The following is a 72,089-nucleotide window of genomic DNA, read 5'->3' as shown; positions in this document are numbered from 1 at the left end:
TTCGGTTTGACCCTCTATTCTAGGGCCCAAATGATAGAATTTGCTAGGGGCATGGCCTCTTTAGGGATTGCGGCCTAGTCGTAGATATCGAAAAATTATCCAATTTTAAAATAAAAAATATCATCTCAATCGGACGCCTTACAACCAAGTTATAGTCTTTGAAAGTTTCGTGCGCAATTCGGCTTCTCGATGTGATAGATCTCACTCCTGGACCTTATCCAACCCTCTTCTAGTGTCCAAAATGGTTTATATTAAATTTGGTGATCCTCTTAGATCTATATATATATCAAGTGTTTTGGGAATGAATTGAATAAGAACTCTATGATATTAAGGTATAGAAATTTACTCGCCGGGTTCTCCCAACTAGGAATTACTAATTGTGTAGCCTTCCTTCTTTGCCTTTTTCTTTCTTCTTTCATTATTTTTTCTCTTTCCTTTTTTTCATCCAACATTCCCTAATGAAAATGGGTTAGGTTTTCTAACTCTTTTCTCGAAAAAAAACAGAAAATAAGCGGAGCATCTTGGTCATCTCCATCCAAAAAAGTTGTATATAATTGTTTTGCATCTATTTAAAAAAATAAGATTTTTTATCTATTTGCAATATATTGGTATGATTTAATGCCATACATCAAATTTTCTCCTACCCAAAAAATATATATTCAGCCTGCTAGACCTCCAAAGGTTGTTATCATATAACTCACAAGCCTAGGAATGATAAGTGGACCGGTTAATCTTCGTTCAGATCTATTTTCATATTCAAAACTATTTGAATATTGATACAAAATTGAGCATTTGATGAATATTCATATCGATATTATATCAAGTAAAGTGAAATGGATACGTAGATAGGCAACTATCCAATCTGTATCTAAATACTCGGTTTTGTTTGTAGTTTTATTTAATTTTATATAGCTCTCATGATTTTCTTAAAGAAGATAAGTAATCATACTAATATGTTACTAACTTAATTTAACTTTCACACAATAATATCTTTTATTTGGCGGTCATAAAGTTTAATTTTCTGACTTATATCCATATATATTTATATTTTTAATATCTAATTTGTATCCATATCCATTTAAAATAAATATGGATATAAATTTTTATATCTGATTAATATCCTACTTGCATCCATATCCGTAAAATAAAAACAAACATGAATATGGATATACTATTATCCGATTCATATTTGATTCATTTTTAGCCCTAGCAAAACACAACAAATATCATTAAATATCAAGATAAATAGAACATAAAAGACAAGACCCAAAACTAGTACCCCCAAGATAAGTAGTTGCCCTCGTCTCTAGCCGGCCCCACCAATTATCAATGTAAACTGTTGATCAGCATAAGACAATTATCGAGGAGAAAGTTTACATTTTCCTTTACCATTATTTTTTCCCTTCATTTGAGTGGGTGTGAGAGCACATAGCAAATTCATCAGGGAATTCTATTATTCCACATTTTGTAGACACTTAGTAGTGCACAATAGGTACATTCATCAACCAATATTTCTAGGAGCAATATATTCAGAAGTTCAAGAAGTCACCAAAACTGAACACTTCCTTGCTATACCTTCACAATGATCCAACGCTTGAAGTGCTCCCAATTGTTGTCGAATTTTAACTCAATTTGTGCAGGACTTTCACATATAAACGAGTATGATGCTCCTGAATCTCTATCAGCAAAAGGGCAAAACTAGGCTTGAGAGTTGGTTTGGCAGAAATTTTGGCTGGAAATGGTGCTACAAAGCTGTATGAGTACTGCAGTTAGGTGAAGCATTATCTCTAAAATAGCACTTGTGAAGGCTTGGCGACTCTGGTTTGTGTTTCTATTGCCATATGGAGGATAGCCTTTCTATAAGAGTAGATCAATGGATCGCATCACACATGATCACAGAACCTAATCAATTCGACCGTTAAACTATAGGAACAATAGATCGTGTTGTCGCTTACCAAATGACATTCACCAGTTAGGAGACTCATTAAGAATTATATTATGAGCAAGCATGTTCATTAGGCCTAATGCTTAATTTTTCTTGAAAATAGATATCATGATCAAGTAGTCAATTGAATGATTTCTCACTCTTTTAGATATCAAATTAACGTAGTAACTAAGAAAACTTACATATGGTGAGGCAACTAAGCTACACCTTAATAAATAGGCAGAAAAACATGCTGCATTCAATTGGGAATACCTCAGCCAAAGTTCATGTTGATATACACAGCACCACTTTGGAAGAGACAAGGTGAGGAAATGATTGGAAGAGGGTTTATTGTACTTGAAATTAATATGTTGTTAACCATAGTTCTTTGGAACCTTGAAATTAATCTTGTTTTACCTCTCATCACTAGCCAATTTTTCAGTCTGTCTCCATCTTCTACTTCCTATCAACCTCCTTATAATAAAATATAATATAGTGGGACCACTCAATCTTCCTATTTATGTCACCTATGATCCAATACACTCCCTCGCTCCCACCCACAGCCACATTTCTTTCCTTCCTGCTCTCAAATTATCTACTCCCTCCTTCCCTCTTATCTCAGCCTCCATGGCTCTTCTCCTCCCCTCCTTGCTCCTTCTCCTGTTCCATTCTGCCATTGCCCAGCCTTCTCCTGGATACTATCCAAGTTCCAAGTTCAGGCCTATAAGCTTCTATAAAGGTTTCAACAACCTTTGGGGTCCTCAGCACCAGTCTGTCTCCCAAGACCAATCCTCCTTAACAATTTGGCTTGATAGAAGCTCAGGTCCATTACTTTCAATTCATCTTCTTCCATTTTATCATATGTATTTCAACTTCTAGATGTGAATTAATACTTGTGCTCTTTATGCCTAACTGAAAAAAATATATATAGGAAGTGGATTCAAGTCAACCCGCCCGTTTCGAAACGGGTACTTTGGTGCATCCATCAAGCTCCAAACTGGCTACACAGCTGGTGTGATCACAGCATTTTATGTGAGGAACTCAATAATTTCTCTGTAACATATAGTTAGTAATTAGATTAAGATACTAATGTCATGCGAAATTCTGTTACTATATTTCTTATGTTTAGCATCTACTTAATGATTTTGGGATTTGCAGCTTTCAAACGATCAAGCACACCCTGGATTCCATGATGAGGTCGATATCGAGTTCCTCGGGACAATACCAGGGAAGCCATACACACTTCAGACTAATGTGTATGTGAGGGGCAGTGGTGATGGGAGGATCATTGGTAGAGAGATGAGGTTCAACCTATGGTTCGACCCGACGGCGGACTTTCATCACTATGCTATATTGTGGAACCCCGATGAGATCATGTAAGTGATTGCAATTCAGTGGAGCTCAATTGGTCATTTAGGATAATGATCTAATTGTACTAGCTCAACAGCCCTAACATGATATACAACACATTGCTTTTTGGAAAGCAATAGAATAAAATAAAATATGAGATCATCAAATTTTGTAGTCCAAAGGGCCAACTTCTTTAACCTCCCCCACAAAAAAAAGAAAAGAAAAAAAAAAGATGCATGACACCATTAATAAATTATCACTTAAGAAATATTATTCACATGCACATGCAATGTAAAGTATAAAAGGAAGCAAAAGATTTAAAGTTTTTCAAAAAGAAAAGAAAAAAAATAATCATGGGTTCATTGTAACTCTATGTATAATAAAATATGCCCGATATCTGCATATATCCTTCATTAATTTTTTAAAAGATAGGTGTGAATAGAGCATGGGACGAAGGAAGAATTGTAGAAGAGGAATATATCCTACAAAATAGAAAAGTTATAAATCAAAGTGGACTAATTTGGGACATAAATAACATTTTACAGAAATAGAGATATGCAAAGAAGAGAATTCAATAAGCAGCTGATTTTTTTTTTTCTAATATATTCAAAATAATATATCATTATTGGATGTGAATTGGATTTAGTACGTGGTTTAGAACTTGTGATCAATGGGCGTTACACTAGATATTGAATTTGTATAATTTTATCGCATTAGCCCCACCAAATGTTATTTAAACAAAATTTATTTAAAACTATTTATAAAAATAATGCAAATTTGCTAGAAACAAATAACTTGTTCAACAGGCCCTTTTTAATATATATATACTAGAGGCAATATCACATTAATCCAATCATCGCATTCTTTCTCTTCAACTGTTGAAGCTATGTCCCACAGATAACAATTATTAAGGAATTATGACTTACATTGCATTATAACAACCACCGAGACCTCTCTCTCTCTCCCTCTCTCTCTCTCTCTCTCTCTCTCTCTCTCTCTCTCTCTCTCTCTCTCTCTCTCTCTCTCTCTCTCTCTCTCTCTCTCTCTCTCTCTCTCTCTCTATCTATCTATCTATCTCTGGTAAGTTGAATAGGTACGTACCATCTAGTTGATAAGTATGGGGATTTGGATAGAAAGCAACACATGAAAAAACTGCTTTTGTACAAACTATAAAGAAATGAGAAAGATTTGATATTTAGAAAAACCTTAACTTAAGAATAACACTGCTTGTCTGTTGTCAATTCCATAATGATCCATACAAACAAAGAATAATAAATAACCAAGTTACATTCTTGGGTTAGTTAACAGTTAAACCTCCACTGATCTTGCCAAATAAAAAAGAATAGTATAGTATAATGGAACTCTATTTCCAAAAACATCTACTAAGCTATCCTATCCAAGAAATCTCATCTAAGAGGACCATTTTAATGGTAGTTTCCTTACTTGTAAGCAATGGATCGATCAACTCAACCATCTATTTTGCTACTAAAAACTTTATACATATTCTAGTCTATCTAATATATCAGTGGCAAGTTTTCAGAATTTCCATGATTGCTAAGTGGACTCAGCTTGATAAATCTTTCAGATTCTTCGTCGACGATGTGCCGATAAGGAGGTATGCGAGGAAGAATGGAGCAACATATCCCATGAGGCCATTGTGGATGTATGGCTCCATTTGGGATGCATCATCATGGGCTACAGATGATGGCAAATACAAGGCTGACTACCGCTACCAGCCATTCGTTGCAAGGTTCACCAGATTCATGATTGGAGGGTGCTCGGCCTATGCGCCATCCGGTTGCCTCCCAATAGCTGCATCACCATCTGGCTCTGGGCTTAGCTCTCAGCAGAATGCTGCAATGAGATGGGTTCAGAGCAAGTACATGGTCTACGACTACTGCCAGGATTCCAGGAGGGACCATTCCCTCACGCCTGAGTGCTTCAGTTGAGCTATCTATTCTGCTATCACTCAACTCCACTTGTTTTACTGTTATGAGTGATCTTTCTTGGTTTAAGAGATAATCTGGTCTCCTTTGGCGTGCTCTGCCTTTCTTATTCTTCTCTGATTTTTTTTTCTCATGAAAGTGAGGGCTGCCCTACTACTTTATGTTAGTAGTTGAGGCGTCTGTGGTTTTAAAATTTTTGTCCATTATTGAGGTGTTGGTGTCGGTATTGTATTTGTGACTATATAATAACGTTGGTTTGGTCTATGCTGTAATTGAGGACATAAAGATAGTTGATGTTTAAGTAATTTTTACAGAAGAAGTGTCAGCTGTTTCTGTGTGTCTTGGGTTGCATGTTGATGAACCGGCTAGATTTTATAAGTTATCATTATCCTTGTCATTATCCAATTCTTCTCGAGTCCATTCTTCATTCAGCTTTGGAGCAAAATTCCAAGTTGATGAAAGGATTGAAAAATATCATGACAAACTATCAACCTCACGTCGACTATTTAATCCTGTGTTTGATGGATCTATTGACTCGCACGATGCCAATGGCATAATGCCCGGTCATGACATGAAAATATGGTTCTCAACTGCGCACAGCTCATTACCTCTGTTCTTGGAATATCTGGTGTGCTTGGCCTAGATTATCCCTTGAAATATTGATCCCGTGTTGTCGAAAGGTATGTTACCGATCTTCCTTCTAGTTGGGGTTTTCTATTTCTTTCATCATTACCAAAGCCTCTTGTCTAGTTTTCATGTTTCAAAGGGCTCTAGGGATGATGAAAGCATTTTTAAAATATGATGTTTATATAATTTTCAATGGGCTAACTATTAATTAAGGCTGCAAATGGGTTAGGTTGACCCATGACCTGACCCGACCCATTTTGAAGGACCCGTGGGGCCGAGTCGGGTTCTAAAATTGAACCCGATCCATTTTCTGGATCGGATCTAGGTTTACTAGATTCAGACCCAATTTTGAATTTTCAATTCTACAACCCGTCCTGACTCGATCTAAATTTGTAAAATTATTTGGGCTCGCGGGCTGCAGCCCGCGGAGGTGCAAACAAATTCTGAAATGATAGATGGGTTGACCCGAGCCGGATCTGAACCGGATCTGAATTTTTTTGGGTTGGGTTCGGGTTATACATGGACCCGACCTGAATGACCCGTTGAGTCGAAAATTATATCGGTGGACCCGACCCAATCTTCTATTGGGTTGGGTCTGGGTCAAAAATTAAGACCCGAATAAGAAACCGGATTGGAACCACTCATGACCCGACCCGATCTGACCATTTGCACCCCTACCATTAATGGAATCTTAGTGGCCTCTCATGGTAACCTTTTATATATTTGATACTAAAGCTTCATTTTTATGCCCAATATAGCTTATTGGGGTGTGATTAATCCTAAAAATTTCAGCTAATTCTAACATATAGTCTGAGAGAAAATTAGAACATAATTTTTATCATGATTTCGGACACATGCTTTTCGAACTATTTTTCTGTCAAACCAAGGTACCACATGATCCATGGTTGCTATGGATATGTGGCTCCTTATAAGATCTTTTCTAACGAGCGGTCACATGCTCAATTTGGACAAGAAATGAGAAAGTTATGAGGGTTGACATATCGGCGGTGGAGAGGACGAAAACTGCCATCAAATGAGCAAAGTGGCAGGTCTCATAAATTAAATGAAAATCATGCCCCGTTTCCCCTATGAACTGCCACATATTTAAGTTTTTAGCATAATCAATTCTGATGGGTGGTTCTATATACACCCCCCCTATTGCTCAGGACACCCCCCAAAAATTAAAAAAAAATTAAATACTCTCTACACCCCCCCATTTGCTAAGGACACCCCTAAAAAATTAAAAATTCCTAAATTACCCCCCACCCTTCCCACCCCCTCACCTAAATTGCTCTCTACACCCCCCAAACCCCCCCCCACCCCGCTCTTCCCCTCCAAAACACCCGCCGGCTTCTCCCTTCCGAGCAACGAGCACCTCGCCGGCGGAGGAGGAGGGGGGAGGCGGAGGAGGAGGACGGGGAGGCGGGGGAGGCGGAGGGGGAGGTGGGGGATGGGGAGGAGGAGGAAGGAGGACGGGGAGGTGGGGGAAGAGGAGTGAGAGGTGGCGGAGGAGGAGGGGGGAGGCGGAGGAGGAGGACGGGGAGGTGGAGGGGGAGGACGGGGAGGTGGAGGGGAGGAGGGGGGGGAGGTGGGGGATGGGGAGGAGGAGGAAGGAGGACGGGGAGGTGGGGGATGGGGAGGAGGAGGAAGGAGGACGGGGAGGTGGGGGAAGAGGAGTGAGAGGAGGTGGCGGAGGAGGAGGGGGGAGGCGGAGGAGGAGGACGGGGAGGCGGGGGGAGGCGGAGGGGGAGGTGGGGGATGGGGAGGAGGAGGAAGGAGGACGGGGAGGTGGGGGAAGAGGAGTGAGAGGTGGCGGAGGAGGAGGGGGGAGGCGGAGGAGGAGGACGGGGAGGTGGAGGGGGAGGACGGGGAGGTGGAGGGGAGGAGGGGGGGGAGGTGGGGGATGGGAAGGAGGAGGAAGGAGGACGGGGAGGTGGGGGATGGGGAGGAGGAGGAGGTGGCGGAGGAGGAGGGGGGAGGCGGAGGAGGAGGACGGGGAGGTGGAGGGGGAGGTGGAGGGGAGGACGGGGAGGCGGAGGGGAGGAGGGGGGGGGGAGGTGGGGGATGGGGAGGAGGAGGAAGGAGGAAGGGAGGGTGTACTGAGAAAATTTCAAGGGCAATATGGTAATTATACTAAAGGTTAGTTTGGGTATTTTTTTTTTTGGTTTTTGGGGGGTGTCCTGAGCAATAGGGGGGGTGTATATAGAACTACCCAATTCTGATGTGTCCATGTTGTAATGTTGATAGGCTAGTGTTAATAAACATGGCAGTGTGACATGGTAGTATATTGCTGATGACGTGTCAACCACATAGGATAGATGTGGTTTAACATGATGATGATGTGCTAGGGTGTCGTCGTTGCTGTGGAGATTATCTAGCATAGCTTGGATGAACTTGGCAACATTACGGACCCGAGTTCATATGTGGCGGCGGCTGGTGGCTGTCAGCTAGCGGAGACCTCGGTTCCTGGTGCGGAGCTGAGAGGTGCATAGGAGGGTATTCGATACGCGTGGTGAGTGCTGCAGGCTAACTTCATTATTATGGAGGGTGACTCGGCTACTGTTATAGGGTGGATCCAGGAGGGTCCGAGGGTGTTGGGGTGGGACCATCCCCTACTTCGAGATATTTGGGCTATGGGTAGGGACAGTGAGGTCTTCCTAGCCAAGTATGTCTATAGAGAGGCTAATGCGGTCGTAGATTGGATGGCTTCTTACGTAGCTAGTCACTCAAGTGATATTCTGCGGACGCAGGGGGGAGAGCTGTCTATGGCTCTCCACGATATTTTGTTTTCAGATTTTATAGGGTGTGTCCATACTTGCGTACTGTGAGGCGCCTACTTAAGCAAAAAAATAAAAAAAATAAAAATTTGGCAACATTGACCTAGCATCCAAGCATTGATGACATGGTGGCACATGATTGTGACATGGCTACCAACTGATGATGATGTGTCATCCATGTATCTATGATGTGTTGCTTGTACTGATGTACTTGCATCATGGTGGTTAGGTGTCTCTTACGTGGCATGCTTGCATTCTTTAGCTAAGATTGGTGTTTCTTTAGCCAGTAACTGATAATGAATTCTAGGTTCTTCGGTATTAAGCATGTTGAATTTTTTTTTTTTTAAACCATGGCTGAACCTGATCGGGTTGCCTACGTACCCCTTCATAAAGGGGATCAAGCCATACGTAGTTCTTTTTTTAAGTTTTAAAATGCAGCGGAAAAACCGAATCAAATAATTTAATTCATGCATGCTTACAAGATCAAATCTAGAAATCAGCACCTTAAAAACACATAGGATTATGCTGGAATCGTTTAAACAATTATGCCAAAAATTTCATGCATGATTAACTATCAGATCTGAAAGGTAAACACTCTATTCCGATTAATCTCCGAATATCCATCGAATGGATTCTGGAGATAACTCCATGAGGAGCCCCAAAGGAGGGTAAAACCTCGGAAAATCAGACCTAGACCCTGACTCCAAAATAAAATATTGATGTAGGATTAATACCTTTTATAATAGAAGAAACTTATGGATCTAATCCTTGATTTCGCAGTCACGCACACGAATGGCCTCTATGAGAAGTACACGAGAAGTCCTAGTTAAATCGTCTTCTGCGGGAGTGCTAGCTCGCGTAGGAACGTTGCAATGGCTGAAGCTGTCTCCTTCTAAACACTCAACCTTTGATTGTTCTTCAAGGATATGGAGGATGGACATGAGGAAGAAGGAGAAGAAGGGATGAAGGCCCTCAGAGAATTTTTTCAGAATTTTTTGAAACCTCTAAATATGGTATATCTTGAACCCAAGGCATGGGGGTCTCTTATAGCCAAAAGACCACCCCATGCCTCACACCTAATTTAGCCAACTAATTTGGCTGATAAAATTCCCAAAAAATTCTGGTGATTTGGCAGATAAGAGGAAATAAACATATCCAAATTTTGTGCATTTTGGATCCCTAAAAAATAGGAATTCATGCGTCCAAAGTTCAGCCGCAGACCACCCTATTTCATGCGCCATGCAATCCCTACAAATTAGGAAATTCATCTAAATCTTTCTAGAAAGATTTAAGGGCCATTTTTATAGAAAATATAGCCCCACATCTCCTCTCTTCTCACGCCAATTTTTGGCCAAAAATAAAGAGGATAGGTGTAGAAAATATTGGGGATAAATTAAGGTGTCATTCTTCTCCAAGAAGATAAGGACGGGTTCCTAAAATTTAGGAATTCTTCTCCTTATCCAATTCAGATTATTTGGACTCATAATCCTCATCAAATAAGGTCTTCTAATTGATTTGAATCAAGCTCAATCCAATTGGGTCAAGTTCCATCAATTGGGTCAAGCTCAATCTACTTGGGTTGAACCCAATCCAATTAGGTCAAACCCTGATGCAGCCCAAATTGAATCATATTCAATTTGGCTCAACCTAAGCCCAATTACTCAATCAAATTGAGTTCATTAGCAATCTAATTGCTAATTAATCCTCCAATAATTCAATAATTATTTTAATGCAACTTTTGTTTTGGATAATTTGTCAATCGAATTGATCAAATTATCCCTGAATGATTCTTAATCATCAATCAGTTATTTGATCAACCTAAAAACTTCTATGCGTATGACCTCATAGGTTCGAACCTAAGTCGGTAGTATAGGAACGTCTTCCTATACTAATCGATGTGACCATCTAGCAATGGTACCCGACATCCGGATAGGCCGAATATATGCGAAGCAAATATTCTGAAATCCTGGACTATGATTACTGTATAATTCAATCCCTTTGACTCCTAATGCCAGGATGACTTAGAGCTCACTGTCAACCCTATAATTAGTACATCCATTATGTGATTAACTTTAGATATCCCGTGACTCCTCACTGGAATTACCCTGGCCAAGGTTTTGCTAAATTAATCACAAGACATTATCTTTTATTTCCAGGAGGTGTCAATTCCATCTCGACTCACAACTGACTATGCAAGTACTTGACTGCACCCAGTGACCTTCCGTCACTGAATTAGAAATTCAGGTAGTCCGGTACCAAAGTACAGTGAGTTGCTTGCTAGTCATAGGTTGCGATCTCAGGTCAGAGGGCCAAACTTATACCCATATCCACTCGAAACATCTCTTGACAGTAGAGCGTTCCGAAATTGGTCACGTTCAGTGAAATGTACTCCTACACTTCACCTGTATGGCATACCAGTGTCTCCACACTCCTTGGTTAAGAGGACAACCAACGTATATGTCACACAACGACTTAATCTCGATAATGTTGTCGTCCTAGTAACAACATATCATTTGGTCGCGAACAAGTTTAAGGACTCAAAGATAAATCCTCCTTTATCATAACATAAGTCCTAAGGACTTCATCATATAAGAGTTCATTTGAAGATGAAATGATGAATAATGCCAAATAATACTTTATTAATTTGTCAATTCATTTACAAAATTCAATCATTAATATGCTGACGAATAATATTTAGGATACAATTTCCAACAACTCCCACTTAGCCTAAAGCCAATCGGCACAGTATCTAATACCCATCTTCGACTTGTGTTCGTTGAACTCTTTGATGCCGAGGACTTTGGTAAATGGGTCAGCCAGATTTTCTTTTGTGTCAACCTTCTGAAGATCAATATTGAGGATGATAGTGTTATTTTGATGATTAACACAATCATTGAGGGTATACCTAATTAAATATTACAAGGTAATATGATACATCATTACTAAGTTCGTCACTCTCGGTACATTAGTAGAATGAGGTCAAGATGTATTTTAATGATTAAAAATAAGATAAAATTTGCGATAGAAAAGGGATAGTGAATTCAAAATTCCAATTCGGCAAAGTTTCAAGTGAAACGTACTCTTAAGTGGACAATAGTAATTTTCATTGTTTAGAGTATGTAGCACCACCATGACATATATTCAAAATTGTTTAAAGTTTAGAGTATGTTCAACTTTCTTCTTTCTTTTGTTAATCACCTTGTAAAGGTTTTTTGGTGAGCCCGCAAAACCAACGGTGTAGGTTTATTGGTGAACCCGTAAAACCAATTGTGAAGGTTCGTTGGTGAGCCTGTAAAACCAACATAGGTTCTTGGTGATCCCGGAAAACCAAAGTGTAAAGGTTTTTGGATTGTGAGCCCGGAAAACAATCCAACTGTAATCCGTGGGATTATAGTGAATTCCCAAGGGGTCGCTTGGAGAGTGGACGTAGGTGTTTAGGAGAGCACCGAACCACTATACTTCTTGTGTGTTTGTATTGTGTATTAGTTTAATTTCACTCACTCATCAATTGACTAAAGTAAGATAGCAAAAATTTAGAAAAACCAATTCACCCCCCTCCCTCTTAGCTTGTCACCTTGGGCAACAAGTGGTATCAGAGCGAGGTGCTCACATAGTATTTTGTTGATCTCACAATCAAGAGACAAAGATCATGACAACCCAAGTAGGATGTTCTATGAGTGAGGGTCAATCCACAAATAGACCTCCTCTATTTAATGGCACTAATTACACATACTGGAAAGCTAGGATGAGGATATTCATTCAAGCTCTAGACTATGAATTGTGGTATATTATAACTAGAGGACCTCACACACCCACAACTAGTATAGAGGGCACAATCATTCCCAAACCAGAAATGGATTGGAATGAGAGTGATAGAAGACTAGCACAACTAAATGCTAAAGCAATTAATGGGCTTTACTGTTCACTAGATGTAAGTGAATTCAATAGAATATCTACATGCATCTCCGCGAAAGAAATTTGAGATAAACTGGAGGTCACACATGAAGGAACTAATCAAGTTAAGGAGTCAAAAATAAACATATTAGTACATAAGTATGAGTTGTTTAAAATGGAATCCACTGAGTCCATAACTGAAATGTTTACTCGTTTCATGAAAATCATAAATGGGCTAAAGAGTTTAGGAAAGTCTTATACTAACTCTGAATTGGTGCGAAAAATTCTCAAGTCTCTACCAAGAGTTTGGAAGGCCAAGGTAACAGCAATTCAGGAAGCAAAGGACCTCAATACACTGCAATTGAAGGAACTTCTAGGATCACTCATGACCCATGAGTTGACCATGAGGCAAAATTCAGAAGATGAGGTCAAGAGAAGAAAGACCATTGCATTAAAGACTACCACTCCAAAATACGAAACTGAATCGGAAGAATCTGATGATGAGGAGGAATTTGATGAAGAAGGAATAACCATGCTTGGAAGAAAATTCAGAAAATTTATGAGAGGAAAGAAGAAATTTCATAAAAAGAAGCCCTTCTTCAAAGGTAGCTCAAGCAAAGAAAAGGGTAAGGACAAAGAAAAGGAAAAGGAAACACCAATTTGTTATGAGTGTAACAAGCCCGGGCATTTCAAGATAGATTGCCCGGAATTGAAGTGGATGGCAAGAAAACTTAAGAAGAAGAACTTCATGGCTGAATGGAGTGAAAGTGAGGCGTCAAGTTCGGAAGAGGAAGATCAACAAGAGACGGCCTAAATCTGCCATATGGCTAATGACGATAAGGTAGATTCTGAACTTGAATGTGATTTTACTGTTGAAGAATTACATGATGCATTTTTAGAACTCATGGAAGAGCACAAAAAACTAATCAATAAAAATAAAGCTCTAAAAGATGAAAATCAGTCTTTTATCAAAGATAAGCTGAAACTATTTAATAACTATGAAACATTAAGTAGGAGATTCACAAATAAAACCGAGAATCTAATTGCTGAAAATGTCAAGTTAAAAAAAGATGCTGAAAAATACAAATCCTTAGTAGACAAGTTTACACTTAGCTCAACCAAATTAAATATGATTCTTGATAGTCAAAAAGCCGTATATGATAAAGCTAGATTAGGATATAAAATAAATAGGAAACAAAAATACTTAAAGAACATATTTGTGAAAGCCAAAAATGAAAATATAACTTGTCATTGCTGCAATAAATTAGGACATAAAGCATATGAATGTAACTATAGAAAGTCTAGTAACAACAAATTGAGTAATAATTATAAGCTTAAATTCAAGAAAGTTTGGGTTCCAAAAGGAACATCGTCAGACCCCGAGTGTCGACGCGTCGAATGTGGTCGTTCAAAACGGAGTACTTAACCTCCTTACGCCTCCCCCGCCGGTAAAGTGTCTAAAGACCCTGCAATCTTCATAAGCTTCCAAGGTTGGAGGGGGAATGTGGAGGGATTTCTTCAAGTACTAACCCTAAAGGACCCAACATAGTTTGGGTACCTAAAGCTTATTCTTGATCTTGATTGCAGAGATGTCTTGCAGCTAATAAGATGGATAAACGATGGTATCTAGACAGCGGCTGTTCAAGACACATGACAGGTGACGTTGAACAATTTGTCACCTTGGAATCTAAGAAGGGTGGAGTAGTAACCTATGGAGACAATGAAAAAAGGTATATCATTGGAAAGGGTAAAATTTTTATTACTCCATCTACCTTTATAGAAAATGTCTTATTAGTTAATGGTTTGAAACATAACCTACTTAGCATAAGTCAATTTTGTGATAAAGGTTTTAAAGTCACATTTGAAGCCTCAGTATGCATAATCACAAATCCTAAAGCTAATAGCATTGTACTTATAGGACAAAGGCAAAGAAATATTTACATGGTAGATCTTCATGAATTAGGCAAGAAAAATGGATTATGTTTAATTACTAATGAAGAAAAGAAAAATGAAATAAGTTGGCTTTGGCATCGTAGACTAGGACATACGAGTATGGACTTAATATCAAAACTAGTCAAAAAGGAATTAATAAAAGATGTGACAAAATTGACTTTTGAAAAGGACAAAATCTGTGGACCATGCTCATTAGGAAAGCAAACAAAATCATTCTTCAAATCAAAGAATATAGTATCGACCACTAGGCACTTTGAACTCATACATATGGATCTATTTGGACCCACTAGAACCGCGAGTCTAGGAGGGAAGAAGTATGGACTAGTCATATTAGATGATTTTTCAAGGTATACATGGGTTTCATTTCTTTTACATAAGAATGAAGCATTTTCAGCATTCTTTAAATATTATAAAAATATCATAAATGAAAAGAAGCTCACCTTAATAGCAATTTGAAGTGATCATGGAACTGAATTTGAAAATCAACATTTTGAAGAATTTTGTAATGAAAATGGTATCTCACATCAATTTTCAGCACCTAGAACGCCTCAATAAAATGGGGTTGTTGAAAGAAAAAATAGAACCTTGGCAGAAATGGCACGCACAATGTTGTGCGAGTCAAATCTTCCAAAGTACTTTTGGGCTGAAGCTATAAGTACCGCTTGCCATATTCTAAATCGGGTTTTAATACGACCAATAACCAAGAAAACTCCTTGTGAACTTTGGAAGAATAAGAAACCAACTGCTAAATATCTTAGAGTATTTGGATGTAGATGTTTCATTTTAAACAATGGCAAGGAGGATCTAAGTAAATTTGATGCCAAGTCAGATGAAGGTATCTTCTTAGGATACTCTACATCTAGCAGGGCATACAGAGTGTTCAATAAAAGAACTCTTGTAGTTGAAGAGTCAGTTAATATCATTTTTGATGAGTCTGATAGTGATTCTCCTAGGAGAGAAAATATTCTTGATGATGATGCAGGAATTATTGACTTTGAAAAATTGAATCTTGATGACGTGCCAAATCAAGATAAAGAAAATGATTGCATGCCACCACAATCTCAAGACTTGCCAAAGGAATGGAGGTATGCACATGGACACCCCAAAGACTTAATTATTGGTGATCCATCTCAAGGGGTAAGAACTCGATCCTCTCTTAGAAATTTAAATGATTATTTTGCTTTTGTTTCACAATTAGAACCTAAGACTTATGAAGAAGCTGAAAAAGACACCAATTGGATAAATGCTATGCAAGAAGAATTAAATCAATTCAAAAGAAGTAATGTATGGACATTAACTGAGAGACCAAAGCATAACTCTGTAATTGGAACAAAATGGATCTTTAGAAATAAATTAGATGAAAATGGGGTAGTTATAAGAAATAAAGCTAGACTTGTGGCTAAGGGATACAATCAAGAAGAAGGGATAGATTTTGAGGAAATATTTGCTCCCGTAGCCAGATTAGAAGCCATTAGATTACTTCTAGCTTTTGCATGTTTCATAAATTTCAAATTGTATCAAATGGATGTGAAAAGTGCCTTCTTAAACGGTTTTATAGAGGAAGAAGTATATGTAGAGCAACCTCCTGGTTTTGAGAATCATGAATTGCCAAATCATGTGTTTAAATTACATAAGGCATTATATGGATTAAAACAAGCACCTAGGGCTTGGTATGATCGACTAAGCAAATTTCTACTAAATAATGATTTCAGTAGAGAAAATGTAGATAAAACACTTTTTCTCAAAAGGAAAGACAAAAATCTGCTAGTGGTACAAATATATGTAGATGACATAATCTTTGGTGCCACAAATGATAATCTTTGCAAAGAGTTTGCTAATTTAATGCAAGGAGAATTCGAGATGAGTATGATGGGAGAACTCAATTTTTTTCTCGGATTACAAATCAAGCAAACTAAAGAAGGTATCTTGATTCATCAAACTAAGTACACAAAAGAAATATTAAAGAAGTTTGGGAATGAAAATCACAAGGGAATAGGGACCCCAATGAATCCCACTAGTAAGCTAGACAAAGATGAAAAAGGAAAAAGTATAGATATGAAGCTTTATAGAGGTTTAATTGGATCTTTGCTTTACCTTACTGCTAGTAGGCCAGACATAGTGTTTAGTGTGGGAATATGTGCTAGATACCAATCAGATCCTAAGGAGTCACATCTAAGTGCTGTTAAAAGAATCCTTAGATATTTGAGAGGAACTACAAACATAGGATTATGGTACTCGAGAGACTTCTGTCTAGATTTGCTTGCATACTCTGATGCAGATTTTGCTGGATGCAAATTAGATAGGAAGAGCACTAGTGGAACATGTCAATTTTTAGGAAACAACTTAGGCCCTGTTTGGGGGAGCTGTTGGCAGTAGAGCTGTTGGAAGTAGAGCTGTTAGAAGTAGAGCTGTTGGAAGTAGAGCTGTTATAAAAAGCTGTTTGCTGTTTGGTAACTACATTTCTAAAGTGCTGTGGCACTTTAACATTTGTTTGGTAAACAACTGAGAAAGTACTTTTGTATGACAAAATGACCATAAAGGACATTACTAGTATTATACAATAGTGCATAATAAAATATAATATATATTAATACATAAATATATGATATAGTATAATATTAATGTAATGTAACATAATATTATTATAATATAGTACTATAACATTGTATACTATAGGATAATAATTTAATATAATATTAAATTATTTAACATAATATAATATTATATTATATTATATTTATAGTATAATACAATAATAAATGTATAAAATATTATAATTATTAGTATAAATTAATTTTTTACTCTTTTGATGACCATTTATTTCTCTAACAAATTTTCTAACTAGATGAAAAAATTGGTTAAATAATTACTAATATTTTTTATTTATTTATTTATTTATTATTTTATTTCATTGAAATATATTTATTTATTATTTTATTTATTTATTTATTCGTTCATTTATATACATATTTATTTATTTATTTATTTTCTTTTTCGGCGGCATTGAGGAGAAGGAGATAGAGAGGGAGAGAGAGGGGGAGATGGTGAGAGAGAAAGAGGCGGTGCGATTGAGATTTTTGGGAGGAAAAAGAATGGGGGTATTTTGGTCAAAAATACAGGTTCCCGACAAAGCTGAAAACAGCGTTTTCGGAAAGCTCCAAAATTGAGCTTCTGCCAAAAAGCTGTTTTCAGCTTTCCGCAAAAGCTGAAACAGCTTCTTGGAAATTTTACCAAACACACTTTTTTACCTAAAAGTACTTTTGGAGGGCCAGAAAGTGCTTTTTGGCCCTCCAAAAGCTCCCCCAAACAGGGCCTTAGTATCATGGTTTAGCAAAAAGCAGAATTTAGTAGCATTGTCAACGGCTGAAGCTGAATATATAGCTGCCGGTAGTTGCTGTGCTCAAGTACTATGGCTTAAGCAACAAATAGAGGACTATGGAGTTAAACTAGATAATATTCCTATAAAATGTGATAATACTAGGGCCATCAACCTTACTAAAAATCCAGTTCAGCACTCTAAGGACAAACACATTGAAATAAGATATCATTTCATTAGAGATCATGTGCAAAATGGAAACATATGTATTGAGCATGTTTGTACTGAAAAACAATTAGCTGACATATTCACAAAACCTTTGAGTGAAGATAGATTCTGTATGCTTAGGAGGAAATTAGGCATATGTGATCCTTTTGATTAAGAAAATATAAAAAGGAGCAAATTGTCTCATGATATTCTCCTTCCATTTCGAAAAACCCATGAAACATTAGTCAAACTAGTCATCTATAGATTCTGTTGCCCAAGGTGACAAGCCAAGAGGGGAGGGGGGTGAATTGGTTTCTCTTAATTTTTACTATCTTACATATGTCAATTGATGAGTTAGTGAAATAGAACAAAGCACAATACAAACACACAGGAAGTATAGTGGTTCGGTGCTCTCCTAAGCACCTACGTCCACTCCCCAAGCGATCCCTTGGGAATTCACTATAATCCCGCGGATTACAGTTGGATTGTTTTCCGGGCTCACAATCCAAAAACCTTTACACTTTGGTTTTCGGGGATCACCAAGAACCTATGTTGGTTTTACGGGCTCACCAACGAACCTTCATAATTGGTTTTATGGGTTCACCAATAAACCTACACCGTTGGTTTTACGGGCTCACCAACAAACCTTTACAAGGTGATTAATAAAAGAAAGAAGAAACTTGAAGCTCCTAGTTGAGCAAATATAACATTTATAAGCTACAAGGAAGAGTTTAGAGAATAGTTATCGCTTGATGAGATTTCTCTCTTCTTTGTCAAGAATGCTTCACTCTTCAAGGGTGGATGGAGCTTTTGATATCTCTTGGAGTCTGCTCAACCACTTCCTTTTTGACTCTTGAATGAAGCACTTGGATGAAGAAGATTAGGGCACTTGTCTTTCTTGTGTAAGCTTTTATATTTTGCAAAAGTATCTTTCCTCTGATGAATAGTATCACTTTAAATAGTTTCTTTCATCCATTGGACAAGCCCCAATAGTTAGAATTCAAAAACTAGCCGTTACTCACTGTTGGAAGGTCAAAAAGTACTTCTGCAGAACTAGCCGTTATGCTTCTGCCCGTGCTTGGGTTGACTCAACTTTTACTGGGGTCGACCCAACTTTCACTTCGGTCGGCTCAACATTTACTAGGGTCGACCCTCTCAGAACCACAGAACCTTGCATTTCAGCCTTCCTTCGCTTGGGTCGACTCAACATCTTTTTGGGTCGACTCAAGGTTCAGTTGGGTCGACTCAACTTTCACTTGGGTCGACCCTCTCAGGGTTTCCAGAGAACCTATTTTTGAATGTCATTGCCTTTGGGTCGACTCATGTTAACTTGGGGTCGACTCAAGTTTGGGTCGACTCAAGTTTCATTTGGGTCGACCCTCTCAGGGTTTCCAGAGAACTGTTTTCTTGAGGCTTGAGGATTGGGTCGACTCATTCTTTAGTTGGGTCGACCCCAACTACTGTTCATCCGTGCCATTTTTGCAGAAGTGTGCCAGATGGTTTCTTGATGTGCCGGGGTCGACTCAATCAATCTTGGGATCGACTCAATCCACACTTTGCTGCAACTTAAGGTTAGATTCATCCATATAAACAATGAAATGCATCTTTATCTTATTATACTAATGTACTGAGAGTGACAGACTTATAAATGATGTATCGAATTAACTTGTAACATACTCTTGATTATTGTATTAATCATCAAAATACCACTATCATCCTCAATCTCCTCCTTTTTGATGATTACAAAATATAGAGTATGAGCCTATTGATACTTATCTTAAAATTAGTTTTAAAAAGGGCTCAAGTTGCTGAATTTCAGGTTTTCAAATTTGAGAGTGAAGTCTCCCCCTATTTCATCCAAATGTTTCCAATCTGACCTTTTGAATTACTCCCCCTTTTTTTTATATTTTATTGAGGATGAAACTTCAAAAATTTGAGATAAAGCATGAGTTTCAGATTATGTATCGAGGTGTGAAAGGTATGTGCCAAATTCTGAAACTCTATGTGCCAAATTCTGAAATTCGATTTAAATTTTAGACTTTAACATTTTCATTGTTACAAATTGCTCCTCCTTAAATGTATATCCTTTTCTATTATAATTTTCAACTTGTTTGTCAACTTATTTCTCTTTCCTTGCTTCTCCCCCTTTTTGTTATCATCAAATAGGTGCATGGGAATAGACACAATAATTAACAAACATTTCAGTTTCATTGATCAAAATGGAACATTGTAGTACAATAATGCCAAAACAAAACAAATACAATGTTCCTCAATCAAGGTACAAAGTACATGATCAACACAAAATACATATGAGAACTAGATACATATCCTAGGCTCTAATCAGAATGCTAATATCAGCCTAGGGGGTATCTAATGGCTGTGATCTAGTCCTCATCCTTCTAGCATAAGTGGCGAGGGGAGGTCGAGCCTGATGGGACTAAGTCTGGCGTGGAGCTCGGTGAGCTGGATGACTCTGTGCCGAAATCTCTGACTCAGCTGCCTGGGGCACAGATGGTCCATGAACCTCTCTCTCTCCGTAGAGCTCCTATCTGCTCTCTAAGATCGCTGATCTCAGCAGTCATAATATCCAGTCTGCTCGTCAGTCCATCAGTGATAGTCCTCACCTGAGCTGACATAAGCTCAGTCATCCTACTCCAAAACTCATCTGTGTATCCCGCCGGAACAGATGACGAAGGTCCAGCCTCTGAAGGTGCTGTAGGATGATCCGTAGGCTCCTCATCCTCAGGGATGGGGTCTCCAATCTCTGGTGCATCACCCTCTGGTGCATCACCCTGAATTCCAGCTCCAGCACGTACCCACTGCCCATTCACCTTCTCATAACCCATGCGAATAAGGGATCGTGCAGTGTATGTGTCAGTGAATAGTAGATGCCTGGAGATCTCTCCCTCTACAGATATATCATGCTGTCGGAAGATCAGGGTGAGTATCATACCATAAGGCAGGGAGACTCTGGAGTTGCATATAACCTTTCTCATCTGCCTTAGTATCATAGCCGGGAGATTCAGGGGAATGCCCTGAATAATGTGCTCCATGACAACCAGATCTCGCTCAGAAATGAGATCAAATCTCCCGCTCTTCGGAAATAAAATCCGACCTATGAAGTTTTGCAACAACCTCATTTCAGCTGAAAGAGAGCTTGCTATTACATTTTCAGAATAATCGAAGTCTTCATTCTCAAGAATCAACTGCAAGGCTCTCAACTTGTTTTCAGGCTTTTCTGGAAGCAACTCACTTAAACTCTCTTCGGAAATCCTAACCCTTACTCCTCGAACTTCAGATATAAGCCCTCCCATTCCAGTTTTGAGGAAGGCATAGAACTCACGGACCAATCCTGGGTAGATCACCACATCTAGGGAGCAAAGATACTCCCATCCTTGCCTTCGGATCCATTCCCCCAAACGGAACCCTTTTTGATCCAAAAACTCGGAGTGGATCCTTCTCCCCATGGTAACCGGTCTCCCCGCAAATTTCGCAAGTTGGACTGAAGGGGAGGAAGGAGGAGGAGGCTCTACATGTGTCTCACCTTGTGGAGACACTGTAAAAGGCTCTGTAGCAGCCCTATCCGCACGGGTGATCCGTGAAACCCTCCCGGATCGCTTGGCTACAGCTCTCTTGGGTCTCATTTCTTCAAGATCTTGATGTAATCTACTGTTTGGAGATGATTGGAGGAGATTTGAGAGTGGGGAATCGGGTTTTCGGAAGAGGACAAAGTGAAAATAGTGCCCTAAACTACTCACGGGTCCCCCTTTTAATAGTGGGGTCCCGTCGTTGGGTCGACCCTGGATTTTTTTTGGGTCGACTCAACATTGGGTCGACCCTATTCTGGGTTGGGTCGACCCAAGTTCAGAAATCTTTCTTTCTCTTCCTTTTCCCTTTTAAAAATTTTCCTTTCTTCCAATCCTTACAAATTCTTACTGGGACAATGATACATGAGTAAGGAATCTATAGATGACTAATTTGACTAATGTTTCATGGGTTTTTAGAAATGGGAGGAGTGTATCATGAGACTGCTTGCTCCCTTTTATATCTCCTCAATAAAAAGGATCACATATGCCTAATTCCCTCCTAAGCGTGCAAAATCTATCTTCACTCAAAGGTTTTGTGAATATGTCAGTTAATTGTTTTTCAGTACATACATGCTCAATACATATGTTTCCATTTTACACATGATCTCTAATAAAATGATATCTTATTTCAATGTGTTTGGCTTTAGAGTGCTGAACCGAATTTTTAGTAAGGTTGATGGCACTAGTATTATCACACTTTATAGGAATGTTATCTAATTTAACTCCATAGTCCTCTAGTTGTTGCTTAAGCCATAGTACTTGAGCACAACAACTGCCGGCAGCTATATATTCAGCTTCAGCCGTCGACAGTGCTACTGAATTCTGCTTTTTGCTAAACCATGATACTAAGTTATTTCCTAAAAATTGACATGTTCCACTAGTGCTCTTCCTATTTAATTTGCATCCAGCAAAATCAGCATCTGAGTAGGCAAGCAAATTTAGACAGTAGTCTCTCGAGTACCATAATCCTATGTTTGTAGTTCCTCTTAAATATCTAAGGATTCTTTTAACAGCACTTAAATGTGACTCCTTAGGATCTGATTGGTATCTAGCACATATTCCTACACTAAACACGATGTCTGGTCTACTAGCAGTAAGGTAGAGCAAGGATCCAATTAATCCTCTATAAAGCTTAATATCAATACTCTTTTCTTTCTCATCTTTGTCTAGCTTACTAGTAGGATTCATTGGAGTGCCTACTCCCTTGTGATTTTCATTCCCAAACTTCTTTAATATTTCCTTTGTATACTTAGTTTGATGAATGAAGATACCTTCTTTAGTTAGTTTGATTTGTAATCTGAGAAAGAAACTTAGTTCTCCCATCAAACTCATCTCGAATTCTCCGTGCATTAAATTAGCAAACTCTTTGCAAAGATTATTATTTGTGGCACCAAAGATTATGTCATCTACATATATTTGTACCACTAGCAGATTTTCGTCTTTTCTTTTGAGAAAAAGTGTTTTATCTACATTTCCTCTACTAAAGTCATTATTTAGTAGAAATTTGCTTAATCGATCATACCAAGCCCTAGGTGCTTGCTTCAATCCATATAATGCCTTATGTAGTCTAAACACATGATTTGGCAATTCATGATTCTCAAAACCAGGAGGTTGCTCTACATATACTTCTTCCTCTATAAAACCGTTTAAGAATGCACTTTTTACATCCATTTGATACAATTTGAAATCCATGAAACATGCAAAAGCTAGAAGTAATTTAATAGCCTCTAATCTAGCTACGGGAGCAAATATTTTATCAAAATCTATCCCTTCTTCTTGATTGTATCCCTTAGCTATAAGTCTAGCTTTATTTCTTATAACTACCCCATTTTCATCTAATTTATTTCTAAAGATCCATTTTGTTCCAATTACAGAGTTATGCTTTGGTCTCTCAGTTAATGTCCATACATTACTTTTTTTGAATTGATTTAATTCTTCTTGCATAGCATTTATCCAATTGGTATCTTTTTCAGCTTTTTCATAAGTCTTAGGTTCTAACTGTGAAACAAAAGCAAGATAATCATTTAAATTTTTAAGAGAGGATCGAGTTCTTACCCCTTGAGATGGATCACCAATGATTAAGTCTTTAGGGTGTCCATATGCATACCTCCATTCCTTTGGCAAGTCTTGAGATTGTGGTGGCATGCGATCATTTTCTTTATCCTTTCCAATGATATACCCTTTTCCATTGTCTCCATAGGTTACTACTCCACCCTTCTTAGACTCCAAGGTGACAAATTGGTCTACGTCACCGGTCATGTGTCTTGAACAGCCGCTATCTAGATACCATCGTTTATCCACCTTATTAGCTGCAAGACACCCCTGCAATCAAGATCAAGAATGAGCTTTAGGTACCCAAACTATGTTGGGTCCTTTAGGGTTAGTACTTGATGTTCCTTTTGGAACCCAAACTTTCTTGAATTTAAGCTTATAATTATTACTCAATTTGTTGTGGCTAGACTTTCTATAGTTACATTCATATGCTTTATGTCCTAATTTATTGCAACAATGACAAGTAATATTTTCATTTTTAGCTTTTACAAATATGTTCTTTAAGTATTTTTGTTTTCTATTTGTTTTATATCCTAATCCAGCCTTATCATATACAGCTTTTTGACTATCAAGAATCATATTTAATTTGGTTGAGCTAAGTGTAAACTTGTCTACTAAGGATTTATATTTTTCAGCATCTTCTTTTAACTTGACATTTTCAGCAATTAGATTCTTGGTTTCATTTGTGAGTCTCCTACTTAATGTTTCATAGTTATGAGATAGTTTCAGCTTATCTTTGATAAGAGATTGATTTTCTTCTTTTAGAACTTTATTTTTATTGATGAGTTTTTTGTGTTCTTCCATGAGTTCTAAAAATGCATCATGTAATTCATCAATAGTAAAATCACATTCAAGTTCAGAATCTACCTCATCGTCATTGGCCATATGGCATATTTGGGCCGTCTCTTGATGATCTTCCTCTTCCGAACTTGACTCCTCACTTTCACTCCATTCAGCCATGAAGTTCTTCTTTTTAAGTTTTCTTGCCATCCACTTTAATTCCGGATAATCAATCTTATAATGCCCGGGCTTGTTACACTCATAACAAATAGGTGTTTCCTTTTCCTTTTCTTTGTCCTTACCCTTTTCTTTGCTTGAGCTACCTTTGAAGAAGGGTTTCTTTTTATGAAATCTCTTCTTACCTCTCATAAATTTTCTGAATTTTCTTCCAAACATAGCCATTCCTTCTTCATCAAATTCATCATCATCATCAGATTCTTCCGACTCAGTTTCTTGTTTTGGAGTGGTAGACTTTAGGGCAATGGTCTTTCTTCTCTTGACCTCATCTTCTGAATTTTGCCTCATGGTCAACTCATGGGTCATGAGTGATCCTAGAAGTTTCTTCAATTGCAGTGTATTGAGATCCTTTGCTTCCTGAATTGCTGTTACCTTGGCCTCCCAAACTCTTGGTAGAGACCTGAGAATTTTTCGCACCAATTCAGAGTTAGTATAAGACTTTCCTAAACTCTTTAGCCTATTTATAATTTCAGTGAAACGAGTAAACATTTCAGTTATGGACTCAGTGGATTCCATTTTAAATAATTCATACTTATGTACTAATATGTTTATTTTTGACTCCTTAACTTGATTAGTTCCTTCATGTGTGACCTCAAGTTTATCCCAAATTTCTTTTGCAGAGATGCATGTAGATATTCTATTGAATTCACTTACATCTAGTGAACAGTAAAGTACATTAATCGCTTTAGCATTTAATTGTGCTAGTCTTCTATCACTTTCATTCCAATCCATTTCTGGTTTGGGTATGATAGTGCCCTCTATACTAATTGTGGGTGTATGAGGTCCTCTAGTTATAATATACCACAATTCATAGTCTAGAGCTTGAATGAATATCCTCATCCTAGTTTTCCAGTATGTGTAATTTGTGCCATTAAATAGAGGAGGTCTATTTGTGGATTGCCCCTCACTCATAGAACATCCCACTTGGGTTGTCATGATCTTTAACTTTTGATTGTGAGATCAACAAATACTATAGGAGCACCTTGCTCTGATACCACTTATTGCCCAAGGTGATAAGCCAAGAGGGGGGGTGAATTGGTTTCTCTTAATTTTTACTATCTTACATATGTCAATTGATGAGTTAGTGAAATAGAACAAAGCACAATACAAACACACAGGAAGTATAGTGGTTCGGTGCTCTCCTAAGCACCTACGTCCACTCCCAAAGCGACCCCTTGGGAATTCACTATAATTCCGCGGATTACAGTTGGATTGTTTTCCGGGCTCACAATCCAAAAACCTTTACACTTTGGTTTTCGGGGATCACCAAGAACCTATGTTGGTTTTACGGGCTCACCAACGAACCTTCACAATTGGTTTTACGGGTTCACCAATAAACCTACACCGTTGGTTTTACGGGCTCACCAACAAACCTTTACAAGGTGATTAATAAAAGAAAGAAGAAACTTGAAGCTCCTAGTTGAGCAAGTATAACATTTATAAGCTACAAGGAAGAGTTTAGAGAATAGTTATCGCTTGATGAGACTTCTCTCTTCTTTGTCAAAAATGCTTCACTCTTCAAGGGTGGATGGAGCTTTTGATATCTCTTGGAGTCTGCTCAACCACTTCCTTTTTGACTCTTGAATGAAGCACTTGGATGAAGAAGATTAGGGCACTTGTCTTTCTTGTGTAAGCTTTTATATTTTGCAAAAGTATCTTTTCTCTGATGAATAGTGTCACTTTAAATAGTTTTCTTCATCCATTGGACAAGCCCCAATGGTTAGAATTCAAAAACTAGCCGTTACTCACTGTTGGAAGGTCAAAAAGTACTTCTGCAGAACTAGCCGTTATGCTTCTGCCCGTGCTTGGGTCGACTCAACTTTTACTGGGGTCGACCCAACTTTCACTTGGGTCGACTCAACATTTACTAGGGTCGACCCTCTCAGAACCACAGAACCTTGCATTTCAGCCTTCCTTCACTTGGGTCGACTCAACATCTTTTTGGGTCGACTCAAGGTTCAGTTGGGTCGACTCAACTTTCACTTGGGTCGACCCTCTTAGGATTTCCAGAGAACCTATTTTTGAATGTCATTGCCTTTGGGTCGACTCATGTTAACTTGGGGTCGACTCATGTTTGGGTCGACTCAAGTTTCATTTGGGTCGACCCTCTCAGGGTTTCCAGAGAACTGTTTTCTTGAGGCTTGAGGATTGGGTCGACTCATTCTTTACTTGGGTCGACCCAACTACTGTTCATCCGTGCCATTTTTGCAGAAGTGTGCCAGATGGTTTCTTGATGTGCCGGGGTCGACTCAATCCACACTTTGCTACAACTTAAGGTTAGATTCATCCATATAAACAATGAAATGCATCTTTATCTTATTATACTAATGTACTGAGAGTGACAGACTTATAAATGATGTATCAAATTAACTTGTAACATACTCTTGATTATTGTATTAATCATCAAAATACCACTATCATCCTCAGATTCCTTACTAATGTATCATTGTCCCAGTAAGAATTTGTAAGGTTTGGAGGAAAGGAAGAATTTTTAAAAAGGAAAAGAAAGAGAAAGAAAAATTTCTGAACTAGGGTCGACCCAAGCCAGAATAGGGTCGACCCAACATTGAGTCGACCCAAGAAAAATCTGGGGTCGACCCAACGACGGGACCCCACTTTTAAAAGGGGGATCCGTGAGCATTCTAGGGCACTGTTTCATCTTGTCCTCTTCCAAAAACCCTATTTTCCACTCTTAAATCTCTTCCAATCATCTCCAAACAGTAGAAGAAAGCTTTTTCAAGTCGTTAGATCAAGATCTTGAAGGAATGGGACCCAAGCGAGCCGTGGCTAAGCAATCCGGGAGGGTTTCACGGACAACCCGTGTTAATAGAAATGCAACAGAGTCTTCTACAGTGCCTCCACAAGGTGAGACACGTGTAGAGCCTCCTCCTCCTCCCTCCCCTTCAGTCCAACTTGCAAAATTTGCGGGGAGACCGGTTACCACGGAAAGAAGGATCCACTCCGAGTTTTTGGATCAAGAAGGATTCCGGTTGGGTGATTGGATCCAAAGGCAAGGATGGAAATATCTTTGCTTCCTAGATGTGGTGATCTACCCCGGATTGGTTCGTGAGTTCTATGCCTTCCTGAAAGTTGGAATGGGAGGGCTTATATCTGAAGTCCGAGGAGTAAGGGTTAGGGTTTCAGAAGAAAGTTTGAGTGAGTTGCTTCTTCTCCCCTGCGAAGGTGCAACTCCAGAAAAGCCTGAAAACAAGTTGAGAGCTCTATAGTTGATTCTTGAGAATGATGATTTCGACTATTCCGAAAATGTAATAGCAAGCTCTCTTTCAGCTGAGATGAGGTTGTTGCACAACTTCATAGGTCGGATTTTGTTTCCGAAAAGTGGAAGATTTGATCTTATTTCTGAGCGAGACCTGGTCATCATGGAGCACATTATTCAGGGCATTCCCCTGAACCTCCCAGCTATGATGCTTAGGCAGATGAGAAAGGTCATATGCAATTCGAAAGTCTCTCTGCCTTATGGTATGATACTCACCCTGGTCTTCCGACAGCATGACATATCAGTAGAGGAAGAGATCTCCAGGCACCTTCTATACATTGACACTTACACTGCACGATCCCTCATTCGCATGGGTTATGAGAAGGTGAACGGGCAGTGGGTGCATACAGGAGTAGGGATACATGCACCGGAGGGTGATGCACCAGAGGTTGGAGACCCCATCCCTGAGGCTGAGGTACCTGAGGAGCATCCTACGGCACCTTCAGAGGCTGGCCCATCGTCATCTGTTCCCGCGGGGTGCACAGATGAGTTTTGGAGTAGGATGACTGAGCTTATATCAGCTCAGGCGAGGACTATCACTGATGGATTGACGAGCAGGTTGGATATCATGACTGCTGAGATTAGCGATCTCAGAGAGGAGGTCGGAGCATTACGGAGAGAGAGAGGCTCATGGTCCATCTGTGCCTCGAGCAGCTGAGTCAGAGGTTTCGGCACAGAGTCATCCAGCTCAGCGAGGTCCACGCCAGACTCAGTTCCATCAGGATCAACCTCCCCTCGCCACTTATGCTAGGAGGATGAGGACTAGATCACAGCCATTAGATACCCCCTAGGCTGATGTTAGCACTTTTGGTATTAGTGCCTAGAATTTATCTAGTTCTTATATGTATTTTGTGTTGATCATGTACTTTGCACTTTGATTGAAGAACATTGTATTTTTGTGTTAATGTACTACAATGTTCCATGTTTGATCAGTAAAATCTGAATATTTATTATTTACTGTGTCTACTTATCTATTGCCATGCACCTATTTGATGATAACAAAAAGGGGGAGAAGCAAGGAAAGAAAATTAAGTTGTAATAAGTTGACAAACAAGGACAATATACACTTAAGGGGGAGCGATATGTATTAAAATCTAAACTTTTAATTAAATTTCAGAATTTGGCACATACCTCTCACACCTCGATACATAACCTGAAACTCTTGCTTTATCTCAAATTTTTGACGTTTCATCTTTAACCAAATATAAAAGAAAGGGGGAGTAAATCAAAAGTTCAAATTGGCAATATTTGGATGAAATAGGGGGAGACTTCACTCTCAAATGTGAAAAGCTGAAATTCAATAACTTGAGCCCTTCTAAAACTAATTTTAAGATAAGAATCAATTTGCTCATACTCAATATTTTGTAATCATCAAAAAGGGGAAGATTGAGGATGATAGTGTTATTTTGATGATTAACACAACCATTGAGGGTATACCTAATTAAATATTACAAGGTAATATGATACATCATTACTAAGTTCGTCACTCTCGGTACATTAGTAGAATGAGGTCAAGATGTATTTTAATGATTAAAAATGAGATAAAATTTGCGATAGAAAAGGGATAGTGAATTCAAAATTCTAATTCGGCAAAGTTTCAAGTGAAACGTACTCTTAAGTGGACAATAATAATTTTCATTGTTTAGAGTATGTAGCACCACCATGACATATATTCAAAATTGTTTGAAGTTTATTTCATTGATTATATGGATGAGTCTAACCTTAAGTTGCAGCAAAGTGTGGATTGAGTCGACCCCAAGATTGGTGGAGTCGACCCCAGCACATCAAGGAAACATCTGGCACACTTTTGCAAAAATGGCACGGATGAACAGTACTTGGGTCAACCCAAGTGAAAGTTGAGTCGACCCCATCTTCAAGCCTCAAGAAAACAAGTCTCTGGAATCCCTGGGAGGGTCGACCCAAATAGAACTTGAGTCGACCCCAACTGAACATGAGTTGACCCAAAGGCTATGTCATTCAAAAATCAGTTCTCTGGAATCTCTGAGAGGGTCGGCCCAAGTGAAATTTGAGTCGACCCAACTGAACCTTGAGTCGACCCAAAAAGTGTTGAGTCGACCCAAAAAGTGTTGAGTCGACCCAAGTGAAGGAAGACTGAAATACAAGATTCTGTGTTTCCTGAGAGGGTCGACCCCAATGTTGCATGAGTCGACCCAAGTGAAAGTTGGGTCGACCCCAGTAAAAGTTGAGTCAACCCAAGCACAGACAGAAGCATAACGGCTAGTTCTGCAGAAGTACTTTTTGTCCTTCCAACAGTAAGCAACGGTTAGTTTTTGAAATCTGACCAATGGGGGGTGTCCAATGAGTGAGAAAAACTATTTAAAGGGACACTATTCATCAGAGAAATCATCCTTTTTGCAAAATATCAAAGCTTACACAAGAAAGACAAGTGCCCTAATCTTCTTCATCCAAGTGCTTCATTCAAAGAGTCAAAAGAAAGTGGTTGAGCAGAATCCAAGAGATATTAAGAGCTCCATCCACCCTTGAAGAGTAAAGCATTCTTGACAAAGAAGAGAGAAGTTTCATCAAGCGATAACTATATTCTAAACTCTTCTTTGTAGCTTATAATTGTTATATTTGCTCATCTAGGAGCTTCAACTTTCTTCTTTCTTTTGTTAATCACCTTGTAAAGGTTTGTTGGTGAGCCTGCAAAACCAACGGTGTAGATTTATTGGTGAACCCATAAAACCAATTGTGAAGGTTTGTTGGTGAGCCCGTAAAACCAACATAGGTTCTTAGTGATCCCGGAAAATCAAAGTGTAAAGGTTTTTGGATTGTGAGCCCGAAAAACAATCCAACTGTAATCCGTGGGATTATAGTGAATTCCCAAGGGGTCGCTTGGGGAGTGGACGTAGGTGCTTAGGAGAGCACCGAACCACGATACCGAACCACTATACTTCTTGTGTGTTTGTATTGTGTATTAGTTTAATTTCACTCACTCATCAATTGACTAAAGTAAGATAGCAAAAATTTAGAAAAACCAATTCATCCCCCCCCCCTCTTGGCTTGTCACCTTGGGCAACAAATATCACCTTGTTCTATAATCTCTCGAACCAGGTGATAGCGTCGCAGAATATGCTTGGTCCGCTGATGTGCTTTAGGTTCCTTTGCCTGAGCTATGGCTCCAGTGTTATCACAAAATATAGGAACTGGACCATCAATGGAAGGTGCCACTCCCAGCTCGGTGATGAACTTGCGCAACCATATGGCTTCCTTGGCTGCATCAGATGCTGCGATGTATTCTGCTTCACATGTAGAATCTGCCACTGTATGCTGCTTGGAACTCTTCCAGCAGATGGCCCCACCCTTAAGAGTGAAGATATATCCTGACACGCTCTTGCTATCATCTTGATCTAACTGAAAACTTGAATCGGTATATCCCTCAAGTTTTAAGTCAGAATCACCATAGACAAGCCATTGATCTTTAGTATTTCTCAAATACTTAAGGATAGTTTTTACAACCTTTCAGTGGTTGCTACCTGGATCAGACTGGTATCTGCTCACTACTCCTAGTGAGTATGCCATGTCTGGTCTAGTACATGTCATGGTATACATTATAGATCCCACTGTCGAAGCATATGGAATTCTATCCATACTCTCTCTTTCTTGAGAGGTTGTCGGACAATCCCTATTAGAGAGGTTAATTCCATGGCTCATTGGAAGATAGCCTTTCTTGGAATTAATTATATTGAACCTTTTCAGTATAGTATCAATGTATGTGGATTGGGATAATCCAAGCAATCTTCTAGATCTATCTCCATAGATCTTCATCCCTAGGATGTAAGATGCTTCTCCCAAATTCTTCATGACAAATTGAGATGATAGCCATACCTTTATTCCTTGTAATGCAGGAATGTCATTCCCAATTAAAAGAATGTCATCCACATACAAAATAAGAAATATAATAACTGAACCATTTGCCCATTTATAAATGCAAGGTTCCTCTTCATTCTTAATGAAGCCATATGTTTTGATTACCTTATCAAAACGTATATTCCAACTCCGTGAAGCTTGCTTTAATCCATAAATGGACCTTTATAGCTTGCACACCTTAGACTCATCTATAGATGTAAAACATTCAGGTTGTATCATATATACCTCTTCTTCTAAATCTCCATTTAGAAATGCGGTCTTTACATCCATTTGCCAGATTTCATAGTCTAAATATGCTGCTATCGCAAGCATAATCCGAATGGACTTGAGCATTGCCACTGGAGAAAATGTCTCGTCATAGTCAATACCATAACGTTGACGATATCCCTTGGCAACCAGACGGGCTTTATAGGTCTCTATCTTTCCGTCTGCGCCCCATTTCCTTTTGAATATCCACTTACACCCTATGGGTTTAATCCCTTCGGGTGGGTCAACTAATGTCCATACATCATTGACCTTCATGGATTTCATTTCGGATTGCATGGCTCCAAGCCATTTATCAGAGTCATACCTCTGCATTGCATCCATATATGTGATCGGATCCTCATCGTTTTCATCAAGTTCGATAGGATCCCCGTCCCGGACCAAGAAACCGTAGTATCTGTCCGGCTAACGTGGTACTCTACCTGATCGTCTTAATGGTGCATCTAAGATGGGTTCTGCTGATCTAATCAAATCTGACTCAATTGGTTCAGTGGATGGTATCAGGTCTTCTACATGTTGAACTTCCCTAAGCTCAACATTAGAGCTTTTAGTTCCTTCACTAAGGAATTCTTTCTTCAGGAAAACAGCTCTATTGCTTACGAACAACTTTTGTTCTTCAGCAAAGTAGAAGTAATATCCTTTAGTTTCTTTAGGATAACCAACAAAGAAACATTTGTCAGACTTGGGTTCAAGTTTGTCTGTCTTCAAACGTTTGACGTATGCTGGACACCCCCCAAACCCTAAGGTGAGAGAGCATCGGCTTACGTCCAGTCCACATCTCATGTGGTGTTTTATTTACAGACTTACTTGGAATCTTATTTAGAATGTAGGAGGCTGACTCAAGAGCATATCCCCAAAAGGATATGGGCAGATCAGCAAACCCCATCATGGATCGAACCATGTCTAACAGAGTTCGATTTCTCCTTTCTGATACACCGTTATACTGTGGCGTACCAGGAGGAGTCCATTGAGAGAGAATCCCATTTTCTCCTAGATATGTCAAAAACTCACTGGTGAGGTATTCACCTCCTCGATCTGATCGAAGAGTTTTAATACTCTTTCCAGTTTGTTTTTCTACTTTATTACGATATAATTTGAACATTTCAAATGATTCAGATTTATGTCTCATTAAATAGACATAACCATACCTAGAAAGGTCGTCTGTAAACGTAATAAAATATGAATACCCATCTCTAGTATTTATGCTCATTGGCCCACATACATCAGAATGTACAAGGGTCAATAAGTCACTGGCTCGTTCACCTTTTCCGGTAAAAGGTGATTTGGTCATTTTACCAAGAAGGCATGATTCACAGGTTGTCAATGATTCACAATCATTAACATCGAGGATTCCCTCTTTACTTAACCTGTTCATCCTGTTCTTGTTAATATATCCTAGCCTATGATGCCAAAGGTAGACATCCGTGACATTATCTATTCTAGGGCGCTTATTGGACTTGTACATTACATGAACAGGCTGTGACAAAATGTAAATGCCATTACTCAGAGTTCCATTCATTACAGCAGCACCATTCTAAATGATATTGCAATAATTCTTTTTTATTGATATTTCATAACCATTTTTGGCCAAAAGGCCTACAGAAATGACATTCAATAAAAAACTTGGACAATAGTGACAATCACTAAGAATATTTACATGAGAGCTGAATTCAAGTTTAAGAATTTCTAAAGCTAGAACTGGAACTGATCTTCCATCTCCAACATTCAGGAACCTTTCTCCTTCTTCAAACCTCTCACTGACTTGTAGCCCCTACAATGAATTACAAATATTAAAAGGACTACCGGTATCCAATACCCAGGTCGAATTATCACAAATAGAAAAACTGCAAGGTGTTATCATATAAGTACCTTGATTGGCAACTGATTGCCCACTTTTTTTAAGCCGGTTCGGATCGAGGGATGCAATGTAAAGAGGACAGTTTCTCTTCCAATATCCTTGCTTCTTGCAGAAGAAGCACTCCGTCTTGCTCTGATCAGCCTTTTTATTCTTTTTCTGACTAGGCTGAGCATGGTGCACCTGTTTCTTTTGGATTTTTTTTTTTTCTTTCTTAAAGGGGCGACCCTTGGATGAACCTCCCACAAAGTTCATCGTCTTCTTAAGAAGTTGGTGATCATTCTCAAACTTCTGTAGTAACCCCAACAATTGGTGATAATTCACTACAGGTTTCGTCATACGAAAATGAATGAGAAAAGGACGGTATGATCCAGGCAATGAGTTTAGTATGGCATCCTTCCCCAATTGATCATGAAGGAGAAAGCCAAGAGAGCTTAGACGCTCGATCAACTCAATCATATACAGTACATGATAAGTTACCGAGGTCCCATCTTTCATTCAGGCGCTGAAGATGGCACAACTAGTTTTGTGCCTCTCAACGTCGTCAGGAACACCGAATGATTTATTCAATACTTGAATGATATCTTCCGGCTGCGTATTCTTAAAACGCCTACTAAACTCATCACTCATTGCCGCCAACATGATGCATCGAACAGTGATCCGGTCACTGAGCCACTTCTGATAAGTGTCTTTGGCCGATCTTAATGCATTAGCAGCGGGCTGCTCAGGTGCTGGATCCGTTATCACATAAAGGATCCTTTCATGCTCTAGCACTATTTTCAGTTTTCTATGCCAATTATTGAAATTTGGACCAGTCAACTTGTTATTGTCCAATAATAAGCGAAGTGACAAATTAGTGGCCATTTCTGCATAAAAAAAATTTGGCTATTAGTATATGAATTGACTAAACTCAATAGACTTGGATTTTAGTCTAAAAGTACTCCCACTATTTTATACAAATTGGTAGCCTCTACCTTCAATTCGAAAAATTACTCTTAATTCTTTAGTGAGCACTAGAACCCAATAGATCGCATATAGGCCCGAGTGTGGCTCGGCTAACCCATATGCACCTATTGGTAGGTTCTTAACCAATTGCTTCACCAAGCAATTTCTAGTGATGATTTTGCCCTAGGTTTTTCGGCAGGCGTGTGGTGCCTCCACCGAATACCCTAGTCAGGTCTAACCATTAAATGATAGGGTTAAGTCTAATCAACTAATAGACGACCAAGCCCGAGTGTGGCTAGGCTCACCTGACCGCCTATTGAAGGTACACTTAACTCATCATATATTGAATAACAATTTCAATGCTTGATAAGTACCAGGCATGTGGCACCTCCAATAATTATCAAAATATTGGACCCATTATCATCCAACTTAATGGGAGGCTATGACCTAGTTATCCCCATAACCATTTCATTTTAAGGACCTAATAATTTTAGAGGATTTCATAATTGGGATAGATAAGAGGGTCCAGTTAGTCTAATTTCTTCCACTGACTTCACCAAATCAGATTAGACTCAAATCGGTTAAGGAGGCACCTAAATCAGTCAATCTGATTTTCTTTACAGGCATGGGCTAACTCGAATCATTAAGTGATCCAATCAAAATGTGATTGACCATGTCGGCCAGGTAAGTGAGATCGGTGGAAGGGATATACCATTAACTCAACAAAGACGAATCAGTGCGAGTAGCTCCCAATTAAAAACCACCGGTCAAAACTGCCAAACTTACCTTAAACACCGACTGGTTAATCAATTTCGATTTGATTACTCAAATGACTCAGGTTACACCTCTGAGCCTAAATCAAGTTCCATCTTGGTCTAATCAAAGACATGGACTTGATCCATCTACAACTATTGTAAATTGACCTACAATTTTCTTGACCTAATCTAGTTACTACTTAATTAGATTTGATCAATTAATTCTATTTGTCCATGTATGATTCTAACCTTAGGTCTAACTCAATCCTAGAAACTTGATTCAAGCTAACCCATATGCCCAAAGAATTATGCAATGTCAATTAATTGAGTTACAATTCTATTTCATAACACTTAATTCTCAATTAAGTTTAGATTTATGAAAGTTTTGATCATTGCATATTTCTTTTTAATTACATATTAATTATAATCTTTCAATTCTTAAAACATATTTTCAGATCTGAGTTTTTGTAATTAATCACATGTAATCAGATTTAATTCATGTTTAAATCATTATGTTTTATGTTCATGCATCATATATACATAACAACATGAATTAATTCAAACAACATACATCTTATGTATTTATTTTTTCACTTTTATTTTTAGATCTGATTTGTTTATTAAAATCAGAGATCATATGAATTATAAACTTTATTTAGATCTAATCTAAACAATATTATAATTTCAGATTTATTCATGTTACTAATCCTAACACAAACATGCATCATATGTATCCAAAATTTTAGATCTACTTAATCATGCATAATCAGCAATTAAATCAATCATAAAAAGCACTTTAGATCTAATCTAAATATGTTAATGATTTTAGATTTAATTGCAAGAATTAAAACATAAAAGTTTAAACACGAACCTGGCTCTGATACCACTAGTAGTGAATCCTAGGTTCTTCGGTATTAAGCATGCTGAATTTTTTTGTTTTAAACCATGGCTGAACCTGATCAGGTTGCCTACGTACCCCTTCATAAGGGGGATCAAGCCGTACGTAGTTCTTTTTTTAAGTTTTAAAATGAAACAAAAAAAATAAATCAAACAATTTAATTCATGCATGCTTACAAGATCAAATCTAGAAATCAGCACCTTAAAAACATATAGGATTATGCTGGAATCGTTTAAACAATTATGCTAAAACTTTCATCCATGATTAACTATCAGATCTGAAAGGTAAACACTCTATTCCGATTAATCTCCGAATATCCATCGAATGGATTCTGGAGATAACTCCGTGAGGAGCCCCAAAGGAGGGTAAAACCTCGGAAAATCAGACCTAGACCCTGACCCCAAAATAAAATATTGATGTGGAATTAATATCTTTTATAATAGAAGAAACTTATGGATCTGATCCTTGACTTCGCAGCCACGCACACGAATGGCCTCTATGAGAAGTACACGAGAAGCCCTAGGTAGATCGTCTTCCGCGGGAGTGCTAGCTCGCGCAGGAACGTTGCAATGGCTGAAGCTGTCTCCTTCTAAACACTCAACCTTTGATTGTTCTTCAAGGATATGGAGGATGGACGTGAGGAAGAAGGAGAAGAAGGGATGGAGGCCCTCAGAGAATTTTTTCAGAATTTTTTGAAACCTCTAAATATGGTATATCTTGAACCCAAGGCATGGGGGTCTTTTATAGCCAAAAGACCACCCCACGCCTCACACCTAATTTAGCCAACTAATTTGGCTGATAAAATTTCTAAAAAATTCTGGTGGTTTGGCAGATAAGAAGAAATAAACATATCCAAATTTTGTGCATTTTGGATCCCTAAAAGATAAGAATTCATGCATCCAAAGTTCAGCTGCAGACCACCCTATTTCATGCGCCATGCAATCCCTACAAATTAGAAAATTCATCTAAATCTTTCTAGAAAGATTTAAGGTGCCATTTTTATAGAAAATATAGCCCCACGCCTCATCTCTTCTCACGCCAATTTTTGGCCAAAAATAAAGAGGATAGGCATAGAAAATATTGGGGATAAATTAAGATGTCATTCTTCTCTAAGAAGATAAGGATGGGTTCTAAAAATTTAGGAATTCTTCTCCTTATCCAATTTTGATTATTTGGACTCATAATTCTCATCAAATAAGGTCTTCTAATTGATTTGGATCAAGCCCAATCCAATTGGGTCAAGTCCCATCAATTGGGTTAAGCTCAATCTACTTGGGTTGAACCCAATCCAATTAGGTCAAACCCTGATGCAGCCCAAATTGAATCTTATTCAATTTGGCTCAACCTAAGCCCAATTACTCAATCAAATTGAGTTCATTAGCAAACTAATTGCTAATTAATCCTCCAATAATTCAATAATTATTTTAATGCAACTTTTGCTTTGGATAATTTGTCAATCGAATTGACCAAATTACCCCTGAATGATTCTTAATCATCAATCAGCCATTTGATCAACCTAGAAACTTCTATGCGTATGACCTCATAGGTTCGAACCTAAGTCGGTAGTATAGGAACGTCTTTCTATACTAATCGATGTGATCATCTAGCAATGGTACCCGACGTCCGGATAGGCCGAATATATGCGAAGCAAATATTCTGAAACCCTGGACTATGGTTACTGTATAATTCAATCCCTTTGACTCCTAATGCCAGGATGACTTAGAGCTCACTGTCAATCCTATAATTAGTACATCCATTATGTAATTAACTTTAGATATCTCGTGACTCTTCACTGGGATTATCCTGGCTAAGGTTTTGCTAAATTAATCACAAGACATTATCTTCTATTTCCAAGAGGCGTCAATTCCATCTCGACTCATAACTGACTACGCAAGTACTTGACTACACCCAGTGATGTTCCGTCACTGAATTAGAAATTCAGGTAGTCCGGTACCAAAGTACAGTGAGTTGCTTGCTAGTCATAGGTTGCGATCTCAGGTCAGAGGGCCAAACTTATACCCATATCCACTCGAAACATATCTTGACAGTAGAGCATTCCGGAATTGGTCACGTTCAATGAAATGTACTCCTACACTTCACCTGTATGGCATACGAGTGTCTCCACACTTTTTGGTTAAGAGGACAACCAACGTATATGTCACACAGCGACCTAATCTCGATAGTGTTGTCGTCCTAGTAACAACATATCATTTGGTCGCGAACAAGTTTAAGGACTCAAAGATAAATCCTCCTTTATCATAACATAAGTCCTAAGGACTTCATCATATAAGAGTTCATTTGAAGATGAAATGATGAATAATGCCAAATAATACTTTATTAATTTGTCAATTCATTTACAAAATTCAATCATTAATATGCTGACGATTAACATTTAGGATACAATTCCCAACAGTAACATCATAAGGCTGTAGTTGGCTGGCTTTGATTCTATGATCCATCAGGCTCTATCTATGTGGCTCCAATTAAGACCTACAGTTAACCTATTTGTCAAGTAGTGAGTCGTCCCCTATTTTCCCTTGATTTTTATTTAGGAAGGTCTAGAAAATTTATTTAAACTCTGATTGAGATAATTCTTTTATTTTGATTTTTCTAAATTCATGTAGAATATCACAAAAATATGAGAGAATAATCTTGTTATATAGTGCATGATATGGAATTTACATGAACTCAACATATTTAATTTTTCATCAAAAATTGTGAAAAATATGTCTTTGCATTATATAGCATGATTGTAGCATTGGAATGTCGATGCATGATACATTATAAATATTTTGGATAATTTTTATTCAATTTGTATGCTTATTATGTGACTAAATGCATGTATAATTTGATGACATAAGCGTACAAGTTAACATGCTTTGAAATGTTATGTTGAGTGGGAGTAATTAGGCCAGTAGAATTATTGAGAAATTCTTGCCTAATTCTTAGATTTTGTGTGTGCTTAACATGCTATATTGAGTGGGAGACTGGTAGAATTATTGAGAATTTCTCGCCTAATTTCAATATTTTGTGCATAATTGAATTGATTAAATAAGGATTATACTTTGTTTCCATGAGATACTTGAATGTGCAACATTTATTTCAATCCTATGGCATTGTTAGATTATTCTTGTTTGATTCAAGAAATTGTTGAAAATTATATTGATAGTATGTTGTGCTGGTTATTAATTTTTTGTCTATTTATGTTTCTTAAAATTGACTATGGCTACAACTGAGAAAATTGTTGCCAACCTCAATCAAGGTGTGAAACTAAAAGAAAGAAACTACAATAATTGACATTGTAAGAGTAAATATCTCTTACAGGAGCAGGACATACCGAAAATTATGATATAACTAATGCAAGAGCTTGAGTATAGTACCTCAACACAGTACAAACAATACCAAGAAGCATATTAAGCTTGGAAAAGAAAGAATCATGTTGCTTGCATCCTACTGCAAAGCTGCATGAGGAATAATATTATGCTATACTTTGAGAAGCACTGGTTAGCAATGGTAGTTTGGAATACTATTAAGATCTTGTATACTAGGATCTCCACCACTAGGCTGCACTAGCTCACTCTAAAGTTTGTTGGTTATAAGAAGCATAATGACCAATCCATGAGGCAACATCTTATAGTCATATCAAATATGATTAGTGAGTTGAGGGGCGAGGGCCATGAGTTGACCAATGAACAACAAGTATGGGCTATCATTGACTCCCTACCTTTTTTTCTAGGAGCATATGTGGGTGAATATAACCTAAATCAATATCAAGATTTTGATGATATCGTTTGCCATGTGAAACTTGAGGAGGAACATTTTCTAGTAGAAAATACTGCATATTTGATTCCATCCATAAATCCATTTTCTTCCCTATGAGTTCCAGTATCGATAAGAATTCTAGTTCTTACTGTTCATATGCTGCCTAATCAAAGAGGCATATTTGGTGGAGTCTAACTCATATAGGGCATCTAGCTCTAAGTGGAAGAGAGCTAGAGAGAGGACATCAAGACAAGGTAAAAAGGTCGAGCTAATTATTTGAGGACAAAACATGTAGAGATTCCTTGTTATTTAGATACAAATCATGTGATCTCACATAATCTGTAGTATCCTTGGCACCAGGATTCCACCCAAAAAACTAATACTAAGGGCATTTTCATTCTACAACAACTTTATATTATTATCATGTGATGGTCAATGCCATCATTCTATTAATGGAGATGAACGGTAGGACCTCATTGGATCACCTTGATGACTCAAAAGATCCATTTGAAAATTTTTAAAGAAGAGGGTGTGTGTGGGAGTCATCCAAATTAGAGAGTGTGAAACTTAATTCTCTAAATAATAATTTACGAGATATATATAATAGAACTAAATATTTTGCAACCATCATTACTTGAGAATTCACCATTTGGTTTATTTCTTAATTGAGGCTAGAGTAAGGACATATAATGATACAAACACAATTGCGTTGCAATGAATGTAGATTGACACAAACCCAAACCTAACCTTACAAAGTATTATTTAAACTCGAAATCCAAGTCTGATCTAAATAAGTTGTTGGGTGTGTTTTCTATATTCAAATCAAAAGTGTGTGGTCAACTTCAAGCAATTATCTCCAAATTCTCATGATCATTGCAAATTTTGTTCTAGGATATCTTAGCTCAAGCAATCAGCCATGTGAAGGGATATCATACCCCATGAACATCTTAGGGTATTTGCTACCCAATTCTTACACCTATCCAAAAGTGCTAATATTTCACAACTTTCATTTCCAGGATATCTCTATATTCTAAACAATTTTGTAGGCCTTCATATTATGTAGTCTAGGTCAAAAATTTAGTTTTATTTAGTCATTTACTTTTTGAGTTTTTTTCATTAATTTTTTTTTTATGTTTATTAAGTCTTAGAAGATTTCAGATTTCATGGAAAAGATAATATATTTCTTATTTTTAATATTTTATACTATTTTCGGTGAATTTTCTAGGAGGATTTTAAGTCTTTGCCAAGGTTTCTTCACAATATCACTATTAGCCTATGAAAAAGGTTAGCTCTAAAATTCGACTTTAAGATTTCCTCGAACTCACTTTACAAATTCCATTAAACATTGATAAAGTTTTTTTTTGATGAAATGGAGGTGAAAAGCCACCCAAATTTATTGATAGAAAGAACAAGATTAGTAAGGTACATAATGAGTGAGAAGAGGAGAATGATATGAGGGACAAAATAAGGGCTCCAAACGAGAATGGGGGTACCAAGGAAGCTCTAGTAAGCCTAGATAGGCTTCTAACATGAGTTGAAATCAATTCTTGTCAAGGTTCTCATGTAGCCTTTTGATTGCAGCCCAGGTCTTTGCGAGGAGTGGTACTTCATTTGGTGGGCATATGGGAGACCAATCATTGAGAAGATGTAGGTCCTTGAGAGGAACAGACGTCCTAAAAAATTTCTTGTGGGTCCTCAAGAGGAACAGACGTCTAAGAAAATTTCTTGTTGAGAAGGATCCTAACGTTTCTCTCGTTCCAACATACTCGAGTTAAGGCACAGATAAGGGTGAGGATAGAAGGTTGCACTCTCTTTCTAAAGTAGCAGAACACCCATGAAGAGAATAAATCAGCCAGTGTGTTGGGAGTTTGAGGTATTACCAACCTAGAGCATGATTGGGAGTGCCTAATTCTTTAACTCTTAGATGAACTCTCCTTTGTTTATTGTATGAGAATTTGTGTTCCTCTTGAATTTTCACTTTTACTTATAGAGCTTTTAAAATTGCAAAATTGATAAATATTTTGGTAATGTTTTAGATTATTACAAATGTTATTCAAAAAACAACTTTTGATATTTAGAAACAAATTTTATAATGTATCTATTTTCGTATCACCAACTCTTGAATGCTTATTTTTTTAAATGCCACATGTTTATTAAAAAAAAAAGCAAGAGATCTATGAGTAATGGACTATATGGGATTGCTCTCTATAAATGACCGTGACCTCTGAACTTGAGTGAAGGTAGGAACCCTGGTCATATTGGTATAACTATCAGGTATCACGGATTCACGGCCTAAAAGCTTATGCTATTGGAAGGAGGACCAGCCCAAGCTAATAAATCTAGGTGGCACCCTTTTTATTAGTAATGCCCCCGGCATATTGGCTTCTACTTGAGAGGGGGCCCCATTTGTGGCCTAAGTCCTACTCGATCCTATTATGTTCTTCTTAATCCAGATAACCCTTAGTGAGAGACCTTCATGACCAATAAAGATTGTAACGTACGATGGATCTCATTTTGATACCACTTATCACGGACTCACGATCTAAAATTTGAAGCTATTGGAAGAAGGACCGGCTCAAGCTAATAAACCTAGATGATACTTTTTTTATTAGTCAAGGCAAAACTATGACACAAGTCACCAAACAATCCAATTATTTTTATTGATATACATATGTCAGAGTACGCTCTATATGCAAGATAGATGGGCTGATAATTTTAATTTTTTAAACGAGATAGATGACTGTACCAATATAATTAATTGAACTTTTGATATCAATGTATAAGTTGTGGGACGTAAATATAATAAACGTTGGCCTTCTAATTTATTTTTTTATAAAAATCGATCTGCCTGCCCGAAAAAATAAGGTCAATTGCCATCCAGCCTCCGCCCTCGCCTTCGTCGGTTTACGGGAGGTTCTCTATAGTACGCGATCATGGAAAGTGCCTCGGATTTCTAAGCTCTTCCGCTTCCAATTCTCTCCTTCTCGATTCGATAACAATTCCGATTTGAATTATGTTTTGCTTGAAATTTTGCTTACCTATTTCTTTCTTTTTCTTTTTCTTGGAATTTCAGGTGTGCGTGGCGTGCCTTCTGCCCCTCTTCCTCATCCCAGTCGTCAACGCTTTGCCGTTGCTTGTGGATTTCATCCTCGTAAGATCATCTCCTCAGAGTATTTTATTGTTTTGTTTTGATTCTTTTGAATTTGGGTTTGATTCCCCACTTTAATCTACCCTTTTGGGGTTGATTTTTCATGAATAAAATCACGCCAAGTTCCTTTTTTTTTTCTCTCTGTGGGGTTCTATTCAAACTTGTTCGTGTTTCTCTTATTTGTGTGGGTCTTTTTTAAAATCCCACTCCTTTCCTGGGTCCTTGGATGGATTTTTGCCGATTTCATTCCTTTATCTTTGGGTCCTTGTACCTGGGCATGCCATTTTTTTGTGTGGATCATATTACGTTAAATTTTGCGGTTCGTGGCTAGGCTGGTGCTAATTTCTCATTTATTTGAGCTCTGTTTTTATGATATTTTGCCTCACGGAATACACATGCTGTTTTTCTATGAATACGTTGGCTCAAAAGTTTTCTTGATGGATGTTGTATGGGTATTCTCTGCGGTGGTATTGCTCATAGAAACTTAGCTTGGAAAGTAAAAGTAAGATTTTACAAGAAAATTTACATAAATAAAGCCTTATCAAGAAGGCGGCCCTCCTTATGCTGCTTTCAGGTGGGGTGCTTCCCTGTGAAATTTTGAGGGGAAGACCTTCTCATAGGACTCTCCTTTCATTGTTTATTTGTAGGCTTCTTAATGTTAATTGGATCTGCAAATTTGCAAAAGAATAGAGAGTGTAATAAGTTGTTTTATTCTCTCTCTCTCTCTCTCTCTCTCTCTCTCTCTCTCTCTCTGTGTGTGTGTATGTGTGTGTGGGTGTGTTTGTGTATGTGTGCGTGTCTGCCTCTCTTTCTCTCCACACTACTTCCTCTTGCTTTTGAACTTTAGTTTACTACTACCATCATTAAACTTATGAACATAGCGAAATATTTTTATTATTATAGAACTGGAAAGTCTAGCCATAGATAAATATCAAAGTTTGAGGCCTATCATCGATTTTGAATTGTTAAATCTTTTTACAAAAGATCTAACATGTTGTGAGTAGTCCATCTATCTCTCTTTCATATATATATATATATATATATATATATATATATATATATATATATATATATATATATATATATATATATATATATATATATGTATGTATATATGTATCTTCAAGGGAATGACATTTTGGAGACTAAGCATCTCTCTTCCTCACATCCGCCTCACTCTCTCCTCCTTTATTTTTTTTCCTATTTTCAATGATAACATCTTAGTATAGTTCTTCATTATTAATTACCAAAATCAAACTCTCAAAAGAATGAATTAGCATAGAGTCATTGCCTTATTTTTTTTCTAAGCACAAGATATATATGTATTAAAAAATGAAAAGAATTTCATGAGAATTTACTAGAGTTCAGGTACAATAAATTTAAGAAAAAAGGAAACAAGTTTATTAAAAAAAGCTTAGAGGTTTGGTCTTAACCATATATAGTAAGTAGGGCTGCAAATATGTGAGGCTGGGCCACGGATTTGCTTGATCTAGGTTCAACCTCTTCTGAATTTGCATCCAATCTAACCTACTTATGAATTGGGTTGTGTTGGGTTAGTTGTTATAGTTTTAAAACCAATGGAGATAATGGATTTTGTTGGGCTATTCTAGATTCAAGTCCGACCCAATATTATTGGGTTTAGGTTGAGGTTGGTGTATCAGGGTATATTGTGGGATAATAAATCTTCTCAACATCAATCAAGTTCTATCTTAATTCTTGTATAGATACGAAAAAGAAATATTGCATTGCATTATAACTAGCTTTCTTGGAACCATGAGAGCTTAGCTTTAGGGCGGTGATTGAAGTGAAGGAAGTATGAATGCATATATGAATAAATATGTATTTGAATATATGTTCAACTGTTAAACCAAAATTCTAGATTGCCATGCATTTTATTCATCCTGATACCTTCATTCTGCTATAACTGTTCCTACATTAAGTAAATATGCCTACACATAATCTTATTCTTACTGTGTAAAATGCACCTCCATAAACTAGGAGCGTGTTTATCAAATTATTGAATAACGAAAAAAAATAATTAGATTTTCAAAATATAACAATCGATGCTATCTTATGCAAGGTTTGCCATCTCGGTACCGGATTTTGTATTCGTACCATATTGGGACAATGTCTGTGCACTCAATACGGGGGACAGTTCAGCGTACAGAGACTCAATATGCCCTCATTCTGAGTCTCGGGTCAATACTGGTACAGTATGGTACGCCAGTATGGGATGGTATGCACCGGTAGGTGAGCAATGATCTTATATATATAGCATGTGCTAAGGATGTCATGATAATAATCAGATGTGCTACGATATGTATATATAGTTTATTTGTTGGGTCTTAACAAGTCAAGTTTGGTCAATTAGTTATATCACCCATTATATATATTATTTGGGATTTGTTTGGAATGGGAATTGGAATTGAATGAAGAAATGGAAGATTCAAGCCAAATTTTTGAGGATAGATTTAAACCCTGCCTGATCCATGATTTCATATCTGTTGGGTGAGATTGGGTCTTATTTTGTGGGTCGGGGCCTAGGTTGGATCTTTGATATATCTAATTCATCTACAACATTGGTGGCAAGCTAGCTTGCATCTGTTTCAATTGGTAAATAACCCATAGCATGGAATAGAGTAGAATCACCAACATGCCTTCTTCAAGTTATTTGTAGCGAGATGTGATTTATGCCTTGTTGCTTGTAATTGGTGATGCTGGTGAGATAGATGTTCTTTTGGAATCATATCTAGTGCAAAATAGCTGTGGCTATTCAACTTGGTGAACCCATAGGCTCAACATTGGTGCTAATAACCACATATGCAGTAAACCTAGAATTAAGCAAGATCTTTGATTAGGAACTTTGGTCTAAGGGATGTTCATAATTGTGCCATGACTCTTGGTTGTGCTTGTTTTCAAAACCTTGACAATTTAATTCTATTACCTAGTCCTCAAGGTCATTTTTTGTAGTAAATTGGTAGAAGTCTAGCTGGCACAAGCAATAGGCAAATCGTAAGTGCTGAACACCACTGGCAGAAGGAGGGAAATGGGGTTTAAAGTTGAGGCAGGTTTTATTACTTCATAGGTTTGTCCTTGGGTTCCTTTTTTTGCTTGGCTTCATGTTGTTCATCTTAGCTTAGGTGGGATGTGCCCAATCAATTTATAGATTCAAGTTCGCTCAAAGAAGGCAGTTGACCTTTAAGGCCAACCTAATTTATAGAACCATTAAACAATTAACTAATGAGAAGAATTACAAAAAGAAGGAATGGTGAAAGAGCTTCTAATGCTAGAGAGGAGAGGAAATGGGTTTCAATTGATTGGGTACTGGAGAAGTGAAAGGCTTGAGCCGTCCCTATTGACAAAAAGATTGTTGGTGGAGGATATTGTCCCACATTCTTGCTTCTCTATTATACATGGGCTTGTGCATGCCCAATGGCTAGTTTTAGTCAAGTTGCACTAAACCTGGATGGAAATTGAAATTACTCTAGGGCTAGGCCATTTGGATCACGCAAATTTTTTTTATGTGATTAAGGTCCACCGAACTGGTATCGGGACCCGCACCGGTTGATGCCCGGTACGGTTCAGTACGAGACCGAACTGGTAGGGCAGTGGCACGTAGTCCATACCCAATCCGGTTCGAAATCGGGTTGACTCGGTAAGAACCATTTGGTTCGCATTGAGTCGGCATCGAACCGGCTGGTCCAATATCGATTCCAGCCGGTAGGGGTCGGAATCGAATATGAATGACAAACCGATCCAGTTTCGCACCCAGTCGGTTCAGTACTGTCTGAACTGGACGTTTCGGCCAGGTTCGATGCATTGGTAGTGTATTTTAGGTCGCTTGAGTGATCTGCTAGTGTGTTTAGATCATATTTATTTAAGGGGCTAATAGCATTGATATTAGATGTTGACCCCGACCGAACTTGAGCTGATCCATTGCCACCTTTAACCCTCTTAGTTCAGTTCTTTATATCGTGAAGGGAGAGAGACAAACAAACAAAAGCAAAGTTTGCATATCAATTTATATAGAATATTTAACAAATAACAATTATCCATACTTCCTCTCATGATGAACCGCTACCAAACTTAAGCTGATCCATTCCACCTTGAACCCTCTTAGTTCAGTTCTTTATATCATGAAGAGAGAGAGATACACACAAACACACACAAACTAAAGCAAAGTATGTGTGTCAACTTGTATAGAATATTTAACAAATAACAACTATCTATACTTCCTCTCATGATGAACTGAACACCAATTGCTCTGGTGCTCTGTTCTCATAATTCTACTTGTGGTTGTTGCATGGTTTTATAAACATCAGGTTATGCCTCAAAGTTCATTTACTTACGGTTGAGGGCTTTTGTATGAACCATGTGGATCCATCATGATCTAAGTTAAAAGGAAATTCATTGATCCTAGCAAGAAAGGAGCAATAGGAGAAAGGGCCCACTAGGGAATGGAAGCTAACTGCAACCCCAATCCCTCCCCTCTTGTTGGTTGTTGCTAGTTCTTACGACTTTCCTTTTGTCATGGGCCAGCCAAACTTCTTGGTAGGGGAGTAATGGGCTGAGTCAAGTTGGGTCAAGTAAGGATGACAACAAATAAAACCTTGACCCATATTCAACTTGCCATCGAGCCAAGACCTCTCGACCCATACCCACCCATGTGTCATTTCGGGCCCATTTGACCCTTCAATCTAATCAATTTTTCTCAAGACTCAATCCCTAATAGGCTTAACCTAACCCATAAGATCCAATCTAGTATTAAGAAAGTGATCAACCATTCAAAAAATTCTTATTTTTGTCATGATTTAACCCAACCTGAATTGTTTCAATCCAAATAGAATTGTACCATCATGACCCAAGTCGAGTCAAAGCTTTGACCCATATCGGACCCATTTAAAGTTTAGGTCAGCAAATTTGACGATACTTGATCCCAACTAAAAGACCCTTGATCCAAACTTGACTGAGATAGGGTTGGGTTTGGTTGGGTTTCCGGGTTGGTTCAAGTTTTGCCACTCCAAGAAAACCCCAACTTCTTGGAGTTCACCTTGCCGAATGATCTTGAGGATGTGGTGATGGATCTTGACTGTCTATGTTCCTAGACAACAAACCCAACTAAGAGACATTGCACACTATGGCCATGCTTTGGCCTCAGCATTAACTTGATGAAGCATCAACCAAAGATCTCACTCAATTTGAGGTTCATTGCACATATGAAATCTAGCACTAGATTTGGGCCCAAGAATTAGAGACTTCACAGAGTCAAGTAGTGCCAACTAGTTCATTGGATCCTTGATTTAATCAAGGGTGATCACCTATGAAGTTGAACATGGATATGGATACAAATGCAGATATAGATATGAAAATATGGATACGTCGATATGATAAACCTTGAAAAAGTGGGATATGATACAACTTGGATACATCAATGACATATACATGTATTTATTCGTTATACATGCACACACATACACACATATAAGTTTTCATAATGTAGGCTATCAAAATAAAGTAGTCTATATGTTACAGGTCAACATCAACTTTTACAACTTTATCATTTAGTCATACTCATATCCTAACCTTAATCTATACTTAATATTGAAATTTTAACATCATGGACTACAAACATTGACCATTCATCGGTAAAACATTAACATGAAAAAAAGGAAAAAAATGCCCTTCCCATCATTTTTGGAGGTATTGGGAAATATCTCGAGTGTATCCAAGTTGTATTCGAGTTTTTTTTAATTTTGAAAAATACTACTTTACACAAGTATCATTCATGTATCCAAGAGGTATTCAATGAGTATCAATATCCAATACATATTTGATATGGGCATGGCATTTGATTTGAAGTATATGTGCTTCTTAGTTGAGCACAAGAGGTTGGAGGGAGAGAGACAAGTGAGATATGCTGGGGACAAGGATACATTTGGATGTAGGAAAGATCTGTTTAGTGCATCATGCTTATTTTGGAATCTTTTAGGAAACTCCCTCCCATACCCACTTCCTTAGCACTTCCTGTTCCTTTTTTCTGTTTTTGCACTTGAGATTTACCTCTCACACCTGCCATTTCAGGTAACTAAGGGAGATGACAATTTAACAACGGAACTAGAAACATTGATTACATGGGATATGGGAAAGCTAGGCATTGCTTCCTAGATTCTCTCTTTAAATCGTAGGTACTTGTTTCATTCCTGTCTATTCAGCCCCTCTCCTTCTCTCTTTTGACCACCTTACTCTTTATGGACTTACTTTATCAACTTTCTTGGAGAAAGAGAATCAATTTCAAAGAACTCTTATTCCCTTATTTGGGCTAGTCATTAAACAGCAATACAGAGGGTTGGGATTGGATGGAAGAATACCATATAATTACTAGTCACTATTGCAAACTCATGAATCATAGTAAAATATTTTACTATTATATAATGCCAAAGTTTAGAGCCTAGGCATGCAAGGCATCCCACGTCTTCTTTTTCTTTAATATTAATGTCATCTTCAAGGATATGAAATCTGAGAAACCAAGCATCTATCCTCTGTGCATCTTCACCACTTTCCCCACCTTATTCCCATCTTAATTATAACACCTCACTTCATTTTGTTCTGACCATTAAGGAAGATAAACATAAGAAGTGCATTTCCCAAAAAGTTGGAGTGGATCTGTGAGGCTCTGCAAATAAATAGAAATGTTTTTAATCAAATGTGTAATCACAGCCATTCATAATTTGTCTTCCATTTATAATCTTTTAATTGTGTTAAGTCAGATATCTCCTTTGGCTTCCTTTGATGAGACTAAATTTTTGTAGGTCCCAATGTAATTTGGAGTGTTTTTACTGATAATTTTTTACTTTCTTGATTTTCTTTGCTTTTTCTCAATTTTTAAGTCGTTGATTATGAAATATATGGAGCTACATATGAGTCCTTTGGCTAATGATTCACAATTACTCTCTTAGAATTTGGTTCCTTGTCCTTCATAACTAGTTGTTCTTATGATAGAATCTCCATCATATGTCATTTTATTTCTTTTCTTTTTCAATTAATTGTTAAATATGTTTGTTTAGTAAAAACGAAAAGATGTCAATTGATTAAACAAATTCATAATTTTACTTCATGGTTCCATGCTGTCTTGTAGTCGTTAGCTAATATTCCCACAACTGCTATTTACAAATTTCATGCTTGTTTATAAGTGGAGCTTAGAGTTTTTCTATGATTCCTAGTAAAGTCAGTTATTGTGATGATTACTCTTCTGTAATAGAAGTCAAAATTTAGTTAAGTGTGCTTGATGTACTTTAATATAGCAAAAATGATGTTTCCTTCTATATTTTTTTAGCAATTTCTTTCTGAAAGTGTATAACCAAATAATTGGTAATACATCTGTTATTATATTTTGTAAAGTCGTGTAATGTATAAGTTGTGGAAAACATTCATTTGTACAATGGAAATAATAAAATCCTTCTATAATATTTTAATGATTTCTTTTTTAAGGAATCAGATGATTGTTAAGACATCTATTATATTATTTGAAAACCTTTCCAACTAAGGGGTTTTTGGTTCTTGCCCTGTGCCTGTTGATGCTGCAGTTATATAATGTTAATTCACATTGATTAGGATATTGGGACTCTACTTTGGCACTAGATGATGTATGGCATGAAGATGTGGATTATGATGTGGACAAAAACCAGATTTTTCTAATAAATACAATCAGCCTTGTAATATCAGCATATCCACAAATGACCTATTGAATTACAAACAATTACCTACCTAGAAATATCTGAAACTTTTTCATTTTTATTGTACCATTACCTAGTATTATCTAATGAAAATAATGTTTTTGCATGATGGTTTTCTCTTGTTATGTTATGCTTAGTCTATTTGTTAATGCTTGCCTTTTCTTGTTATTGCAGGGTAAGGTGTACGGACTTTTTGGTTGGGAATACAGGAAACCTGAACGAGTTCCTCCTGCTTGTCCTTACAAGCCTGTGAACAAGAAGGATGCTCAAGTAAGTTCTGTACCTGTGTTTCTTGTTTAATAAGAAATGTATGCAAAACGCTGTTTTGATGCCTTACGTTCCTGGGCTTTTATCAGTGTTATTAGGAAAATATAGCATAATTTATCCTTTTTGGATGGTATTACAGTAGACACTGTTTTTGATCAACAATGAGAAGTACTAGTTTTGCAAATTGGATTGCTGTTGAGACTTCATAATAGACTTGAAATTTAATTTGTGGAAAAGACATTTGCCTAACAATGGTGTCAAGAAAATCTTATGAAACAATTTTAACAGCTTTTGGTCCATTCTGGTGTGGTGGTACTGAAAAGCACTGCTGTTGTAATTTTAATTATGCTTTATTTTTCATCTTGCTAAAGTTTGGGGTCAGAGCATGTACATGAGGATGCCCTACAGTCAGGACTTGGGACTCCCATTTTTGACTTTAGTTTTCATGCTAAAGTCTGGATCAGCTAGTCTGTAGAGCTAGAGCTTGGACCAGGAAGCTCGATCTAAGTAAAGCATTGATGGCTTTACAGGTTAAGAGAATGAAAATCCAATCATGCAATGGAGTGAAATATTTCTGTTAAATAGCTTTTCTATTCTGTGAAAATCCAAGTAATTTTACTGGATTTAAAGATTGATATGATCAGACACAATCTAGATTTTTATGTAATTTCTAGCAATATTTAGAATGAATTTAGGTGTTGCTTACCAAAGAGCAGAGCAGTGTAACTTCTACTAGAAAATATTGGTTAGTGTGTATCAATATAAATATTACACAAAAAATTGTTTGTGTAATGAAACTGATGATACATGGAATGATGAAAATAGTAATGAAAACGGGCCTTATGTTGGAACTTCTTTCTTTCAAAGTATACTGTGTGAGGTCATGCCACATAGAGTATATTTAAAAACTCTGGCAATAAAAAAAATTTCAGAGAAAATAATGGTTGCATATCTGTTGCATTTACAGAATACTTGTGCAGCTTATTATCGTGCTAAACCTAACTGTGTTTAAATGGAGAAACAATATGATCAGAATGATAAGTCCCTTAAAAGCAGTAAGAATGGAAGATAACAGTCTTAAAATTTGACCACATTTATCTCGGAAGATGCTGCATTGAGGCATTCTAAGTTAACGTAGGAGCAAAAGGTTTTGCCAACTTAGTTAACGTAGTTATTCAGAACTTCAGTCAGTAATGCACAAACAATAGTTTACAGAATGGATTTGAGTACCATGTTATTTTCCTTTTTGTCACAGTCTCTAATTTTTGATTTCTGTTAAAAGATCTTAAAACAATTTGCAGTTCTAGATATTGGATATGATGTAGAGCCTTATGAAAATCTGATCTAAAAGTGTTTGAGATCTGAAGAAGTTCACAGCTTTCTCAAATCTGAAAATAAATTTCAGTTTACTGTTTGTTCCAGTCATGATCCATATGAGGCAAAACTTTCTCAAATCTGAAAATAAATTTCAGTTTACTGTTTGTTCCAGTCATCATCCATATGGAGCAAAACCCATTTTTGAAGAAAATAAACCCTTTTCTGAAGAAAAATAAATTTATAAACTAGAAAACGGGAAAACATGGTAGACCTTCATCTCTGCACTAATGTGGCTCCTCATCTTTACTAGGTATTACGCATGGACCCTTCTCCACAAAATAATTCTCTACTCTCTATATTTCACTTTCCACTTGAGCAATATTTGTGTGTCTCAGCATGACATTGAATAACCCCTAAGTCGCCTTGTCCAGTGAAAGTTCTACCAAAAGCATTCAAGATTATCACTTACATCTACTTAACATCCTAATCTCCAATATTCAATCTGGACTGGTCATCTAACAGAAACGAGAAACTATCTTTTCTGTGGCATGTGGCTCCAGAATCTATTACCTGTGGATACACCTCTTGCTCTCTCATGTTTTCTTTGCCTAAAGCCTAGTGAAAAAGGGGCTGGGGTGGGGGTGGGGGTGGGGGTGGAGGGAATTAGTCTCTCCCTTTTCCTCAGGCTTTTTATGATATCGGATATTGGAAGAAACAAAAAATAAGAAATGTTGTCATGACTCTTGCTTGCAAAATTTTTTGATTTTCTGTTGAGATACTTCCAACACCACACACAAAAAAAAGGAAAAAAGAAAAACAAACAAACAAAACAAATAAAAAGAAGTCCCCGGCTGGTGGGGGGTGTGGGGATGAACTCCTGGGACTGCCTTACAAGGCCATTCATTAATTAATACATAGTTGAGTTAAATCTTTTCTTTTTTTTTTTAGTAGAATAGTTAATATAATCTTTATAGTAACATAATTAATGCACTTTCATTTGGGTTCTTTGCAGGGTGGCAGTGAGGAACACACAAATCCAGAATCGCAGAAAGTTGCTGAAAATGATAAGCAAGAATGACCGTTGGTCTAAGACCCATGTGTAGTGCTCCCTTGCTGATTGGAACACCATATCCAAAGACTTCAAACAAATAATAGAAAGAAAAAAGATAATGTGAAGACCAATAAGCATCATCTTTTTGTTAAATCATTTGCTATGCTTGCTTCAATTTAGTACATTCCCCCTTTCAAAACATAAACCAGTGATCGATTCCATTTGTACAGATGCCTCTGTTATCCATTTAGTTTGGTATCTTTGAATTATTGGGGAGGTATGGTGGCAGGCTGTAGGTTAAATGACTCTGCTAGATTACGAAGAGTCGATTGCTAGTCTAATGTCTCAGTCATGAGGTGAATGCAGCAACAGATGGCACCTTACAAATAAATACTGACATCAACGCCGCAGCGATCGACAAGTCTTATGCTCAAATAGTCAAGAGCCAGGACAAGAAAAGGTTGGTTTCCTGGTAGATGAGTTTTATAGTCTTCATTGCCATTTTAAATTTGGCTTTCTTCCAGTAGGTAAGATTTTGATCCGGTTGGTTTCCCTCTCTTGGTGGAAAGGTAAATTGATATATGAATATATAAAATTCCTAACTGAATCACATTATTTGGGACAACATAATAGCAAATAAAAAATGAACATTATTTGCTACAGTGTGCTGAGATTACAATTACAATATGGTGTAAGTTTATGCTTCTCAAAGTAAGCATATGACTAGTAGGTTCCCTCCCAACTAGTTTCTGAGGCCAATATTGCTGCCATTGTGGAGCCCGTTTTCTCCCTGCCGACTCCACAAATTTTATGGCCTGCATGTGTTTTTTATGATCTAGCATGGCTGGTACCCAAGCTTTAGAACTGACATAACTATTAGAAATAATCATGAAAAAATCAAAATTCTATGGAACATAGATGGTGACGGGTCAGGTATAGTTTAGGTAGGCCATTATTTTTATCCACGTCATATTCATCTTAAGGTGAGGTGGGTAGAGTTAGACGAGGTGGGTTGGATGAATTAGGTCAGATAAAATTACAAAAATATACTCTTCATACAAATTAAATAAATAAATAAATATAAAAATAAATGTTAATACTTCATATAATATTAAATTAAGCAAGAGTCGAAGATATAGAGCATTATAAACTAAATTTTTAATAACAATAAAAATATAATAAACAAAATATTGTTTCTTAAGAAGTTAAATGTCTCTTAAACTAAGAAAAGTAATCCACTAAAATTTCTTTCTTTCTCATAAATGGTGCGACTAGGGTGGTGGGAAGGAAATTTGTCAAGAGTGATATACATATATATATATATATATATATATGCTTGCTCTAGATTTACTGCAAGTTGGGTAAAACCTGTTCTATTAGGATAAGGTTGGGTTAGGTACTTGATGAGGCAGAATAAATTAACACCCATAGGAATTTAGCTTTGATTTTTGTTTTAATTTTTCAGTATAGAAATTTGGATCATAGACTTGTAATGGTTAAAGCGGTTTACATCGATTTTGGCAATCCTTCTGGATCAAAAATAAAAAATCCTTTAGCTTCATATCCAACCAGCAGCACCCCAAAGTTCATCCACCGCTTTAGGAAGATGAACGGTCAGGAGACACCTCGGACATACATTCTGCATGAAAGTTACATTCAATCCTGTTGAAATCCAATTCCAAATTATGGACAGTATAAAATTGGACTAAGATATGAGCATACACCCTTGAAGTGAAACTTAAAACTTGCGGACATGCTGGAAGTGCTCTAAAAAGAGACAAATTCCATCAAGTCTTAAGATCTGACAAATGTTGAATAATGTCTCTATCAGCACCATACTTTTTATTCCACTGGAGCTTCAGTCGTACGCTACCATTTTGTCGTATGAGGCTGAGTCTACCAAAGCCGAGCACTGAAGTCAGACACATGTTGGCAACCAGAATCTAGACCAGATCCTGGGGGAGAAAAAGGAAGGGTTGCTTCTTAGCTTATGGTTCAAAATGGATGTGGAGAGGTGTTTGAATCCCAGCATGCACGTAATAGAATGGTCTGTCTCAAGTCCGAGAGGCGGCCTCCACAAAGAAGAGTGAGTGTGGGAGAAATCTAATCCTGGGGATCCCATGACGTTAGCTTTGTTTCGCTGTCGTTGAATTGGACTCATTTTAGTAGCTTAGCTTCCAGGGAAAGCAAAAGCCACTCTCACGACTCCATATGACTGGAACTTTCAGTTCCTTGAAAGGGAGATGGTTGTGGAAAAAAGTCTCAGAAACATCAATAGAAACACTTCATTTGATGTCATTTTACTCCCCAGCAAATGCAAGCAGGAAAGAAATTTAACAAATTTATTGCAGAAAGGTAACTATTGCTTGGATTGTTAGAAGACACATTCCTTTATAAAATTGTTCGTAAAAAAAATACAGAGAGAGAGAGAGAGAGAGAGAGAGAGAGAGAGAACGATTGCTGACCAGCAACATGAGGACCATAGACTTCTATGGATCCCTGATGGTTGATTCGCGTTCGACCAAATTGTTTACCAAATTGGCTTAGATTTGGGGCTCTAAATGGATCTCAGCTCAAGCTCCAAGCAATTCAGTAGATTAGCTTGGACTTCCAATTGATGAATTTTTCTTCTCGGGGATTAGTTCGCACATCAACTTGCGATTCTTGATGAATAAGATAGTTTAGCATGAAACCTAACTTTTTTTTTGTGTAGAATAATGTTCTTCTAATCCTTTGTTTATTTCCTCTAATCAACTGAGGCCATTTTGCAGCATGGTGATAAGATTATTTTCTTTTGAACCCACTTAAGGCTAGATTTGCCCGCCCGTGGATAATTAAATTCGGTCAATGAACCAAATTCACATGGTTAGACAATAGACATATAGTAAAAGGAACTGGAAGAAATAATTGATTACAATACCAATATATAATCATTTGTTTGACAGATACCATCTTTTTTTTCTTGGGGATTAGTTCGCATGTCAACTTGCGATTCTTGACGAATAAGATAGTTTAGCGTGAAACCTAACTCGTTTGTGTGTAGAATAATGATCTTTTAATCCTTTGTTTATTTCCTTTAATCAACTGAGGCCATTTTGCAGTATGACGATAAGATTATGTTCTTTCGAACTCACTTAAGGCTATATTTGCCCGCCCGCGGATAATTAAATCCAGTCAATGAATCAAATTCACATGGTTGGACAATAGACATATAGTAAAAGGTACTGGAAGAAATAATTGATTACAATACCAATATATAATCATTTGTTTGACAGATACCATGTTGAGATAGAGGACTTTTCTTGCTAGAAGAATCCATGATTAGATAACTATTATATCATAACTTCTTCTTTAATTACAGATACCCTTCATAGCATATCAGTCAATTAATATGATCATTCATGTCCTCACATTCAACTTGACTAATTATATCAGAGCATGGCAAGATTTCTGGCCCGCCTTAGCTTGGTTTAGGCATCTTTATTTTATGCCAAATTTAGAACCTCGAATCTAGCACCAAATATCTAAAACTTAAGCATTGGATTAGGTCATAATATTTTAGGCTAAGCTGGCTTCTCTCATTGACACCTCTACTCATGGATAGGATCAAAGCTTGGGACATGGGATATTCCACTTCCCGGCCGCCTTCGGACAAAGCAACCAACATGAAGGGGAACATAGGGACAGATTCCGTAGCCTGGAATCATATGATTAACATATAGAGAAGCTGTCAATTTGCTAGGACTGATGAAAAGGAAAGCAACTTGGATTTCTGATATTGGAGTGTCCTCCAATTCATTGGGTGGCAACCAGAGCTGAGTTTGGAGTCCCTATATATTATTCCCTTGGAGATATCTTTTTCATCAGTCTGCTTCATTGTTATTTAAATCATGATTAGCCTACTTTGACAAGTGCTAACCTCATTGGTAATCTTTAATGCTGCTGAAAAACTGGCCATGTTTAAGTGTAGAAGGGGGACAGGAGTTGAGATTAGGTAGCTCAGAAGTTGATAGTTAATAGATTAGCACTTCTGACAATGGACATATTACTTGGTGTTTTTCTTATAAGTAATTGTAATAATTGTATCAAAAAAATTTAGAAAAATTCTTATAAGAAATGTATGCAGAAGCACCAACTAAAAGGAAAAAATAGAGATTTCATTTTCAATATAATTAATTATTATTATTATTATTTTATAAAAAACTAAAAGTATATAACTATTAAACTCTCTCAAGACATAGTGCAGTGAAGTTTGCTTGCTAGCTGCTTGCTCCAAGCTGATGCAGTGCAGTTCACTTCATTATACCAGACTACTTAACAAACCAAGTCACCTTTTGGCTCTGACCTGGTCTATGTACTGTCTTCAGGTCTTCACCTGATGAATGGGTTTTGGGTCTTGCTTGAACCCTTGGGTCCAGACCGGACTATGTTGGAGTCCAATTTTCACATCAGAGTAAGTAAAAAGTAACTTCAGAGGCAGGCAAAAGCTAGGGATGCTTTTATTAAAAGAAAATCCACTAAAGAGACTGGATAGCACTCAGAAAGGAACAATTCCAGCTTTTAACTAATAAAATTTAATTATTCAAATCCACCAAGGTTTCAATAATAAAACTATTCCACTAGAGTATCTCTCCCCCAAAATTGTTTTTGATCATTATAACGGTTGTAATAGCCATTACCTGCCCAACCTTGAACTCGAATGATTTAGAAGTAGATGTTACACCAACAAATTTTTATAGCATTTTACGGTATCGAAGAAATATTTTGATAAAACTTTTCCATCTGTCTCTCTCTCGAGAAATAATAATTATAATAATATGATAAAAAAATGAATAATAATAGTAAGTATATTATCCAAATTTTTATTTGATGATATTGGTTATGAGAAAAATTAATAAATGTTAGAATTTTGAAAGGAATACAAGTTTAGTAAAAGAGCAAGTGCAAATACCATATAAGGGCTATTATTTGTGTTGTAAGATTAAGGAAGGTTGCAACTATAATAATAGTTGTTATTTTGAGCCATGGAATTTATATTTAATGCCCGTATCCATATATTCGTAGTGTTTGAGCTACTGTTGTACCAAAAAAATTATATTTAATTTAAAAATGGAAGGAGATTTAATAAGTTGGACCTTCCTTCGAAGGAACGGCACGTGACAATTCCCACGAGAAAATTGGACGGGACACGTGATGGCAGGTCTCCGGTCGCAATTTAACACCGTCCCCGGACCCACCCCGCTCGGGACTCCTCCAAAAGTATCAATATTTTATATTTTTCTTTGTTTTTTTGGCACTTCTCCAAACTTCTCGTAGGTGTGATACCGTTCTTTCCCGATCCCGTCCTTACACGTGTCGATAATGAGCCGTTGAACTGTAAAAGGCTTTGCCGGCCATCTTGCCGGGGCTCATGGCTCATATAAATCAAACTGCCTTGTTAATGAACCTTTTTATTTTCCCAACCGTACTCCATGACTTCATTAAAAACATTTTCTAAAAGATATTACTTTTCTTTAAATGCAAAATTTTGTAGAGTTGGAAAAAAATAGTTTTTGTTTTTATCTTATATTAAACAATATTTTACTAGGATAATAATTGTTGATGCCTAAATCCTACTTAATTATAGTTTGATGATCTGAAGGCGTGAAGGATGCCGATCAATCCGCTCAGTCTATAGTGGTGGAAGATGGAGGCCAATCAGCCGTGGGAGTCACAAATCAGCACACAAAGAAAAGAGAAATGCCCGTCAGAATGGCTCTAGTCGGGCCTTTTTTGATATTTAAGTCAAAAAAGGTTTTGGAATGATAGGAAAAAATAGAAGAGAAGATATAACAAAAACAAAAAATTAGAGTAGAGTGATCTCCTTAGATTATTAGAGCTTAATCGCCTAACCTAGAGTGCTTGGCTTCGGTCTTTGGAAGCTCGACCTTCGAGAGTTTAGCCGATGGAGGCTTGATGATTAGGAGCTTGACTTGAGTTGTTCGGTATGGAGTGCTCGATCATCTGATCGATGCTTTTGCAATCTATGCGCACGGCGCTCGTGTCTCGAGTGGCACAAAAAGATAGCCTCCAGAGACTCGTATCTTGGTCTTCAAAGACGTGCATCTTGTATCTCGAGTGGCACGAAAGGATGACCTACAGGGACTTGCATTCTGGTCTCTAAGAACGTACATCCTGTGCTGAGAGAATGCAACACTCGAAAGTAGTTGTGTAAAAGGAGTCGGGCACAAAGGTAGGTATGAAAGCTTGAGAGCATCTCCTTTAGAGTCTCTCGTTATAAGATATTGAGAGTCTTCCTCAGAAGCCTCTCGCCATCTATGCTTGGAAGCCTTTGGTCATTCATGGCTTGTCTTTGGGCCCATTTATATAGAAGAGGGAGCGTAGGATCGTCGCAATTTGGAGGTAGAAATCAAGATATTGTTATAACCTCTTTTCTTATCTCGATCTCGCCAAGAATTCAAATCTATCATAATCCTCTTCTTTATTTGGATCCTTGCCAAAAATTCAAATTTGGCATAATCTCCTTCCTTTTTTTTTCTGGATCCTGATCTAAAATTTATTTTATTTTAAATTCAAATATTTTCAACATACTTATCACTCGCCGATCGTCATAGAAGGATCTAAGGTTATGCTGGAACTCTAGAAGGCTTAGGGTCTACAGATCAAGAAAAAGCAAAAGCTTGAGTATATGTAATAGGACTTTAGTGTGAAATAGAAGAAATGAAGTTTCAACTAAAATCAGTAACCAGGAGTATACATAGTGACCTAGTATTCACTATCTTAGAACTATTATTTAGGAAAATTAATGATCAAATGAAGGTGCACCTTGTTATATTAGAGCAGGTGGATGGAACAGAGAGGTATCTTTTGGGTGCTGCAGCTATTGCATGATCACCAATTTGTTAGGTGCCTCAAGGCTACAAATTTAGGCCACGTCAATAATGATTTGAACAATAATGGTATGAATTTTATTAGTGTCAGCAATTTATATTATAATAATGAATATTGGCTTTTGTCATTGTTATTTTAAAATCCAAATAATCTTTACAAATATTGTAGGACAAATATTAGTTTTTATAATCAAAAAGTGTCATTGTAGTAGTGTAATAATAGCAGCACTGGTAATACTGTGACTGTTAGGCCCCTAAGCAGCATTGTATATAAATGATGAGTGATAACTATTTGATTATTTGTAAGCATGCCTCTAGAGCATCGACACTGATTGGTGAAAAAATTTCATATCATGATGATATCTTCTTTGAAATATATTATGATCATATTATAGTCACCTTTCTCGATAATTGATATTATTTGTTATATGGCTATAACAGTAGCTACTTACAAACCTCCTCTTGACAACTCTCAACCAACACTACTTAAAAACAAAATAATTTGTATCTTTGTTTGTTATTATAACAAAAAGTAATAATTCATAATGGAAAATTTTAGTGTCACTTTTCATTTAAATTATTGCTCATTAAGTGATATATCTATCATTTGAGTTAAAGAAAATTAATTTAATTTAATTTCTCGGTAAGTAGTATTGATCTTATTTAATCTCGTTAATAGGTAATTTAATTTCTCTTTATTATTCTTTCATTAATTCTTATTAATAATTAATTATTTATTTATTTAAATTTTAGCTAAGAGGAGAGCCCCAAGTGAGAATGGAACAACCTATAGGGGATATTTGGTATTAGATGATCATCCCAAGATCAAGAGTGATATGGGTGGAGATGATGAAATCACCATGTTTGATTGTACCACGATGATCTTGCGTGCTAATAATCTCAAATCACCTTCACTCCTCAAACTGCTACCTAAGCTAGCGGTGGGATACCGGTCCTTAAGGTCGGGTATCTAAGATTATTCCATGGTAGTGATCTTAGGCTGAAATTTGAGAAAATAAATGTCTTTCTATCTAGCAAAAAAAAATTGTATATCAATATCCTATTAATATGTTATATCAATATTATATATATTATATTATATTTAGATATATCATATTATAATGTATTATTAATCATATTATTATTCAATGATAATTTTAAATTATCGTTGAAATATGTTGTTGTCCTCTATATTTTTTTATAATAAAATTATTTAATATACTACTTCTATTTATTTTATTTTTTTATCAAAGTAAATATTAGTAATATAAATTTAAGTAGAAATAAAATTTTAATTGTATAATAGCAATCAATATATTTTTATAGGATAAATAATTTATAGGACTAATAAATATATTTTCATGAAATATACTAATAATTATTATATTTTAATCTTTTATTGTAATATATTTCATATGATTAATACATATATATATATATATAGAATATATTAAAGGTAATTTTCGTATTATATGGTTGGTAATTTTGGATTTCTATACAATACAAAAATAGAATACCATAAATATCCAAAAATATTTAATTATTAAAATATAATAATTTGAAGTTGTTAAAAATTAAATTATTTTAAAATAAAAATTATCAGATGATCTAGGTAATCCCATCTAGACGGCAATCCAACTATCCAAGCCATGAGCCCAGATCGTGACCGAAGATAGCGATTTGAGAGATCCCAAAACAAAACCAAACCCAAAAAAAAAAGAAGACCACGCGAGTTCCACCTTCGTTCCTCTCCAAATCCTTCTCTATTTTGTGCGTTCCACTCCTATGTGGAATCCAATCACATTGGCTCTGAATCGCCTGCTCTCGCCAATCAGAAGGGAAGGGGAGAGAAGGGAAGGCGTGGTTTAGAAGAAGGGGGGAAGGATAGAAGGGGAAGAGAGGGCGGATGGGCATCCCTTCCGACGATGTTGTGGTAATCCGGCACCCGGAGAGCCCCGGCGAGCCCAGCGTCATAACCATCAGCTGCCCCGACAAGACCGGACTCGGCTGCGACCTCTGCCGTGTGATCCTCTTCTTCGGATTGAGCATTGTGAGAGGAGGTGAGCCTCAAGTCTCCCCAATCTCGTTCCTTTCCCCCGTTTTTCCTCCTAAAAATTGGATTTTTACAGGGCTTGTGGGTTCAATTTTGAGGATTGTTCCTCTTTTTCTTCTAAAGATTGGGTTTTTATTTTTATTTTTTGAGTATTGCGGATGGGACTTTAGTGCGAGTTCCTCTTTTTCGGCTAAAGATTGAATCTTTTCGTTTACTGTGTGCAGAACTTTGATGTGAGTTCCTTTTTATCTACTAAAAACTGGATTTTTTATTGGTTTGTGTGGAAATTTGAGGTGGTCTTCCTGTTTTTTTAGATGTGAGCACGGATGGTAAATGGTGTTATATCGTATTTTGGGTGGTGGGGAGAGGAGATCGAGCAACGCGGTGGGGGCTGCTGAAGAAGAGGCTACTGGGGGTGTGCCCGACGGTGTTGTCAGCGTCAGGGCTGTATAATAGCTACTACAGGCAGCAGGAGATGGTGGCGGCGCAGCAGGAGGCGCAGTTGTTTCTCCTAAAGTTCTGTTGCTATGATCGCATGGGCCTCTTGCATGGTGGGTGCTCAATTTCTTGCCCTTCTCTAAGAATCTTTTTTTTGGGGGGGTTATTTTCGAGGCTGGAGTCTGTGTTCTTATTTTCTTGTTAAACTTGATTGGCTGCTGCACTTGCCTCTTCCTTAGTTCCTTAACCTACTTTTCATTTTTTTTTCTTTTTCCTACTTTTGAAAGTTTAAAAGATTTAGCCTTTTTGTTTTTTGGAGTAATTAATGGATTTTTTTGGTCGGCCGGAATCAATGTTTTCCTTTTAAATTGATGGAGATTCTGTGCAATGATTGCATGTTCTTCCTGTTTAGTTCCTGTTAACAATAATTTGGGAGAGTCAAGTGAAGCTTCATCATGTTCTTGATTTTTGGATGTGATACCTATTCTACTTTTTTGATCTAGATTCTCTTCCTATATTCTTGGAATTTAATCTATGTTTGCAGTGTTTTATTTCTTCTGGATATAAATCATTTTTTCTATGAGTCTTCTATTTTTCTCTTCTAGATCCCCTTTTTAGTTATAAAAAAAACTATTTTTTCAAGTCTTGATATTTCATTGCTAATTCTTCATATTCTCTATTTCAGAAGCAACTGTCTATTGATTTGAGAATTCAATATCAAAATATTGTGGCAGATAATTAGAGCTTATAATGCTTGTGGGGTTCTGCAGATGTGACTCAGGTTCTGTGTGAGCTGGAGCTCACTATAAGGAAGGTGAAGGTGTCGACCACCCCAGATGGGAGAGTTATGGACCTCTTCTTTATCACCGACACCAGGTGCTATGTGATTCTCTCTCTCTCTGAAGTGGGAATCTGTCTCTCATGAAAAAAAAAATCTGCTTTCATATTTTAAATTGCCCACCATTTATCAAAAAAGGTTTAGTCTTTCTATAAGAAATTTTACTCTGAAATTTAAGGTAAAATTGGGCCAATACCCAACTTGATCAGCTTAAATTCACTGAAATAAATGGTAAACTTTGATCAAATCGATTGTTCTATATGAAATGGTTTTATGCTCAGATGATAAATTTATAGAATCTGAGAGCAGTGTACAGCAGCGTATAAGCGAAAGAATTTAATTTCTCAAGAGTTATAGAGACTCAGGATACCATGCTGGTGCTCTACTAGAGAGTGACATGGCTGTGTACATGGCCATTTCCTCTTTTCTCTCCTCCTTGTAAAATCTCTTTCTTTGTCACTTCTTCTGTACTGCCTTCCATTGTATTTAGATTCTTAATAAAATTTGGGGGAAGTCTCTCACTTCCTCCACTTTCCATCAAAAAAGACATGGCTGTGTGCCAGTGCATGTGTAACAGTGTCTGCCAAGCATTGGCCATGTACCATGCCACTGCTAGCTGGCATGGCACTATCACATTCGACTTAAATCTTGCTCCAGTGAAACCATTCTAATGCATTTAACTTCTATATAATGAAGTAGTCCTAGGTTAGTTTCTTGAAGCAACTCTTTGAAGGCTCCTTGATGAAAGAACTACTAAAGTGTTCCAAGTTTTAATGACATGAAAAAGTCGGGACTTAAGTTATAGTTAGCATATCTTTCCTTTCCCCATTTGTTTCAGGTAATGGGTCTTAAGGACCTTTCGGCCTGTAATCAGCTAAAAGATTTGCTAGGTTTCTGATTGCGTAGATTGCTTGGAGCCTTGCTGTTGCTTGTTGTAGATGTAGGCCTTCTCTTATGGCATATTAATCTCGTTTTCTCATCGTTGGATTACATTTTTGCATATTGGTTTCAGGGAACTTCTTCATACAAAAAGGAGAAAAGAAGAAGCATGCGATCAATTGAGAGCTGTTTTAGGGGACTCAATGACAAATTGTGACATTGAACTGGCTAGTGCAGAGATTGCCTCATTTATGCAAGCTTCACCTTTTCTCCCCCCTGCAATCCCAGAAGAATTGTTTGACTTGGAGCTTCCTGAAGAATCACCCAAGAAATCTCCTTCCTCATCTAAAAATCCTTCTGTCACAATGGACAACTCCCTTAGCCCTGGTCATACACTTATTCAAATCCTTTGCCGTGATCACAAGGGCCTGCTATATGACCTTATGAGGACTCTTAAAGATTACAACATCCAGGTAAAAATGTCAAGGTCATGTTCTACAAAACATTTTTCTATTAGACTTATGTTTTGTTTTTCACTGTTTTCGTATTTGATGTAATTAATTTGTCTGTTCTGTGCTTCTTTTTACTAATTTAAGTTTGTGGTGAAATAACGGTATGCATTTACCATTACCAAATATAGCTGTTTATCATCTGATGATGTTTTTCAAATTCATTCAATCATGATAAGAAAATTTCTAGTTATGGTGATGCACTAAAAACCAACCATGTCTAAGACCACCATCTTACAGGTTGATGAGCCCTATAACTGATTTTCCCTGTATTTTTATCAGCTTGTTTAGATTGGAGTGGAGTTTTTTTTCCTTTTGCAATGTTCCAATATACTGGTTGAGCATATATAGCTGTGCATAGGTAGGGGGGCAACACTTTATCCAATGAAGTGCTGTATCTTTTCTTTTTATGCATATAAACTGAAATGCTCATATCCTATGCATGACAGATATCTTATGGGCGGTTCTATGCAACCCAAAATGGAAGCTGCGAGATTGACTTGTTTGTGATACAAGTGGATGGGAAGAAGATTGTTGACACAAACAAGCAGAAGGCATTATGTTCGCGCTTGAGAATGGAGTTGTCCAGTCCACTGAGAGTAACTGTGGTGAGCCGTGGGCCTGATACAGAGCTCCTAGTTGCAAATCCTGTTGAATTATCTGGCAAGGGCCGGCCTCTTGTTTTTCATGACATCACCTGGTCCCTCAAAATGCTTCACACACGCATCTTTTTGGTATGTCTCTGCCAACTTCCATGTTTACTGACCGATGTTAACTCGTCTTGCCATTCTCTTGCTTTCCTGGATCTTGTGGTTATGTCCTTACAATCCACTAACATTTTTTGGAAGCTATTGTCTCCTACTGCAAGCTGGAGTTTAAGAGCTTGAAATCTTCCTCTTGATTTAAGTTTTTTTCCTTTTCAAAATGATCAGTTTTGTGATAAAATTTGGGCTCATGTTTAGGTAACAAAGTTGATAATTCTGTACTCGAGCTAAAATATGATTTTTGATTTTCAGGCTGAGATTGGGAGGCATGTTGTTGGTGATAGGGAGTGGGAAGTCTACAGAATCCTCCTTGGTGATGATTATGAATTGTCTGCATCAAAGAACAAGATTGTAGATGGGGTGACAAAGATGTTAATGGGTTGGGAATGATGGGCATCTAACACTCATTTGCCTCCAAGCTCTCACAATTGCTAAATCCCAGCAGACTATGTAAATGGGGTGACTAAGATATTAATGGGTATATATATAGCAAAAAATAAAAAATCAAAGAGTGGGCTAGTCTTTCATATACTTCTTCTTACTTGTATATAATAATTTCATCAATATGTAATTGCCCAACTAGGTCGCTGCAGTTGAAAGGAGAAAATTCCAGAGGAAACAAAAACTGTAGCTGGTATAACTTTGTAAAAATGTGGTAGAGAATATATTTCTTCAGTATCAACTTAAGCTTATTGTAACAAATTTCTGGTTTGTACATGTCTAATTTAATATTACCTTTTGTACTGCTTTCAAACAGTTGTGCATGCGAAAGAGTTTCTGGAGAGCATATTTCTGGAAGATGAATTTGAAATCTTTGAAATATCTTTTGAAATACTTCTAATGTGTGGTTTATTACTGCCAGAAACTGACCATCAGTTCCACTTTGCAAGAATGCCAGAAACATCAAATTCTTCTAATGTAGTTTATCACCACCGGAATATTGCCATCCCTTTTCGCTTCACAAGCATGCTAGGAAACATCATATAACAGTGAGGGGTATCTCATGAATTTTTTTGTGGAATAAAAAGGATTACAGTTTTATCTTACCACAATGTGCATGACGTGTTTGTTGGTGTAAATATAAAGCTGGAAATGGTTCTCCTAACATAGTTAACATGGGAAATAATCAATATTTGCAAGGTTCTCATCTGAAGCTATCATCCATCTCGGATATGCTCTTTTCATGGTTAGCTAATGATTCCAAAAAATTCATACAACTGTTTGGAATTCTTTAAGACCTTTCGGCGTACATACTGTTTCATTTTTCTTCTCATGTTTTTTTCCTAAAATGTTTTCCATAGCAGAGCTAGTCCATCGAATATTGTTAAATGGATTTTTTTTTTTTCAGAGAAGACGGAGATGAGTTTTTTTTTTTTTGTCCTTCCAATTTGTCGCGAATCCCAGAGTGCACAACTATAGTCAGGTTGAACAAATCTTATAAAAATATCAAAGGATAAAACTTTTACTCATTATGTTTAAATAAACTTGATTTATTTTCAGCAAAGTTGGGATAGTGCATGTATCACCAGAGCTTGGTAATTTAGTACCACAGTGGTCTACTCTGATATTTCAGGGAGCAAATATCCTTTTTGACTCAGTTCTTAAAGCATTACCTCAAGGTTGTTGAACTCTTCAAATAATTATATATATATATATATATATATATATATATATATATATATATATATATATATATATATATATATATATATATATGTAGGTAAAAGGGAGTGCTAAGTATTGTTTTACTCAGCCAGAAAGATCTTTTTATGTCAGTCACAAGTTCCATCTTGTTAACCATGAAGCAGAAGGAAGCAAGCTGGTGTCACTTCACTAATCATTGCAAACTGTGCTTAAGCAATATGCGAAGGTGCTTTGATCAACAACTTAGATCTTGGTAGTTGCTGGAGAGTCTCTTTACATGGAGAAATGACTGGCCTTGCCATCAGCAGGTACAAGCAGCATTTCTTGTCAAAGGTTTGAGTAGGGCTAAAGATTGCTTAAGTTCAATCCTACCTTCTTCTTTAAGTTGGCAAATGAAGGGAGTCCTAGCAAGTACCAACAATTCTTACTATATCATTCAGCCGTAGTTGGATGTCCAATAGAGGTTACAACACCAAGAGGTCACTCTATTAATTGGTAAAATGTCAAATTATCAATGAACCCATCAGGCTGGTGTTGGTCAATGCTTTAATACCAACTTTGTCACTATATGATGGCATAGGTCTAAAATTTCTATGAGAATGGACTCTGAGCCTAACTAGCCTAACAAGCTAGAAGATTAAATTTCCAATTCTTACCCATCAAACAAGTAGCCATGTCCATCTTCACCTGTTATTATGCAAGTGTTGAGTCACACATCCTTGGTCCTATTATTAGCAGACTCCATTATCCACAAAAATACCCATCTTTACTAAGATAGAAACAAGAGAGCACTAAAAGGTAAGAGTGTGCTAATCTCTATTACTGTGACATAAATTATTTGATCCTTCATACATGCTGTTGTGCTTTGAATGTATGTCTCTTTTGTGAAACTACATGTTGCTTGGTTCAACACTCTTTTTGCTCAAGTGAGATATAAGATCAAAAGATGTGTTAATGAAAATACACTTTGTTTCTTTTAACTACTTTTAGTTCAAGAAATATGAGGAGCACTAACTAAAGGTGGGAATGCATATACTGGAGACAGCACTCCTTCCTCTCATGTGCATCTCATCCAAGTTTTAACAACACACTTATTCCATTAATAGCTTGCCACCAACATTATTTTGACCATTATATATTCCAAATGTGGGGAAGTGTTCCCTTCCCCTCTTAGGCAAGCTATGGATAATATTTCAAGCCCAATCACAATGACAACAACAACTCAATGAAAGTAGCAAAACCAGGCAACCAAGAAAGTAGAAACACCAAACTTTTACATGAAAAAGCCTTCAAAGAAGGGAAAAAACCATGGGGCACTAAGCGGGAAGAGTATAAGAGGTCCACATCAACAAAAAAAAATTTCAAGGGCAAAAAATTCTCTACAAAAAAGAATCAACAAGCTTCCAACTCATAAAGTTTGTAGGCATACCCTCCAAAAGAGAAATTTCAACTTTCGGGATGCATCAAACACTCTTATAGATGAAATGAGTAAAGAAAAACAAGCCCTTGTATCTTGAACTTCAATCCAAGAAAATTATTTGATAAGAGATCCTTGTTGTGTGTACAAAGTCAAAACCCTATCTCTTCTCTCTTCTTCCTTTTCTTCTTCTTATTCTTTTTTCTTGTATAGGCTATCACTTAAAAACATATGCTTTGGTACAGGGCCCATACCCAACACCTATTAATATGGTGTGGGCCACTCCACATGGGGCTAGCCCAAAACATTAGTAGTAAGCTCAACAATCTCCCCTTCTAGAGAGCCATGAGAACTGTCATTGCTTAGTGAATCCTTTGCCCAAATGTCCATGCTCACCAAGCACCTACACCCACCAAGTCCCTACAAAGTTCTTGCTTCTCCTTTATAAGGGGCTTGGTCATCATATCCGATGGATTGTGGTCCCTTGGGATCTTCACAATCTTTATCCATTGCTTCTCCAAGATATCTCAGATCCAATGGATCATATACACATCCTGCTCCAAGTTCCTGCAAAAAAACCCATCAACCACAACATTTCCTTGCAAGCTTTGGTAATGGCTATACATTCTGCTTCAGTGATGGAAAGAGCAAAACACTTTTGAAGCTTGGATTTCCATGATACAGCTCCCCTCTAAAAGTGTATTAGTAACCTGAAGTACATCACCTAGTGTCAACATCATCGGCCATCTTTGAATTTGTATAACCCACCAAGAGTGGTTTTGTACCACTAAAGTATAAACATAAACCGGATGTACCTTTCAAATATCTCATTGTCCATTTCACTTCTTGCCAATTCTTTTTATCTAGATTTGCAAGGAATCTACTTACCAAGAAATGTGAGTGTGAGCTTATCAGCCTTCCTCCCCTAGCAAAGTGGACATAAAACCAAAAAACTATATTGAATAGTAAAAGAAAAACGATTAGCATGTGATAAGCAAAAGGCAATCATCAAACGTCGGACTGGGACTGGACCAATGTGTACCTTACTGCAGCTAGCTCGTACTCTGCGTTTACCATCCAATCTATCATAGTCAGCTCATCCTAGGTAAGTCAAGTCCATCTCTTTTAGGTTGTCATAGACAGATGAATAGTGAAAAGGAAGCTTTAGCTAACATATGAACGTCGATGAAAATATAAAGAATTTGATTCAAGGTCAATTTATTCACCCGTCTAGATAATATTTTTCCTTGTTCACTAATAAATCGACTAATTAAACTCATTTTCTATAATCGATTCGATCCCCCGATCCAATACACCAACCATATATGCTATATCCGGTCTTGTACGAAAAATCTAGGGGTCGACTTGTCTATTTCTGGGGTTGATTCTTATTGGACTGGAGTCAGCTTGTGTTCTTCAGGTGTCGACTCGTCAATGTGATGAAAACCATAGTTTTCTATCCGTCTTCTAAGAATTATCTAGGGTTGACTCGTGATCTACTAGAGTCAGCTTGTAAAGGTATATCAGACAGCAACAATGAGCCGAGATCGACTCGTTGCAAGCTTGGGGTCGACTCTTAAGGCAGCTCAGAATGAATTTTTTTATGTTTGTATGTGAGTTTTCAAAAAATATTTTTATGGCCTTTTGGAGTAATTCTTCTCGATGTAGAGCTTCAGATAGATGATCTTCTTTTGAGAGTAAACTGAAGGTTTTCTTCTTTGCTTTCTATAATTAATCAATTAAATTTAAAGCAAATGATTAGTCAATTTTTTACTCTCACAAGCGATATGTCTCGCTACCATAGCCTCCCTCCTTATCAGCAGAGAATAGATGCCCAGACCCCATAGCCTCGGGGCTGACATACCATCACCCAAGCAACAAGATGAAGTTCCCTCATGTCATCCCACGCTCCCCATATGAATTTTCTGAACAGCTGCTCTACCTTCACCAGTGGAGCCTTGGGCATAGCAATGTGAGTCAGCAAGTAGACTGGGGCTAAGCTAAGGACCGATCTCACCAGTGTTACCCTATCCATCATAGAGAGTGCTCTCGCCTGCCTCCTCTCTAGATCTTGCTGATTGCCCTACTCGATCTCGCTGCACTGTGTCGTCCGCAGTCATCTCCCTATAATGGGTACACCTAAGTATCTCCACCACCAACCTGCTCTTCTACACCCAAGATCTCCTTGATGCCAATCTTGAGATGCGGCTTAATCTTTGAGCTAAAGTGGACTGCTAATTTGGCTAGGTTGACCTATGACCCAAAGCAGTGCAGTAGTCCTTCAGGATTCTCCTGATCATCCAAGCGCTCTGTCTAATGGCTCGAGCAAGGAGCATGCAATCATCTACAAAGAGGAGGTGAAAGATTGACTCGGGATATGGGGTAGGCCTATAGGCCTCAAAGGTCTGCGTCATAGTGGTAGCAAAGAGAGCTCTTGACAAAGCATCAAGACATATAATAAATATGTAAGGGGAAAGAATGCAACCTTGCCAAAGACCAACACTGGAGTGGAAAAAGGCCGTAGGCGGGTTCGCCAGAATAGTGAAGGACGAATCCTGAATACATCCCTTGATCCACTAGATCCATATCTCATGAAACCCAAAGCTTGCTAAGGAGGAGAAAAGAAAGCTCCAGCTCATCCGATCATAGGTCCACTCTATATCCATCTTGACTGCCATAAGACTCTGTCAACTCGGGGCTCTCTGAAGATCATGCATGAACACCTATGCAACCAAGATGTTTCAAAAATGCTCCATCCTCCTACAAAGACCCTATGCCCTAGCCTAATGAGTTTGAGAAGAATCTCTTGAGTCTGGCAAATATAACCCTTATAATGACCTTGTA

The 72,089-nt window shown here is 37.3% G+C and overlaps 3 protein-coding genes across 4 annotated transcripts; all 3 read left to right on the top strand.

The window, feature by feature from the left end:
• The first annotated feature begins 2,455 nt into the window (after positions 1-2,455).
• On the top strand, positions 2,456-5,539 carry LOC103718594 (putative xyloglucan endotransglucosylase/hydrolase protein 32). The gene is made up of 4 exons (XM_008807485.6): positions 2,456-2,747; positions 2,856-2,956; positions 3,083-3,300; positions 4,860-5,539. The coding sequence occupies exons 1-4, from the start codon at positions 2,552-2,554 to the stop codon at positions 5,221-5,223; spliced, it is 879 nt and encodes a 292-aa protein (XP_008805707.1). The 5' UTR covers positions 2,456-2,551; the 3' UTR covers positions 5,224-5,539.
• A 37,543-nt stretch (positions 5,540-43,082) lies between these two features.
• Positions 43,083-54,042, top strand: LOC103721457 (uncharacterized). The gene is made up of 4 exons (XM_088723439.2): positions 43,083-43,234; positions 43,372-43,448; positions 51,353-51,448; positions 53,775-54,042. The coding sequence occupies exons 1-4, from the start codon at positions 43,231-43,233 to the stop codon at positions 53,838-53,840; spliced, it is 243 nt and encodes an 80-aa protein (XP_088579565.2). The 5' UTR covers positions 43,083-43,230; the 3' UTR covers positions 53,841-54,042.
• An 8,301-nt stretch (positions 54,043-62,343) lies between these two features.
• Positions 62,344-66,938, top strand: LOC103721458 (ACT domain-containing protein ACR10-like). 2 transcript variants are annotated; one of them, XM_008811683.5, is made up of 6 exons: positions 62,344-62,763; positions 63,071-63,307; positions 63,965-64,070; positions 65,045-65,384; positions 65,870-66,154; positions 66,437-66,938. In XM_008811683.5, exons 1-6 carry the CDS (start codon positions 62,610-62,612, stop codon positions 66,572-66,574), a joined length of 1,260 nt encoding a protein of 419 aa, XP_008809905.1. In that variant the 5' UTR covers positions 62,344-62,609; the 3' UTR covers positions 66,575-66,938. The 2 variants fall into 2 exon arrangements, with proteins under 2 accessions (XP_008809905.1, XP_088579564.1); XM_088723438.2 differs by lacking the exon at positions 63,071-63,307 and having other exon boundaries at positions 62,430-62,763.
• Positions 66,939-72,089: the final 5,151 nt, after the last annotated feature.

This window comes from Phoenix dactylifera, chromosome 6, assembly GCF_051530095.1.
Source record: "Phoenix dactylifera cultivar Ajwa chromosome 6, Ajwa_hap1_PhDact_Kaust_v1.1, whole genome shotgun sequence".
Lineage (NCBI taxonomy): Eukaryota > Viridiplantae > Streptophyta > Magnoliopsida > Arecales > Arecaceae > Phoenix > Phoenix dactylifera.
Note: the sequence above shows the minus strand (reverse complement) of the source record. Positions and strands in the feature narration are given on the sequence as shown.

What these genes read in the sequence shown, in the direction of transcription:
- LOC103718594 (XM_008807485.6), top strand. Translation starts at nt 2,552, where the DNA reads ATGGCTCTTCTCCTCCCCTCCTTGCTCCTTCTCCTGTTCCATTCTGCC. An exon ending in GTGTGATCACAGCATTTTAT is followed by an intron (nt 2,957 to 3,082) that starts GTGAGGAACTCA and finishes TGGGATTTGCAG; the next exon opens with CTTTCAAACGATCAAGCACA. An exon ending in TGGAACCCCGATGAGATCAT is followed by an intron (nt 3,301 to 4,859) that starts GTAAGTGATTGC and finishes TAAATCTTTCAG; the next exon opens with ATTCTTCGTCGACGATGTGC.
- LOC103721458 (XM_008811683.5), top strand. Translation starts at nt 62,610, where the DNA reads ATGGGCATCCCTTCCGACGATGTTGTGGTAATCCGGCACCCGGAGAGC. An exon ending in ATTGAGCATTGTGAGAGGAG is followed by an intron (nt 62,764 to 63,070) that starts GTGAGCCTCAAG and finishes CTGTTTTTTTAG; the next exon opens with ATGTGAGCACGGATGGTAAA. An exon ending in TTCACACACGCATCTTTTTG is followed by an intron (nt 66,155 to 66,436) that starts GTATGTCTCTGC and finishes TTTGATTTTCAG; the next exon opens with GCTGAGATTGGGAGGCATGT.
- LOC103721457 (XM_088723439.2), top strand. An exon ending in TGCTTGTGGATTTCATCCTC is followed by an intron (nt 43,449 to 51,352) that starts GTAAGATCATCT and finishes TTGTTATTGCAG; the next exon opens with GGTAAGGTGTACGGACTTTT. An exon ending in TGAACAAGAAGGATGCTCAA is followed by an intron (nt 51,449 to 53,774) that starts GTAAGTTCTGTA and finishes GGTTCTTTGCAG; the next exon opens with GGTGGCAGTGAGGAACACAC.